Source organism: Pistacia vera, unplaced genomic scaffold (genome assembly GCF_008641045.1).
Source record: "Pistacia vera cultivar Batoury unplaced genomic scaffold, PisVer_v2 Contig221, whole genome shotgun sequence".
Classification (NCBI taxonomy): Eukaryota; Viridiplantae; Streptophyta; class Magnoliopsida; order Sapindales; family Anacardiaceae; genus Pistacia; species Pistacia vera.
The window spans coordinates 162,254-234,342 of NW_022196026.1; the positions used below are offsets into that span (position 1 = coordinate 162,254).

At 40.2% G+C, this 72,089-nt stretch overlaps 2 protein-coding genes and 1 pseudogene across 2 annotated transcripts; 2 read left to right on the forward strand and 1 right to left on the reverse strand.

The window, feature by feature from the left end:
- The first annotated feature begins 432 nt into the window (after nt 1-432).
- Nucleotides 433-1,637, forward strand: LOC116130452 (zinc finger protein 1-like). The gene has a single exon (XM_031416201.1). It carries the CDS (start codon nt 839-841, stop codon nt 1,577-1,579), a length of 741 nt encoding a protein of 246 aa, XP_031272061.1. The 5' UTR covers nt 433-838; the 3' UTR covers nt 1,580-1,637.
- A 21,264-nt stretch (nt 1,638-22,901) lies between these two features.
- LOC116130460 lies at nt 22,902-24,396 on the forward strand. The gene is made up of 3 exons (XM_031416204.1): nt 22,902-23,252; nt 23,695-24,003; nt 24,379-24,396. The coding sequence occupies exons 1-3, from the start codon at nt 22,902-22,904 to the stop codon at nt 24,394-24,396; spliced, it is 678 nt and encodes a 225-aa protein (XP_031272064.1).
- A 15,488-nt stretch (nt 24,397-39,884) lies between these two features.
- LOC116130480 lies at nt 39,885-42,117 on the reverse strand (annotated as a pseudogene).
- Nucleotides 42,118-72,089: the final 29,972 nt, after the last annotated feature.

Here is a 72,089-nt window from a genome sequence, read left to right on the forward strand (position 1 = left end):
AGTTAATAGATTTCTTGGTTGGTCATTTATGAACTAGTAGGACTTGTTGGCTTTGCTATGCTTGTAGAATTCTTGATTGGTTGTGTTTTGGTGGTCTAGTTATCAACTCTAGAACTTGTAGGCTTGTAGATTTCCTAGTTGCTATGCATGATTTAGTGAGAGTTCTTGATCATGTATGGGTTCAAAGAATTTTTGAGTTGCCATATATGGTCCGGTAGACTCGTTCATCATGCATGAATTTTGATTGAACTTGTTGATTGGACTTTCGTGGTAGTATATTTTTCCTAAATAATCTTGTATGAACAACCATTTTAAACCAAAAATTATTTGGAGTATATATATATATAGGAGTTTCTTGATATTTACAAGAGGTTATTTTTTAATAATCTTAAGGGGTATATAATACTTTTCAATAACATTAGATGGGTTCATAGTAAGCGATCTAATAGAGGGGAAATGAAATAAACCATCTGAATCTAAAAATCTATACATAGAAACTAATCTTCCCAAGTCATAATCGAGTCCAAATACGTTGAAACTTGAGTTGTTAGATGATGTATCTGAAGAACTGTCATTCAAATATCCTTTTCTGGACACTCGAAAACTCATCAAACTTGGTTTTTCTCAGTCCTTTACCATTTAAAGGCCATTCAAATTTCTTTTTTTGGTAAATAGCCATTCAATTTTCAGTAACTTGTAGTCAGATATCTTTCCATTTATTGAAGATACAAAATTTCACTTGCCTCTCTATAAATACTGTCATCTCTCTTTGTTCAATATCAGAAGTTCAATCACAACTTATACGTTCCAAAGTTGTTTAGAGTTGAGAGTTGCAATAATGTCGGAAAGAGTTTCATGTTACGACAAAATGAAAGGAAAAGTCGATCAAGAAGCTGTTTCAGAGTCTGCAGGATTAGATGATCACTCTCTCGACTTAAGGCTTATCAACAACGATCAGTTTGATCGTCCTGCATCGAAGTTGGAACTTAACTTACTTGATCGCTTAGATGCAGGCTTTTCGAAGGTGTTGGAGTCTTCTGAGCATAAGAATCATATGAATAAGAAAGAGAAGATGAGATTCTTCATCTGCAAAGTGTGCAACAAGAAGTTCTCAAAATCTCAGGCATTAGGGGGGCACCAAAATGCCCACAAAAAAGAACGGGCAGCCATGAAAAGAGGGAAAGTACTTGACAATTTGGTCCGTTTTGTTCAGCCAACAGCCTGTCATTTTTACCCATATTCACCCATGGCTGCTGCGCCAGGACCAGGTTTCTCTAATCAGTATGGCTCATTTGAGAGACCTCTTGGGGTTCAACTCCACTCTTTGATTCATAAACCATTTCATGCATTATCTCAATCTCGATGGTCTCGACCGGAATTTGCCATGCAAAGAGCAGGTGATTATCTGGTTCCTCCAGGTGGGAGAGGATTTCAAGTTCAGCATAAGAATCCGTTTGGGATGTTTGAAAGTTCCTTAAATGGGAATGGGATGTTTGGAAGCTCATTACTTGGAAATTCAGAAGCTGGAACTAGCAAGTTTGGTGGCTCTGGAGGGCTTAATTTATCACTCAATCTCTAATTCGATTTAATAATGACTTTTTCTTGGGCTTTAATGTTGATTAAATGATGATGGTTTTCAGTTGTTGAATTTGTGGTTTTCTTTAATAAAATGAATGATTTGCTATTCCATGTTTTATCATTTATGACAAGAAAAATAATATGAAAGCAATGAAGAATGTTAGACGATTGGGAGTTTTTTAGAAGTAATTTTAAGGCTTAAAATTCAATTTAAATGTTTCAAGCAGTAAAGATTAAAATTTGGTTCTGGTACATAGATAAAATGAAACTTATTTATTGAAACATGAATGGAAAATTATCTCTATATCTTATAAATTGGGGAAAAATAAATTTTAAGCATGCCCCCATTTGAGCTCCGACTCTAGCCGCTACTGTCAAATTCATAACTTGATTGTGAAAGCGTCTTCAACAAGAAACTTTTCACTTCCAGCATAAGTCACCCCCCATTTTCTTCTCCTTGAAGCCTCTGTTTCTTAAATAATCGGGTAACAATAATATTATCCTTACAAAGAAATCTTATAAAGATTTTCATACAAAATGAGGTGACAAAAAATGAATAAAAGAGTGAAATAAAAAGTGAAACACATTAAATTCACTCTTCTATTTATTTTTTGCCGCATCACTTTGTACGGAGATTTTTGTAAAATTTCTTTATAAGTGTAGTATTACTCTAAAGATAAATATTTTATACCTCGGATGCGTTTGACACATTATTTCTACCCATATTCTCAATCCTATTTCTAAAATATTGTTTGACACATTATTTGAGAAATATTAGTATATTTTTTTAATTACTTTTAGACCTCTTAAGTTTATTAATTTCATTAAATACCCTCAGAAAAAAAAATTTAAAAATTAACAAAAACACCACACCCACCCATATTTGCCAGATTCCGGCAACCACCGTTGGTGGTAGCTGGAATCTATAACAACGGCCTACACCACCAACGGAACTGGCCGGTAATTCACCGATTTGGCCGTTAGCGACGACCAAAGAAATGGTCGTCGTTGACGATCAACGACGTGATAGCCAAATCCGTGGTGGATCTGGTCGGAAAAGGCCATATCAACGCCCTACCCGTCAGATTCGATCGGTCTGTGTCGTAACGCAATTTTTCGGCCAGATTTCGACGGTGGTGGCCAGAATCTGGCACTGCGGGTGGTGGGGGTGTTTTTGTCATTTTAAAAAAAAATTATATATGGGGGTGTTTAGTTAAATTAGCAAACCTAGGAGGTTTTTTTTTTATAAATTTTTAAATTTTACCTCGTAATACTCCCCTATTCAACTATCTAATATTATTCCTAAAATCCTATCAAAAATAATAAAACAAACGGACCCTCAATTCCCGAATCTCATTTATTCTATCTTCTTTCCTTTTAGTTTGAATTGGGGTCCCGTTTTCTATTCTAAATATTGAAACGTTTTATATTCCTTTAAGTTCTTTAAGTTTTTCTTTTTCTTCTTGTAGAGTTTGGATGGACGAAAGTAGCGGCTCCGCTGTCAGGACTAAACCCAAGGAGGAGACTGGAGAGCAAAATTCAACCAACATGACATACATATAGATGTGAACGAATTGTAAATTTCTTTCAAATGCAAAATATCAATTCCGCAAATAATGAATTGCTTTCTTGATTGTCTGTTATTTTATTTATGAATGTATATCTATAATTGTGTGAAGACTTTGAATTATATATTCTTTCTCGTAGTGCGTATCTTTTTTTCTTGATTGAGAAGTTGAGAATTCTGTGCCAAGTAAGATGTGATTTTTGAAGATTCTCATAATTTTCGAAGCACAATTCCATTTTTATTTTTTTTAATCCTTCAAAGTTCCAGACTCTGAGTCAAGTGCGTATGGTTAAATTCCTGGACTTCAACTGAGAAACAATTTTTTTTTTTTAATTGTATTTTGTCAGTTTTTGAAGACTTTTGTGCGTCGTCAGAACGGGGCAGTTTATTAAAAAGGTTTGAAACTTTTGGTGTGATCAAACGGGGCAGTTTATTAAAAGGCCTCCGAATTTTATATTTAATTAAGAGGCTCAAGTTTTAAAGTATTAACTAAATAGTCATATTATTGATTAGGGTATTAGTGCTTAATTAGGATTAATGAAATATTATGCATTTTTTTCAAAATTATACTAATTCCCACAAACCTGAAATTGTTGCAAACAAACCCAAACCTTCTTCTTCCCCCGCCATTAACGCATCTCTACCTCTACATCTTCTTCTCTTCTTCTTAGCTTCGTCTACATCTTCTTCTTCCTCTACATCTTTTTTTTCCTCATTCCTCTATATCTTCTTGTTCCTCCGCCATTAACACTTTCTTCTTCCTCCACCATTAACATCTTCTCCGCCAAAGATCCCCCTCCCCTCCTCCTGACATTTCTTCTAAGTATGTGTATCTCTTTTTTACATTTTATATTTAGATTTACAAAGATTTAATAATGGATGGGGTTTGGGTTATGATTTTGATTTAGTTGTTAGTTGTTGGGTTTGTTTTGATGTAATGCAAGTTGAAAGGAGTGAATTTTGAAAATTTATTCTGGGTATGTGTTTCTGGGTATGATGGAATCGATTGTAGGTGGAGATGACTAAATGTGTTTTGGGTATGATGGATCGCTTAAGCGATCTGGTAGGTCTGGTAATGTAGCAGATAGATCGCTTAAGCGATCTGGTAAAAGTCTGGTGTATAGGAGCAGATCTTTAAGCGATCAGTAATGGCATAAATCGGTTAAGTGATCATGGTTATTTATACTGATCGCTTAAGCTACGGCAGACCATATAAGCGACTGTGCAAATTCTTTTTAAAATATTTGAACCCTTAGTACAGCATTTAAGATTTTTTTTTTTCTTGCATTTAGGTAGTTGGCTATTATTCACACATGGGACAAGTTGTTTTGGTGTGTTGAATATTTAGTGATGGGTGGAGGAAGAACTAGCTGGGAGTGGATTGGGAAGAGCAAAGAATTATACCAATTGCTGTGAGCACAGAGGTTAGTTTTGATGAGTTGATTGATGAAATAATTAGAGAGGTAATTGAGTTGCTTGCGTAGTGATATAGTTGTGAAGTATGTTTTAAGCAAGTTCCTGAACATTATAAGATACCTCCTGCTATATTAAGTCGGATAAAGTGTGAGTTATATATGATTGATGTGCCGATAATGGTTCAACCGATTTTAAGGGTTTCTTTGTAAAAAACCGTTCGAAGTTGGTTCAAAGGAAGGGGATAACAGGAGTAGGCGAGATTTGCCTGGTTTTAATTTGAACTATGAGGCCATGGATTTGTTGTTAAAAATCAAGAGTAGACAGTGAATTGGGTGGTGAGGAGGAGACTATAGAGAGGTTGATGATGGGGCCATGAATGAAATGTTGAGGAGGGGACCTCGTAGATGTTCCCACAAGATGTAGAGATTCCTTTAAATACAGATTATGCAGAAGCGTAGATTGTGACGAAGAGAACACCATGGTCGTTTATGTAGTTTCAGAGAGGCAATTGGAGGTAGTATGAATCAGCTCATGTTTTTACGGATGGATCGAGTTGCACATAGGGTATTTATTTGACAACAAGAGAAGTGTTGAGGAAGCTAAAACTTGTTGCCGTGAGAGGTAATTTTGAGTTCTTCACCACAAAGTAAAATTCATTGGCTGTGACAGTATGTCATGACCGAAAGTGCAAGTGCGGATTTTTGTAGAAGGTTGGCGAGTCGGAAAATTTATTCTTAGCACATATACCCATGAGCACACTTGTGGTTTGGGACATATTTCAGGTGAGCATCGACAAGCGTCCGCTGATGTTTTGATAATTTTGTCAAAAGTCGGTTCATTGAGGGAAAGGTCCATCTCCTAAAGACATTCAAAGACTTGTGCGCACAGAGTTGGATGTGTATTAGTTACTGGAACGGCTGAAAGGGGACACAACATGCACAAGATTTTGTAGGGGCACGCCAGACACGGGTACGCAGTATTAGAAGCGCACCGTTATATGCTTGAGTTGACAAACCAAGGTTGTAAGACGCTTTGAAGTGGGATAGAATATGATGTTTAAATATTTTTTTGCTGCTTACGGTTCTGCATAAGGGGCTTTGTAAACATGAGAAAGGTGTTGGCTGTTGATGGTTGCATTCTAACGAAAAGTATGAGGTACTTGTTGGTGGCCACTGCATGGATAGTGAATCACACATATCCTGTTGCATGGTGTGTGGTTGACTCTGAGAATGACTAGTCGTGGACTTGGTTTTTTCAGCATTACGTACGATAGTGCCTGACACTGACGAGTTTTGCATAATATCTGATAGACACAACTCTATAGGAAAGGGATTGTCATTATTTACCGTCAAGCACATTACGATTCTGTATGAGCACCTTGGTGAGAACATAAAACAAAAGTTTAAGTGTGCTGGCCTCCTTCGGACATACTCATGTAGCAAAAGCCTATCGGGTTGATGCGTTCGAGGAGCACTTCCAGCAAATCCGAATCAAGGATGATAGAGTTGCTGTCTTGAGCATGATGTTGGTTTCAAGCGATAGAGTAGAGCTACTTTCCTGGAAGAAGGTTTGATGTCATGACCACGCACGACATAGCCGAGTTCATAATTCGAAGTTGTTAATGAAAAAGAGTTTCCAATTGCACTTTTGATGCATCAAAGGACACTATCGCGGTGGTTCCATGAGCGTCGTACGGAGTCAATAATTTTACTACCCCCTTGTTCCGTCAGCTGAAAAATTATTGTGAGAATATGGACCGTCAAACGCACTGTTTGCCTATCCTCTTAATGCCAAGAGTTCACTGTGCGCGGCTATGGTCCGGATGCTCTAGTTACCTTGTTAAAAACTTGCAGCTGTAAAGTTTTGACATTCAATGTTTACCTTGTCCTCATGCACTAGTAGCCACTGAAACACCAACGGAAGCCAGATTTTGGTTCAAGAATTTACATAGCACTTTGCTCCCCTCTCTATATGACAGATCACTAAATGCTAGCTTATTCATAAACGATATATCCGTGCCTCCAGAAGAGCAGTGGGTAGTGCCGCCAGAGATGGCTAACATTATCATCCACCCGCCATTCAAGAAGACGCAAAGGGGAGAAAAATTAACGTATTCCATCAGCCTTTGAGGTTCCTCGGAAGATGAATAATGTGTCAATTTGCAAGCAACCTGGCCACAAGAGAACAGTTGCCAAAAGCAATCACTGCAGATCCAGAAAATAGTTCAAAGAAGGATGAAATCAGGGATTGTCCAGGCCAACCGTTGATGAGTTATTGTCTCAATTATTGATGTTTATAAATTTATTGTTACCTTTAATAAATCATTCTTTATATTCTTGTTACATGGCCTAAAAATTGTTGGTGATTTTAGCTTGGAATTAGGTTGTCAAATTGAGAGAAATTATGGAATTAAACGTGTTGGTAATTTTAGTTTGTCAAAATTAAGGAAAAAGCAGGAAAAGTATATATTGCCCATGATCGCTTAAGCGACTAAGTATATCGCTTAAGCGACAAAGGTTTTTTCAAACAGGTCGCTTAAGCGATATCACGGATCGCTTAATTGACCAAGACAAAAAGAGAAGAATCGCTTAAGCGATATCTCGGTCGCTTACGACCGTGCACTTGGGCAGATGATTCTATCCAGTGCACGATGCGCTTAAGCGCTCCACAATCGCTTAATCGACCAAGACAAAGAAGAATCGCTTAAGCGATATCTCGGATCGCTTAAGCGATCATGCACCTTGGCAGATTTTGATTCTGCCATCACACATCACTTAAGCGATCCATGATCGCTTATCGACCAAGTGAAAAAGAAAAGAATCACTTAACAATATCTACGATCTTTAAGCGACCCTATGTAAACGAAGTTCCTTTTATTACTTCACTTAATCGACCAACGAAAGATTTGAAAATTTGACAAATACACCCCCACCTACCCAACTTCCAGATTTCGGCCACCACCGTCGAAATCCTACCAGAAAGGGCGTTACGAAGCATCGCGCGATCAGGCTGATAGGGCATCGATATGGCATTTTCCGACTAATCGACCATGGATGGCCAAAAAAGGCCAGATCTGGCCACAGACGAAAAAGGCGACACTGGCCTGTCTGCGATGGCCAAATATGGCCATCATTTTCGGTCAACGATGCCCAAGATTTGGCCGTCGTTGACCGTCAACGTCAGCCATTTCTTTTGAAAGTCAATGACGGCCCGATGTGGCCTTTTCCGGCCAGGTCCCAGTGGATCTGGCAAAAAATGTCACATATGTGAATTACAGGCCATTGCCGGTCGTTTGTAGCCGTCTTGGTGCCAGAATCTGGGAAGTTTGGTGGTGGGGTGTTTTTGTTACTTGTAAACTTTTTCAGTGGTATTAATGAAATTAATTCAGTTAATGGGTCTAAAATTTATTAAAAAAAAATACTAATATTTCCTAATAATTAACAAAGAAAATTATGGGAATAGGATTTTAATATTTATAGAATATTCAATAACGCATCCTTTATGTTATGAACAAAAAAGAATCGTAAACCTATATTTAGCATAGACGTAAACATCTCACACTTTATATGTTTCATACTGCGTAAAAAAACTATATGTTTAATATAAATAAAAACGGTCATAGTCCACTAAACGAATCATAAACCCTATATGTTTAGCATAGACGTAAACATTCTACACTTTATATGTTTCATACTGACTTAAAAGAACTATATGTTTAATAAATATATAAACGGTCATAGTCCACTGAACTACGTAAACCCTATATGTTTAGCATAGACGTAAACATTCAACACTTTAATTTTTCATACTGACGTAAAGAACTATATTTTTTAATATATATAATAACAGTCACAGTCCACTGAATGATCGTAAACCCATATGTTTAGCATAGCGTAAACATTCTACATTTTTAATGTTTCATACTGCGTAAAAGAACTATATGTTTAATATAAATATAATAACAGTCATAGTCCCACAAAAAGAATCGTAAACCTTATATTTTTAGCATAGACTAAACATTCAACACTTTATATGTTTTATACTGACGTAAAACTATATGTTTAATATAATATAATAACGTTCATTATCCACTGAACGAATCGTAAACCCTATATGTTTAGCATAGACGTAACATTCTACACTTTATACGTTTCATACTGACGTAAAAGTTATATGTTTAATTAATATAATACGGTCATAGTCCCACGAGAATCGTAAACCCTATATGTTTAGCATGACGTAAACATTCAACACTTTATATGTTTCATACTGATGTAAAGAACTATGTTTAATATAAATATAATAAGGTCATAGTCCACAAAAAGAATCGTAAACCCTATATGTTTAGCATAGACGTAACATTCAACACTTTATATGTTTCATACTGACGTAAAAGAACTATATGTTTAATATAAATATATAACGGTCATAGTCCACTGAACAATTCGTAAACCCTATATGTTTAGCATAGACGTAAACTTCTACACTTTAATAGTTCATACTGCCGTAAAGAACTATATGTTAATGTAAATATATAAAGGTCATAGTCCACTGAACGAATCGTAATCCCTATTGTTTAGCATAGAGGCAAACATTTTACACTTTTATGTTTCATACTGACGTAAAAGAACTAATGTTAATATAAATATAACGATCATAGTCCACAAAGAAGAATCGTAAACCCTATATCTTTAGCATAGACGTAAAACATTCAACACTTTATATGTTTCATACTGACGTAAAAGAACTATATGTTAATATAATATAATAACGGTTATAGTCCACTGAACGATCATAACCCTTATGTTTAGCATAGACTTAATCGCTAAACCGATGCTATGAAATACAATAATATTCCGAATACATAGGAACACTTAAGCGATTCTTTGCTTTTACTCTTGCTCGCTTAAGCGATCGGTAATTGTTAAGAGATCTAGCTCGCGGCAGATGCCCAAATCGAAAATCACTTAGCTATCACTTGTATCGCTTAAGCGATTTTAGTAAAACACTCTTGATCGCTTAAGCGATCTTGGAAAAGGCAGAATGAATCTGCCCAGTCTATGATCGGTTAAGTGATCTCATGTATTGCTTAAGCGATTCATTGCTTTTACTCCTGGTCGCTTATTGCAGATGCCTCCTCTCTTCTTGCCAACCAGCCTTTGTTTGAGAAGTTTCCTCTCATTGTTTGCTAGGACCCTGCAGACACGTCTACTTTTGTAAATAAGAAAAACACCGTAAATAAGTTACAGTGTGTGTAGGTGAGAAGTTCACTCGTCCGTGTCTTTCGGTAAAGCCCATATAAGCATGACACCGGTAGCATCAGCACCACAACCCAAGTATCAACATCAACATCACATAAACTACAAATTCAAGTCCAACTTTCATACATTTTTATTGGGTTTTGCTCACTCAAAACGGATCCATCTGCCCATGGAAGCAGTCGATAGCCCAACCCTCCCAACATGTCTCTCATTGTTTCGTCATTCAACCCATCCATCAGGTGTTGGTCATGTCGAACTCAATAAATTTCAGGGCATATAACCCACATTCAGCACAACAATAGGAAGAAGACATTAGCATTGAATAACTTAGACAACTGTATTATATAAGTTAGTTTTATACAAAAATTACCTTGATCCATTTATTGGGCCGGTAAGCGCTTAATTGTCCACTTGTGTCGGTTAGTACTTGATCACCCAAGTGCCCAAATATCCTGCTGTCACGCAACAGCCGTGGGAACAACATGGACAGTGGCTCCAACTCGACCTCCAACTGCTTGTCTTGACAAATAGTGGGGTTGCAGTCAAGGATCTTCAGCGACCCCTCCTCGAGATACGCAACGACTGCTATCCAGTGCATCTCTTTGACGAGGATGATGTAGTAAACTCTTTTAACAAAGGCCCAACTGTGGCCATATTTGGGCTAATCCCCCCGTATATACTGCATAATTCTATCATCAAAATGATAATCATTAGGGATGCAGTCCAACTGTACTGGGGCCAATCTTTTTCGCTTCGGTCCTTTTACTGCACCACTAGCAACGGCATTTTTAATTAAAGTGCGATATGCTGAAACAAGCCTTTGGCCAAACGCCACATCAGTGATGGCACAATCGGGATATAACAGATCACCATCAGTAGTCTATCGTAGCCTTATCAGTGCCAATATCTCATCGATGTGCTACATGAAATAAAAACAACAAGTTAAGTATGGAAAACATAGGCAAAAATAAGGAAAATTAAGCGAAAATAACTCACCGAGTCCTCAAGCCACGCGCCCATCGTCAACAACTTCCTAAACCATTCCTGGGGATAATCCTCTGTCTTACACTTTATATGGTCGTTACTTCCTGATCCATTGTAATAGGCATAGAAGAGTTTTTTCTTTTCCTCTATTGGCCTGTACAAATCGACATTTGAGTGCAATTTCCCTTGCCCACTTCCTCCCGCTTCCTCCATTTTTACATCCTCGCTTCCTTCGCCTCCCACCTCGCCCTCCTCCATTATCACCGCCTTACTTCCTCCACCAACCTCCTCAACCTTCTCTATTTCTGGTTCTTCCTCCATTTGTTTCTTAATTTTCTTCTTCTTTACCTGTGTCACTACCATGTAAGGCGATTTCACAAACTTGCTCTTCCGGCTCTCTCTTTTCAAGCCAGTTTGCACTTCAACCGCCTTTAATTCTCCACCAACTTCCTCCTCCATTGTACCAACTTCCTCCTCCACTATACCAACTTCCTCCTCCACTGTACCAACTTTCTCTCCCAGCTTATCCACTTTCTCCTCCACCTTTTTCATGCACTCTTCCATCTTGTCAAACCTTGCATAAACGGCTATTGTAAAACTCTCAAACAAGCCGTTTATGAGGTCAACAACCTCATTCTCCCGACACCGATGTCTCGGTAAAGCGGTACTTGCTGTACCGGTTTACTGAGGCATACGAACCTCTTCCTCCTTTTTCTTCTCCTCCTCCTCGGACCTCCGATCGATTGGAGCTTCATCCTTCTCGGCATCAACCACGTTGTGAAGCAATGGCCCCGCAACTGCCATCACATGCGTGACCCCTTTAGGTCCCGCATCAGGCGGTCTATCCGTTCATCGCTTGCATCTTCCAGTGCTTTGAAAGATTTGGCATAGTCCTCTTCCGCTTCAGCCCTAGTAGCGATGAGAAAGGGACGGACGACTCCCTACAATAAGAAACAAAATCAATCAGATTGAAGCGACATTTTAAAGCAACTGCATATTCAAAAGCTTAGTCCTTTAATCTTACCACAACCGTTTGAATGTCAATGTCTATTTGATCGTAATCCGAATAGGTGTACCTCTGGACATGCCACCACAACATCCTAGGAAAACTGTTGCTCCTCCTCCCCCCCCTTTAGCGAAGACAGGGATGGCCTCGTACATCCAAACCTACATTGTAAAAAAAAAAAACAGTCCATATCATAATTCAAACACATATGCTACAAAAAATATAACAAAAAACTATTAATATTTACCTGCATTGCCCATGGGAAGCCAAACAAATTGTACGTGCTTGGTTTATCCTTCCTCTCCCATTGGGACAGCTTTAACGCCATGTCTACTTTTTTCAGGCTGTTGATGGTTCGCTCATATGATTTCAGTCCCCATGGATAAGAATTAAAGAACTTCAAGTTGCTTGCAAACAACAACCAATCTTTCTCAATAGCTTTTGTTGAGTCACCAGCCAATAAGATCGAATGTAAAAACAAAACCAAGCACACTTTTATCTTCTCTGTATCAATAAATTCAACTGTTTCTAGCCTATTCTCTAATACTTGTGCTGTAATAGACTTATCCCCCTGTAAAACCTTATCATAAAACTGTCTGACTCCCTGACTATTCTTTACTGCCTCTGCCTTCTTATCTGGCACTTCCCCACATCCTAAGCCCATGACCAGGGCATATTCCATCATGCCAAAACGTAGTGGCTTTCCGCCCACCACAAACAACATTTATTTATTTTTATTGCATCTTACTGAGTGCAGCAACATGTAGTGCACTCCCTGCCCCCAAAATGCCTTTTTCCAATGATTTTACCATGCGTAATTCCATCTAAAATGTCCTGTATTCTGTCAAAAACTTCCCAACTTGACCTAACTGTCACCCTTGCAGGGAAGTAGGGCACCTTATCGCTTATAAGGTCCAACTCGTAGTCTGTATAGTTTACGGTCCGCACAATCGATATAAACAAAATGTTAGCAACAAAAATAAACCAAAACAACTAATAAACAAAATATCAGCAACAAAAACCAGCACTGTGGTTGGTTAAGTGATTTCATATCGCTTAAGAGATCTTGACTCTGCCTCGTGCAAGATCGCTTAAACGATTTGAAATCGCTTAAGCGACCAAGAGTAAACTGAAAGAATCTCTTAAGCGACACAAACGATCGCTTAAGCGATCTTATATCTATGATTCTGACTCAAAAAGATCACTTAAGCGATCTGAAATCGCTTAATCGACCAAGAGTCAACTTAATCAATCGCTTAAGCGATATAAAGGATCTCTTAAGCGATCTTATATCTGGGCAGATGGAGTAAAAAAGGTTATCGCTTAAGCGATACAAATGATCGCTTAAGCGACAGTTCAGAATGCACCCTTGCTTCGGCGGCCTGCTCGTTCTCGCCGGCCTCCTCCTCGTCGCCTGAATCCTCGGAAGACTCCTCCTGGCCTGAATTCTCACCGGAATCCTCCTCCTGGCCTGAATTATCACCTGATTACTCGTCTTTAGAACCGTTTACCGATTCTTCCCTCTGTTCTTGTGCCGCCGGTGTCTCCTCTCCCTGTCAACCACCTTCACTGATCGGATGATCCACCGGAGCAGCCATTGAACTGCTTACGCCACCGGAATCTAGGATTCAAAGTGGCGTTGGGTTGTCCTCGTCATTGTGAGTGTTAGCCATGGTTTGGATTGAATTTGGAGTGAAAATTTGTAGTTTGGATCGGAAATGTGGGCTGTATCGCCAGAAATCGCGCAAATTCCGTTAAGGGTTCAAGAAATCGATTTTAGGGTTCAAGAAAACGATCGAAAATCATGACTTATTGCCAGAAATCGCGACTATATTCCGTTTAGGGTTCAAGAAATTGAGTTTACGATTGAATATGGTGTGGAAATTTGCGGATTCGATCAGAAATCGCACTGTCTCCCTTTAGTTCAAGAAATCGATTTTTGCCTTAATGAATTTCGATTAAGCGAAGTGAATAGTTAGTGGGGCTTGTTTTGAGATATTTCAAATTTTAAAAACTTTTATTATTTCGGTTCGGCCCAAATATGTTTTAATCNTTACATGTCATGACCGAAAGTGCAAGTGGCGGATTTATTGTAGAAGGTTGGCGGAGTCGGAAAAATTTATTCTTAGCACATATACCCATGAGCACACTTGTGGTTTGGGACATATTTCAGGTGAGCATCGACAAGCGTCCGCTGATGTTATTGGATAATTTGTCAAAAGTCGGTTCATTGAAGGGAAAGGTCCATCTCCTAAAGACATTCAAAGACTTGTGCGCACAGAGTTGGGATGTGCTATTAGTTACTGGAACTGCTGGAAAGGGAGACAACATGCACAAGATTTTGTGAGGGGCACGCCAGAGCACGGGTACGCAGTATTAGAAGCGCACCGTTATATGCTTGAGTTGACAAACCAAGGTTGTAAGACGGCTTTGAAGTGGGATAGGAATATGATGTTTAAATATTTTTTTGCTGCTTACGGTTCTGCTATAAGGGGCTTTGTAAACATGAGAAAGGTGTTGGCTGTTGATGGTTGCATTCTAACGAGAAAGTATAGAGGTACATTGTTGGTGGCCACTGCATAGGATAGTGAGAATCACACATATCCTGTTGCATGGTGTGTGGTTGACTCTGAGAATGACTAGTCGTGGACTTGGTTTTTTCAGCAGTTACGTACGATAGTGCCTGACACTGACGAGTTGTGCATAATATCTGATAGACACAACTCTATAAAGAAAGGGATTGTCATTATTTACCGTCAAGCACATTACGGATTCTGTATGAGGCACCTTGGTGAGAACATAAAACAAAAGTTTAAGTGTGNTCATTTATAACTCATTTTCCTCCCAAATTCGAAAAGAATAAGCAGCAAAATGAAGTCATTTATATCAATCTAATCCATCACAGATCAAAATATAAGAGACATCATTGTAATTGAAAGTTTAAACTTAAAATCATTCATAATAGTGCCAAAACAGAATAAATCCTAAGCCACTTTGACAAGTTTTGGAATTCGGTATAATCACTGTCTGAGATCATTCTTTGGTAACATGCCTTGCCAGTAGCCTTGATTGCAGATGCCGCCACTTTGAGAAGTTTTCAAATTCGGTATAATCACTGTCTGAGATCATTTCATGGTACCATGGCTTGCCAGCAGCCTTGATTGCAGATGCCTTGCCGGCAGCCTACTCTGATAGCCCAAGCCAGTTTGAGGAGTTCCCTCTCATTGTTTACCAGTAACCTGTAAAATTATCCAGCACACCTGCAGCCATGTCAGCTTTTCTAAATAAAACACAAAAAAACAAAAAGTTTTTCAGGGCCAATTTGTTAAATGGAAAGTTGGGATGTCCGGGGAGTAAAATTTTCTCTCTTCACGAACCCAATATGGACTGCAAGATTGAAAAGTTCACTGAGTCTGTCTATTTTGGTAAAGCTGTGTATAAGCATGACACATGCAACATCAGCACCACAACCCAAGTATCAACATCAACATCACATAAAATACAAAATTAAAAGTACAAGTTCCAAACCTTTTGATTGGGTTGTGGTCACTCAAAACGGATCCATTTCCCTATGGAAGCACTCAACAGCCCAGTGCTCCCGAAAGATGGTCATTGTTTCGTCATTCAATCCGTCCATCGGGCTGTTGGTCATGTCGAACTGAATAAATTTTAGGGCATATGCCCCACAATCAGCACTGCAATAGGAAGATGACATTAGCATTAGAATCGGCTAATAGAACAATTGTATTATGTAAGTTAGTTTTATATAAAATTTACCTTGACTCATTTGTTAGGACGGGAACGCGCTTGAGTGGCCACTTTCCCGTCAATGCTTCATCACCAAGGTGCTCAAACATCCCGCTCTCGTGTAACAGCCATGGGAACAACACGGACAGTGGCTCCAACTCGGCCTCCAACTGCCTGTCTCGACAAATTGTTTGGTTGCAATCAAGGATCTTCAGCAACCTCTCCTCTAAGAGCGCGACGACTGCTATCCAGTGCATTTTCTTAACCAGGATGATGCAGTAGACACTTTTAACCTTTGCCCAATTGTGGCTATATTTGGGCCTGTCCCCCATTACATACTGCATCATCCTGTCATCAAACTTAAAATCATTAGCAACGTAGTCTAAGTCTTCTGTGCCCGATCGTTTTCGCTTGGCTCTTTTTGCTATAGATGTACCAATGGCCTTTTTCAATAAATTGCGATATATCGATACCAGTGTTTGGCCAAAGGCCACATCGGTGATGGCACAATCGGGATACAGTAGATCACCATTGCTGGTTTGTCGCAGCCTCATCAGTGCCAATACCTCATCGATGTGCTGCATCAAATAAAAACAACATGATAAGTATACAATACCTCATGGAAAACATAAGCAAAAATAAGGAAAATTAAGCGAAAATAACTCACCGAGTCGTGAAGCCAGCTGCCCATCGTCAAAATCTTTTCAAACCAATCCCGAGAATAATCCCCGGTCTTACACTTTACAAGGGCATCACTTCCGGATTCATTGTAATAGGCATAGAAGGGTTTTTTCTTTTCCTCCTCTATTGGCCTATACAAATCGACAGTGGACTCCATTTTTGCTTGCCCGCTTCCTCCCCCTTCCTCCATTTGTACATCCCCGCTTCCTTCGCCTCCCGCCTCAACCTCCTCCATTATAACTGCCCCACTTCCTCCAGAAACCTCTTTAACCCCCTCAATTTTGGCTTCTTCCTCAATTTGTTTCTTTGTTTTCCTCTTAATTCCACGTGTTAGTACGGTGTAAGGTGATTTCACAAACCTGCTCTTTCGGCTCTCTCTTTTCAGCCCAGGTTGCACTTTAACCGCCTTCAATACTCCACCAACTTCCTCCTGCACCCTACCAACTTCCTCCTCCACCCTAACAACTTTCTCTGCCACCTTATCCACTTTCTCCTCCACCCTTTTCAACTGCTCTTCCATCTTATCAAACAAACTCTTTATGAGGTCAACCACCTCACTCTCCCGACCCCGACGCCTCGGCAAAGCGGTACTTGTTGTACCGGTTTACTGAGGCATACGAACCTCTTCCTCCCTCCCCTCCTCCTCCCTCCCACCGATTGCGCCTTCATCCTCCTCGGCGTCAACCACATTCTCAAGCAGTGGCCCTGCAACTACCCTCACATGTGTGACCCCTTGTAGGTCCCGCGTCAGGCGGTCTATCCCTTCATCCCTTTGATCCTCCAGTGCTCGGAAAGATGTGACATAGTGCTGTTGCGCTTCACCCCCAATAGCGGTGAGGAAGGGACGGACAACCCCCTGCAATAAGAAACAAAATCAATCAGATTTAATCGACATTTTAAAGCAAGTGCATGTTCAAGCTTAATCCTTTAATCTTACCCGAGCTGATTGAATTTCAATCTCTATTTGCTCATAATCCGAATGGGTACACTTCTGGTCGTGCCACCGCAACATCCTAGGAAATGTCTGTTGCACAACTGAAGCCCTAATCCTCCCCCCTGCCTTAGCCAGGACAGGGATGGCCTTATACATCCAAGCCTACATTGTAAAAAAACAGTCCATATCATAATTCAAACACATATATTAAAAAAAATATAACAAAAAGCTATTAATATTTACCTGCATTGCCCATGGGAAGCCAAACAAATTGTACGTCGCCGGTCTATTCTTCTCGGCCCATTGGGAGTGCTTTAACGCCAGGTCTTTTGCTTGCAGGGACTCCATGGTTCACTTAAATGATACCCGTCCCCACGGATAAGCATTAAAGAAGTTCAAGTTGCTTACAAACTTCACCCAATCAATATCAACGGCTTTTGTTGAGTCACTAGCCATTAGGATCGAATGTAAGAACAATACCAAGCACAGTTTGAACGTCTCTGAATCATTAAACTCACCATCTTTTAACCTGTCCTCTAATTCCTGTGCCTTAATAGACTTGTTCCCCGCCAAAACCTTGTTAGCCAACCTTTTGGCTCCCGTACTGTCCGTTATTCTTTTTTCCTCAACCTCACCTGGCAATTCCCCACATCTTAAGCCAGTCACCAACGCATATTCCATCATCCCGAAACGTACTGGCTTTCCATCCACCATGAACCACATTTCGTGCTTTTTGTTGCTTTTTATTGAGTGCAGCAACATATAATGCACTCCCGACCCCCAGAATGTCTTTTTCCATTTTGTGTCCATATCCCAAAAATGACTGAAACAAGTCTCTTTGAATCTCCTTTCACCATTCCTCACTGTCCCTAAAATCCTCTTTATTCTCGTTAAAACATCCCAATTTGACCTCACTGTCACTTTCACAGGGAAGTACGGTACCGTATCGCTTACAACCTCCAATCCGTACTCTCTATAGTTTACGCTCTGAAAAATTTGCACAATCGATATAAACAAAATATCAGTAAAAAGATTAAACCAAATCAAATATAAACAAAATATGCTCCGGAAGAATCGCTTAAGCGATAGGCAGATGATTCTGCCTCATACAAGATCTCTTAAGCGATCTGAAATCGCTTAAGAGATTTCAGATTGCTTAAGAGTAAAAGCGACGAATCGCTTAAGCGATTCGTCAATTTTACTCTTGGTCGCTTAAGCGATAAGCGATCTCTTCCGAGGCAGAATCAACATCTGCCCAGATCTAAGATCGCTTAAGCGATCTTCTATATCGCTTAAGCGATTCGACACTTTTACTCTTAAGCGATCTGAAATCGCTAAAGGATCGCTTAAGCGATTATAGATCTGGGCAGATTTGGTTCTGCCTCGGAAGAGATCGCTTAAGCGATCTTAAATCACTTAAGCGATCTTAAATCACTTAAGCGACCAAGAGTAAAAGCGATTCATCACTTTTACTCTTGGTCGCTTAAGCGATTACAGATCGCTTAAGAGATCTTGTACGAGGCAGAATCAACATCTGCCAGATCTAAGATCGCTTAAGCGATCGTTTATATCCCTTAAGCGATTCATCGCTTTTACTCTTAAGCAATCCTAAATAGCTTAAGCGACCAAGAGTAAAAGCCGTCAATCGCTTAAGCGATACAAAGGATCGCTTAAGCAATCTTAGGTCTCGGCAGGTACAAATACCTTTTCTTCGACGGCCTCCTCCTTCTCGTCTGAACTCTCGCCGAACTCCTCTTCCTGGCCTGAATTCTGCCCGGCCTCCTCTTCCTCTTCATAACCATTTTGCTCCTGTTCTCTCTCTTGTTGTGCCGCCGTTGTCTCCACTGTTGGAACACCTTCACTGATCGGAGGATCCACCGAAGCAGCCATTGAACTGCTTGCCGGCCGGACTCTACGATTCGAAGAGACGTTGGGTTTTCCTCCTCATTGTGAATGTCAACCATGGTTTTAAGAAAGGAAGAAACTTTAGGATTGAATTTGGGTGTGAAAATTTGCCAGAATGTGGACTGTTATCGTCGGAAATTGCACAGAATGCGTTTAGGGATTGAAGATATCGATTTTTGCCTTAATTGGTTTCGATTAAGCGATTTGAATGGGTGGGGCTCTTTTTCAAATTTCAAATTTTAAAAACTTTCATTAATTAGATTTCGTCCTTATATGTTTTAATCTTTTCATTTTAACCCATTTTACATGTTTAATGGATCCTAACTGTGCCACGTCAGCTTCTCTAAATTAAAAAAAAAAAATGAAAAAAAAGTTTCAAGGCCATTTTCTTAAATCGAAACTTGGGATGGCCGGTCAGCTAAATTTTCTCTCATCAGAACCGTGAATACTACGGCTTTATTTAAAAAAAACTGCCAAATTGATATGTATAAATTAGCAGATTGAGTGAACTTTGCGCATTTTGAAGTGAACTGAACCAATCTTTTTTCTCCTGATGCTAATTACTATATATCTGAAATATGATTCTCTTTTTTTTTTTTTTTTTTGTTTGTGTTGTTGTGGGAATTATATCAAGAGTTTTGTTAATAAATACTACCTAGTATAGTCAACTCTGATGTTGATCAAGATGGAGTAATCCTAACAAAAATAAATATGCTTCTTTTTTTTTATTTTTTTGCAAGAAACATATTGCAGAAAGTAGCTCTGCCTGAAAACTTTATACAAAATCTAAGAGAGATCTCTGTGTGCTTTTCTCTAGGAACAAAATGAATTGTTGATAATTCATGATTATGCGTCATCTCTTAAGACATTTTTTTTTTTTTTTTTATTACATGACAGAGTAGATGTTTTGAAGAATGATACATTGATAGATACTTTCCAATACTCATCAAACCACAACAACAACAACACTCAAGACTCAACCCAAAAAATATCAATAAACAGTAGCAAAACCCAGAAAATATAGTCAAGTCTATTTATATTCTAGCAACGAAGTAACAGAAGTTAAACTAGCAATCACTACCAATAGCACAATCAAAAGGAATACAACTTAAACAAAAGAACAGAAATAATGTTGGTCTTTGAGGGCTAACTCCTCCCAGATAGTGCGGGACTTCGAGGGCGGCCAGCAACCTCCCACTCTACTTTTCTCTTTTGAATATCCTCTCAATCTCTGCCTCTCCTTTTATTCTACTAACATCTCAATCACCCATTCCCCTAATGTCATATGTCCTCCTAAACAAACCTCATGCACAAAGAACCTTCTTGTCAGCTACCCAAAATCCTCTACTTCGTACCCTTACGTCTCCTACCTAACCAGCATATTAGGGGTCTCATCAAAGAACGTATCCTCTCTGAATTGATGCTCTATGTCAACTGAATGAGTTTGTTTGAAAATTTAGCTAAATGCATTTTGTAACGCTACCACAAAGGCATACCTCTGTCTCAGTTTTTAAATTGTTTCCACAGTTGCAGTTTTATTGTACTTTGCAGGTTAATGATGACTATTAGCATTTGGTCCCTTTTAAACTAGCAGATGGTATCTTTATTTTTCCACCATTTATTATGCTTTGGTAGATTCTTTGTACAATTGACGGTACATTACTTGATTTGGGTGAGAACCAAAATTAACATGATTTAGAAGAATCACATTGTGTCATGTATGATATACTGCAGCAAAAGTACACATAATGAGTACAAACTCGGAACATCCCAGCTTGAAAATAGGGATAAAATAATGATAAATAAGGAACTGATTCTTGGGTGAACTCCTTTGAAGAATTAGCTCATCGTACCACAATGTAACCTGAACAAAGTCTATCTAGTTTAATACTGATCAAGAATACTTGCATCCTGTATAGGAACAGGTAAAATTGCTTTCACAAATTGATTCGAGTAAACTCCTTCGATGGAACCCTGTAACATAGGCCACAAGATAACAATTCAAATCACAGCAAGGATTGGTACATGGGCAATATAAAACTAATTTTGATTCGAGGTTTTGGTCCTGTGTCTTCTGGACCTAATATTATTATTGTTTCTGTTTGTTCTTGTTGGTAGGTCCCTCTCTTCTGATCTAAGATGGAACTTTGACAAAAGTTTCTTACACTGACACTGTGCATGAAGTTTGCTGTATGATTATTTTAATGTCATGAGTTTTTCATGGAGTTTAGTATAGACTGTTAATTGGATTGTTTTTTCTATTATCTGTTCCACAGGATAGTTATATAATTCAGTATCTATAAAATGATTCCAATATAACTCCATTATCTTAATACGAGCTAAGTTTAATTGCTCATGATGCTGTCTAGTGCTCAGGCTTCTTATTTATGCGCATAACTGAGATAAAGAAGCCAATAAGAGTCATGTCCAGAATGTTGCTGCATCCTCCTCTACTAAGGTATAAGGGTTGAAGGTGTGGACACTTTTGGTCTATTATATTTTATTTCGTAATTGTAGGTCTATTCTACTGGTTGGTTTCAAAAAACAATATTATACAATAAAAAAGAGAGAAATATAAAGTTGAAAATGGTTTTCAAGACCAAAACAATTAAACATGTCTAATATTAGTAATTTGGAGAAACAAAGGGCGTATTTTTTGTGATTTTATAGATCTATTGTCAGAATCTATTTCTTTCATGTTATGTCATGTCATAAACTTAACATGTGACATCAAGCATTAATGGATTGTTTTATTATCTAATCACGATGAAAAATACAATGCCGTGCTGTATAGTAAAAGGGTAGATGTGACTATGTGACTGCTTTCTGTCACGGTTGATAAGTTTTCAAAACCAATATTCACGTGTGCAAATGCATTTCTGGTGCTGTAATAGTAAAAGGTAGATTTGACTGGTCTGACGGCTGGTGTGATAGTTTCATGTGTGCTTTGCATATTATGGATTATATTGATCTGGTTTTCTCTTATAGTTGTGCTAGTTTCCCTTTTTTATTCTTCTCTTTTTTTTCCCTCGTAAGATTTATTCAGTAGTTACCTCCTCTGAGTTGTGAGAACGATGGAAGTGGAGTTGCAATACCATCACTGCAGTAGTTGCACCACCAATCACTGCAGTAGTTGCACCGCCTAATCATGTAATTTCCTTGCGCAAAATATATTAGTTTAACACAGTTTTCACTCAGTTACAGGTCTGACTCAGAACCTCTATGTAGCCAATGCTGGGAAAGCTCCAGTTTGCAGAATGTTTCTTGGGTATCACGTGATCGTGCTGGTGCTTTAATTGAACAAGGAATCCAAGCAAATACCTCTGCTACACCCTTGGATTCACCATTACAGAATGTTTTTTATCAGCAAACCAAATCTTGCAGTCACAACACACATTTTCTAGCGAAATGTCCATCAACCGAACATTGCACTCCACACATCCACTTGATATCCACAACAATCATCAGCATATCAACAACAGCCTGGTGCATCACAACCAAGTTTATTTTACCGTTCTGAGCACCAAGTTTACCGACAGATCCGTGGCAGCCCCTCTTTATGGAGCAATCAAACAAACTGCTTTCCACATAACCCTTTTACACAGGAAGTTCATGTAGAGTCGCAACCATTGTGCTCCTGTTGGAAGTGTATTCCAAAATCATAAGAGAAAATAAAAATTGAAGATTTCAAAAGAAGTGTGATAAGGGGTTTTAAATGAGTGACTCGGGGAAAGTGAATTACTTCCTAGGTCTTGAAGTAAGTCAAGAAAAGGATGGCATCTTTATATGCCAAAGAATATGCTCAAGAATTTGAAAACTTACATGGAGGATAACAAAACTACAACAACTCCCCTACCTTTGCATTTGAAGCTTGTGAAGAATGATGGAAAAAGGAAGGCAGATGGAAGAAGTTATAGAAGTCTAGTTGGAAGCTTAATGTACCTAACGGCAACAATGCCGGATGTAATTTTTTCCATTAACCTTTTGTCTAGATTTATGCAGGAACCAAGTGAAGAACCTTTCGCAGCAGCAAAAAGTGTTTTGAGATACCTGAAGATGAAGAATGCTGTGGCAAACGTGGAGATGAAGTTCTCTGAAACAGATCAGAGAACTGATCGCTGCGGCAAAAGGAAGTCTGTCGTGGCAACAGCAGCTCGCTGTGGTGAGAGAAAAGTCTGTTGCGGCGTGCGTCCTGCGACTTGCGATCTGTGTTGTGCGACCTGCAACTTGCATTAGGCGATCAGATTTTTCAGACAACAGTTTGATTTTCGGTTAAGTTACAACTGTTAAACTAAAAGAAACTTACCTTTAGTTATGTGATTTTATCATGTTCAGTTATTTAGTGTTATCTAAACTTTAAGATAAACTATATATGTATGTAATGTTGAAATTAATTATGTGACTTTGATGTAGTTCATGTTGAATAAAAACTCTCCTTTTAATCAACAAGCCTATCTGTCATTTGTGCGTACTTAGTTTTGCTTCCAATTCCAACAGAAAACACCAATCCCATCCTTCGAAGTTAACTTCAGTAAGCAGAGCAGTTGGTTCATCTCATTCATCATCAACACAACTTGGTGAGTTGGAACAATGGAATGGTCCAAAAATGCAACAGATGCTTATGACAAACATCGAGCCAGTTGTCACTTCAGGTATGCTTCAGCCAGCAGTGCCTTGCCAACATCTTGCTACTTCTCAAATGTCTCAGCAATCTGCTCAGATTGACCGGAAAAATTCACTGTCACCTCTTTCCAACGCTGAGATGCCACAGCATTCTGCCAGTTCATCATCAATAACAGGTTCTCCTTCTACTCCCTTAATTCCATTCTCAAAAGCCCCAGAGCATGGGAAGCACACATCTGTTGTCTCACCACTATCAAATCCAAAAAAGGGACACCCTAAAACAAGTTTTTTGTCAACCCAGGTTTATGCCCCAAATGAAGTTCTAAATCGATTCCTTCTTATAACTTTGCTTGGTAAAATCAGCATCCCTTTTTCGTGCAGAATCAAACAGTGTAGATGGTAATCAGCAGTCAACTGCTACAGAGAAGCCATTTANTTCTTGCCAGCTACCCAAAATCCTCTACTTCGTACCCTTACGTCTCCTACCATAAACCAGCATATTAGGGGTCTCATCAAAGAACAAGTATCCCTCTTCTGATATTGATGCTCTATGTCAACTGAATGAAGTTTGTTTGAAAATTTAGCTAAATGCATTTTGTAACGCTAACACAAAGGTATACCTCTGTCTCAGTTTTCAAATTGTTTCCACAGTCTGCAGTTTTATTGTACTTTGCAGGTTATTGATGACTATTAGCATTTGGTCCCTTTCAAACTAGCAGATGGTAATCTTTATTTTTCCACCATTTTATTATGCTTTGTGGATATTCTTTGTACAATTGACGGTACATTACTTGATTTGGGTGAGATACCAAAATTAACATGATTTAGAAGAATCACATTGTGTCATGTATGATATACTGCAGCAAAAGCACACATAATGAGTACAAACTGGGAACATCCCAGCTTGAAAATAAGGGATGATTAAATAAGGAACTGATTCTTTGGTGAACTCCTTTGAAGAATTAGCTGCATCGTACCACAACGCAACCTGAACAAAGTCTATGTAGTTTATACTGATCAAGAAAAACTTGCATCCTGTCTAGGAACAGGTAAAATTGCTTTCACAAATTGACTCGTGGGTAAACTCATTTGATGGAACCCTGTAACATAGGCCACAAGAGATAACAATTCAAATCACAGCAAGGATTGGTACATGGGCAATATAAAATTAATTTTTGATTCGAGGTTTTAGGTCCTGTGTCTTCTGGACCTCAATATTATTATTGTTTTCTGTTTGTTCTTGTTGGTAGGTCCCTCTCTTCTGACCTTAAGATGGAACTTTGACAAAAAGTTTCTTTACAGTGTACATTGTGCATGAAGTTTGCTCTGTACTGATTATTTTAATGTCATGAGTTTTTCATGGAGTTTTAGTAGACTGTTAATTGGATTGTTTTTTCTATTATCTGTTTCACAGGATAGTTATATAATTACAGTATCTAATAAAATGATTCCAATATAAAACTCCATTATCTTAATACGAGCTAAGTTTAATTGCTCATGATGCTCTCTAGTGCTCAGGCTTCTTATTTATGCGCAATAACTGAGATAAAGAAGCCAATAGAAGAGTCATGTCATCAGAATGTTGCTGCATCCTCCTCTAATACAGGTATGAAGGTTGCAGGTGTAGACACTTTGGTTTATTATATTTTATTTCGTAATTGTAGGTCTATTCTACAATGGCGGTTTCAAAAAACAATATTATACAATAAAAAAGAGAGAAATATAAAGTTGAAAATGGTTTTCTAACACCAAAAACAATTAAACATGTCTAATATTAGTAATTTTGGAGAAACAGAGGGCGTATTTTTTGTGATTTTATAGATCTATTGTCAGATCTATTTCTTTCATGTTAATGTCATGTCATAAACTTAACATGTGACATCAAGCATTAATGATTGTTTATTATCTAATCACGATGAAAATTGTTGATGCGGGATTCTGACACCAATTAAACGTACGTGTGAGATGTTAAGCTGACCCAGAAGATACATGTGAATAGGGATAAGAAATTGAATAAAAGATGGAGAATAATGTTTAAAGTGGTTCAGATACTTTAACAAGCGATTCCTACGTCCACTGATATTGTATTAATATATCGAGACCAGGTCGCGAACAACGAGTTGACTTACAAGAGGTTACAAGAGAGAGAGAGAGAATGTGTATGCTATTCCAGAGAGAAATTAGCCAATCCTCCAAACGAGAGAGGAGCTCTCTATTTATAGTGGGATGAGTTAAGGTAATGATTACTAAATTTGTGAGTTGGTCAGACTTCCGTGCAAATCCTTCTTTATATCCCATTGCCCACCTACTAGAGCGATTTACGCAATTTGTGCAGGGATTGGACATGTGGACCTTCTCCAGCCTTTAGCTAGTCTGGCGCACACCCACTGCACTGATAGAAGCATGCTGCTCATGTCATCACGTGACGTGGTTGAGCCTGGATGGCTGCGAGTTTACCTAAGCTCTGACCACTTATGCTGACTAGGCTCCGTGTCAGCCCTACTTTTCCAAACATAACAGAAGTCCCCTAGTTTTAAGGTTTGAGAATAGAACCTTGGGAACTACATATTATGCCGTGACTTGACGTTTTCGGAGAGATTCTGGTTGGCCCGACCTGATTGCAAAGAGGTCGAGGAGACACTTTTATGCATGCGACCTGATATGGTCGTTATTTTAAGGATGAGCGACCTATTCTTAGACTATCAGTGCCATGATTTTGATCCTCTTTTGAGGTCCATGACCTGATTGCACTTGGAGTAATTTTTGCCCAAGGGGTCACGTCGCTTCGCAATTGACACAAGGCAAGATCGAAGAGTTGCGTCGTTTTGCGACATAAGACGAAAAGTGTTCTATGTAACGACCTCTTCAGATGTTATCCGTTGTACTTTTGCAGCGTATACATTTAATGAAATACCTTTTGCTCTGACAGACGTGTCTTATGTGCAATGAGTGCCAACCATGCGCATTGCAAGCCATGCTGAAACGACATTCTCTATCAGAGCATTAAATGCGGATGGGGGTGTATTTAATGTGGAGGAGGGAAAACGTGTCGTCGCTTGAGTTTTTCAACGGAAGAGAACGATGATTTGCTCTCTTGAAGCGTGACGGTCACTCTTCTTTGCTGATCTACGACATGTGGTCGTGATCAACAGTGAGATGCATTTTTCCGACCAAACGTCGTTTGACTTTAGAAAACTAAAGTGTCATTTCTTTTACTATAAAAACCCAGGCTCACTTCAGGCAATGTCACAATATTCATCTTCTCAGAGAGAGCAAGAGATTTTTGTGAACTTTGATTCTTTGCCTTTCAAACCGGTGCGCACTTGATATTCGAAGCAGGAGGATTAATTTTCTCATTCCAAGAGGTAAGAATTCATTTCTTTCTTTCAATAGTTTCCATGCAATGACAGTCTGCCAGTAGTTGACCGAAGATGAAACATTCTCCTTGGGTTTGAGCCACGAATGGTGGCTCTAAAAATATTCTGTTAGGGTTTTTCTAGGGTTTAAAGGGGGAAGTATTTACTTTTTCCTCCACGTTATCATACAAAATAGTGCACGAGGATTGAACAATTCCCTGCTTGTCGCTTTTGTAGACCACAGTAGAATGGACCCCCCAATGACCAGAGCCAAGGAAAGGACCAGTTCGCCTATGCAGGATGCTCATGCGGGTCCCCCTCAAGAGATCTTGTCGGTGATGACTTTCGAGGATCTTGAAAAGGTAGTAGACCAACACGCTCTTCGTGTGGAGGTCTTCCGAGATAGGACACGCACAGCTCAGAATCTGCCACGGGGGCTTGCTGTGATCTCTAAGAATATATTCAAGAGTGGAAGGTTGATCCCCTTCCACCTTTTTGTCAGGTCGGTCCTTGATCATTTCAGGATCGTACCACTTCAGCTCACGCCAAACGCGTACATGATAGCTGTGGCTATGTACATTGCATGCCGTGAGAGTGGATTGGGTGAGCTAACTATAGTGGAGCTCGGTTGCTCGTACATTCTGAAGAAAAGTAAGGACAAGGATTCTTACTATCTTTCTAAGCGAACTACCATCGAAGCGGGAATACACAGTTACTTGAGCAATGTAGGAGCATACAAGACGAAGTTCTTTTTCTTTCGTTATGATGGCATTTGCTATTTCCAGGATCCGAGTAGGCTTTCATTTTTTGTGAATTTGCGGACTATTTTTGTCTTCGCTAACGAGCTCTTTTTTATTTGCAGATAACAAAAAGACCAGGTTAGAGCTTCTCGAGGATCTGGATCTTTGGCTTTTTGCCAGAAGAGAGTCGCGACGCCAGATTGCTCGTGACAACCGTAAATTTACGAAAATACGATTTTTTTAACTCGAAAATGACCCTAGGGCCCCGACCGAGTAAGCTTTGCAACCTTGGCTTATTTAGATTGTGCATGCAGCGAACTGTTTTACTAACGACGTTCTCGTGTAGCAACCATACCTCCAAAGGTTCCTAGATCGCCATCACCGAGGCAGTTTACCTTCCCCCAAGTGGGCGCTATCGGACCAACTGGAGCTGCTCCCAGTGGTCCCCCTGCTGGAGGGGCAATGGCGGGAGCTCTGGTACGACTTACTGGGGCTCCTCAGCCTTCGGCTGGTGCTTTAGTTCTACCTACGGGTGCTCCCCAGCCCCCGATTGTTTGCCCAAGGTAGAAGACGACGGCCTAACGGCCTAAGAAGAGGAGGCAAATTCTGGCCGAAGAGTTAGAGTCTAAACTGGAGGACTTGGGCACTTAGCCCGGGAGGTCGTAGCCTGACATTTCCATTGCTTTGGGAGCACCGCGAGCAAGGCAAAACGAGGTCGCACATCCTAGGAGGAGACCAGGCAAAGAACCGACGGGTGACAAGACTCCTGTTGGAGGCGCGGACACTGACACTCCAGTGTTGGACTCGATGGGACAGCTTCTGGATCATCTATAGCTGGTGGTTTTTACCCTGTTGGAGTGCGGGCTCGCAGAGCCATTCGAGCAGTTCGTGGCCTCCAATCATGTAGACCTGATGTCCATATCCATCCAACATTTGAGCAAGGTAGACCGAGCTGTCCTCGGTGAGGACTTTACACCTATCCTTTCCAATAGCAAGGATACTAACTTGTTACTCTTTTTGTTCGTAGGCTCTGTTCTCCATGCAATTGTCCCTACAAAAGGTCCGACTGGGAGCTGCCAAGGGGGAGGTCGCGCTGAGGGAGGAGAGCGCGGCTCAAGCGGGACTTAGAAGCCACTCAGGCAGAGAAGGAATTATCCATCGCTTCGGTGAACTAGTACCTGAATGAAAGGGATGCTACTCTTCGCAAGGTGGATTTTTAGAAGGCCGAGCTAGAGAAGCACGGAGAGGAGATAAAGGAGCTCCAGAGGAAAGTGGCCAAACTCACCAGAGAGGCTGGCGAGAAAGACCAAGAGCTTAAAATGACCTTCGAGCGGGCCTCACGAGTAGAGCGGGAAAGGGGCGAGCTGTGGGAGGCATCCGAGAAGCAAAGGTGGGCGCTTGAGGCTGAACTCCAAGCTAGTCAGGGAAGAGTCACTTCGCTGACTGAAGAGATACAGTGTCAAGGGGCGGAGATCAAGTCAAAGGCTGCTGAATGGGCAATTCAGTCCATCTATGCCCTACAGCCAAATAATCCTAAAATGGATATATCCGAGCTCCCGGAGGAATACCAAGAAATTCTTGGATCCATGGCGTGGCTTGATGATGAGGATGCGGCAGAGGCCGCCCGAGGTCCTGACTAGGGAGAGCCTTTAGAGTATGCCTTCGGGGAGCCGTAGCTGGCCAGGTGATTAGCGATCAGCCCGGGGACGATGAGGTCACGCCTCCAAGAATTGGGGATGAAGGCCAATGATTGCTTTTGTTTTTGGGATCTTTTCCTGCTCGCTCATGTACTTCTCCTTTTATTAATGAATAAATACATATCTTTTTTAATCTTTCATGAGTACTTACAATTTCTGTACCCTATGTTATACATGAGATTGCATTCTAACTATTTATAATAACATTAGAACAAGTTTATGTGAACAGAATTATAACAAGTCTATGCGAACATAATTATAAACTTGGAAAGGTAATTCTTTTATTTACAAGGACTAAAAACAGTTTACAAGGAAAAGATGAGTTCGGAATTACTGATAATATGGTCGGAGATGTTCCGCATTTCAAGCTTGCGGTACTTCAGAACCATTCAGCATTTTGAGATGATAAGTCCCCGGCCTTATCACTTTGGCGACGCGGTATGGGCCTTCCTAGTTCGATCCCAAAACTCCCACACTTGGTTCTGTAGTATCGAGGAGGACTTCCTTTAAAACAAGGTCACCGACCTAGAAGTCTCTTCTTCTGACCTTAGAGTCAAAGAACCTTTTCGCGCGTTGCTGATAAGCTGCTATTCTTAGCTGAGCCTTGCTGCGATGTTCTTCAACTAGATCTAGACTTGCGTGTGTAAGCGTTTCATTGTCAGTTTCATTGAATAGGTCCATCCGAAGTGAACCAGTCCCTACCTCCATAGGGATCATCGCTTCGTAGCCATATGCTAGCGAAAAAGGGGTTTCTGAGGTAGAGGTTCTCGAAGTTGTCTTGTATGCCAACAGAACTTCAGGAAGGTCGTCGGCCCAATTTCCCTTGGCTGCGCCAAGTTTGGCATTCAGAGTGTGCTTGATGGTTTTGTTGACAACTTCAACTTGACCATTTGCTTGTGGTCTTGCAACCGAGGCGAACTTCTTATGGATGCCTAGCTCGCCGCAAAACTGCTTGAACTTCTCGTTATCAAACTGCTTCCCGTTATCAGAGAAGGGTATGAGGAATCCCATAGCGACACACAATATTTTTGAAGACGAAGTCCTTTAGCTTTTTGGTGGTAATTGCGGCCAAGGGCTCTGCTTCAACCCACTTGGTGAAGTAGTCTACTGCGATCACTGCATACTTAACTCCCCCTTTACCAACTGGCATGGGACCAATGAGATCGATTCCCCACATAGAGAATGGCCAGGGGCTGGTCATGGTTATCAGCTGGTGGGAAGGAGCTCGTGGTATGTTCGCAAACCACTGACACTTATCACACCTTTTGACAAAGTTGTAAGCGTCTTTTTGAATCAAGGGCCAATAATACCCTTGACGAACAACCTTGTTGGCGAGGGATCGTACGGCCGTGTGATTACCACAGATTCCTTCATGTATCTCCCTTATGATGTAATTTGCTTCTTCATCGATTACATATCGGAGAAGAGGGGCGCTAAAATCTCGCTTGTACAGCTGATCTCCTATGAGTGTGTAATGAGCAGCTCTTGTTCGCAAGGCTCTTGTTCGCAAGGTTCTTGCTTTGACTTTGTCGTTGGGCAAGATCCCATCTCAGAGATACTGAATGATCTGAGTCATCCAGGAAACTGATTTTACTGCATTCACGGCCTGTTTGGTTAAGCTGACATTGGTGGCCTCTATGAACCGAACAGGAATACTTTCTGGTGCATCTGAGTCTACCGATGAGACTATCTTTGCCAATGCATCTGCCACATAATTTATATCTCTAGGAATCTGTGTAATCTTGAAGTGCTTGAACGGCTCGAGCACGACCTTAGCCTTCTTCAGATAGCAGATCATGTTTTCTTCCTTGGCCTGATATTCCCCAAAAACCTGGTTGACAACTAGCATGGAGTTGCTGTTGATGCTGATCGCGGTTGATCCTATTTCTCTAGCCAATCGCAACCCAACGAGTAGAGCTTCATACTTAGCCTCATTATTGGTCGCTTTGAACCCCGAACTAGAGGATGCCATGGATACGAGTCCCCTTGGGACTTAGGAGAAAAAGACTTGCCCTGACCTTTTTCTGTTCGATGATCCATCGACATATAGGCTCCAGGTCGATAGATTCTATATAGTTCTTGGGTGACTTCACTGGCTTGTTTCTTGGATTCCTTTATCGGCTGATATGAGAATTCAGAAATGAAATCGGCAACAGCCTGCCCTTTGATAGTTGCTTTTGGTCTATATTGTAGATCGAACTGACTTAGCTCCATGGCCCACTTGAGCAATTTACCTGATGCCTCTGGCTTCTGGAGGACTTGCTTGAGTGGGTAACTAGTCATTACATGGATTGTGTGGGTGTAGAAGTAAGGTCCCAACTTTCTAGAAGCGATCAGCAGGGCATAAGCCAATCACTCCATTTTCGGGTACCACATCTCGACATCTAGTAGACGCTTGCTCGCATAATAAACTGACCATTGAACCCTGCTCTCTTCTCGAACTAAAGCTGCACTGACCACGTACTGAGAGACGAAAAAATATAGGAGCAAAACTTCTTGTGGGAGAGGCTTGGATGGAAGAAGTGGTTTTTCAAGGTACTCTTTAATGCTCTGGAATGCCTGTTTGCACTCGGGAGTCCACTCAAACTTGTTGGTTCTTAGGATATTGAAGAATGGCAAGCAGCGATCTGTTACCCTCGATATAAAGCGACTAAGTACTGCTATTTGCCCATTGAGACTCTAAACCTGCTTTCGGTTGGTCAGGCTTTTCATGTCGAGGAGAGTTTATACTTTCTCGGGGTTGATCTCTATTCCCTGCTAGTTGACCATGTACCCTAGAAATTTTCCTGAGGACACCCCGAATAAGCATTTGAAAGGATTGAGCTTCATTCGGTATCTCCGGAGGATATCGAACATCTCAGCGAGATGCGCTATGTGATCTGAAGCGACATGCGACTTGAATAGCATGTCATCAACGTAGACTTCCATCGACTTTTCGATCTGCTTGGAGAACATTCGGTTAACCAAACACTAGTAAGTCGTCCCATCGTTTTTCAGGCCGAAAGGCATAACCTTGTAGTAATACAGTCGTTGATCTGTGACAAAGGAGGTATGCTCTTCGTCCGCCGCATACATCGAAATTTGATTGTATCCCGAGTATGCGTCTGTGAAACTCAGCAGCTCATGCCCAAAGGTGGCATTAACGAGCTGGTCGATCTTAGGTAGGGGGAAACTGTCCTTTGGGCAGGCTTTTTCGAGGTCGATGAAGTCCACACAGGTTCGCCACTTGCATTGAGCTTTTTCACTAGAATTGGGTTAGCAACCCAGCTTGGGTAGAGAGCTTCTCGGATGGACCCATTTTGAAGGAGATTATCTACCTCGATTTTCAAGGCGACATATCGCTCTGGATCCATCGCTCTCCTTTTCTGGTGGACCAGCCTAGCTTTGTTATCGATGTTCAAGGCATGGCAAATGATGTCCGGGCTGATCCCGACCATATCAGCATGCGTCCATGCGAACACATCTATATTTTTTCTGAGGAAGCTGGTCAGGTCGTCAGGGAGCTGGGGGTTAAGGTTACTTCTAATCCTCCATACCTAGCTTGGCTCGTTCAGGTCGATTGACACCTCCGGTAGATCCTTAACTGGCCTATTGGAAAGGCATTCTTGGATATGAGGATCCATATTATCCTCAGTTGGGCCAGGCTGTGGTTCGATCCGGCTGATTGCCATTGCTTGTTTAGGAATGCCATGGGGGATGCCTTTCCCTTTACATGCCATTTGCACTGCCCTCACATAGCAATCGCGAGATGTTGGTTGAGATTTGCTTACTTCCCCTATCCCCGTTGAGGTGGGGAACTTCATTTTAAGATGATAGATCGAAGTGACTGCCTTGAAACTTCTTAGTAGAAGTCGCCTCAGGATACCATTGAAGGTAGAGGGGCAGTCTACTACCAAGAATTCCGTGACCTTGGTCACTTCGTGGAAGTCACCCAGTGTGACTGGAAGCGAGATCATTCCCATGGGGATCAGTGATCCCTTGTAAAACCATATAGGGGGATTGAGGCAGGCTTCAGGTCGGCCTCATCCAAGTTCATTCTTTCGAAAGCTCGCTGGAATAGGATGTTCACAATGCTTTCATTATCCACCAACATTTTGTGGACATCGCAGCGCCCTATTTGGGGCATAATGATGAGAGCATCATTGTGGGGATGATGTAATCGGACTGCGTCTTTTTCAGAGAAGATGATTTCCTCATCTTTGCGAACCTTTGATGGTCACTGCGTTGTGTTCATCATACAGACAGGGTCGTGATGGACTGCGCAAGCATATCTTTCCTAGGCACCTCGTGAGTTTCCCTTGAGGTGTGGTCCCCCAAAGATTATCCCCACTCTCTTTGTGATCACGACGCTTCTTGCCCGGTTCCTCTCGATTTTTCTACCTTACAGGAGCAGAGTCATCAACATACTCTTTGAAATGCCCCTGCTTGATAAGATCTTCGATTGCCTGCTTGAGAGCTCGGCACTCATCAGTGTGATGCCCATTGTCCCGATGATAACCACGGTACTTTTTACTGTTTCTAGCTGAAGGGGGATTTTTCATGGGCTCAGGATCTCCAAGCAGACTGGCCTCTTCTGACTTGTCAAGAATTGCTGAGATAAATGCATTCAAAGGGGTATATCGATTCTTGTCGCGATCGCTATAAGGAGCGAGAGCATAAGACTTCTTGGGCTCAAACCGCCATTTCTTTCCCTTTCGCTGATCATCGTTAGCCCATCAACGATCAGCCCTCCTATTTTCCCCCGACCTGGCGCACTGCCTGAAGTGCCGGGGTCGTGGTGGTGGAGCACCGCCACGGAGTTCTCGATACGAAGGTATTTCTTTATAAGGCTGTAAAAGCGGGTGAGAGAAACATCGTCCTCTGATTGCAACTCCTTCCATAGATCTGTCTGTGGACAAACTCCCGCTATGATGAGAGTCCGAACGGACTCTTTGGGAGTGTAAGCTACTTTATGGAGCTCTCTATGGAATCTGTTGATGTAAGATTGGAGAGATTCATCCATCTCTTGCCTTATGTTGCTGAGGTAGCTCAAAGGCATTGAGAACTTCCTGTCTGCCTGGAAGTGTCTCAAGATTGTCGAGCTCATTTAATTCCACAAGCTAATCGATCCTGCCGGGAGTGACCTGAACCATCGCTTGGCGTGAGATGTAAGGGTCACCGCTAAGCATCGATGTTTTGCCAAATCAGAAACTTGATGAAGTTCCATCATGTCGTTGAATTCATACAAATGATCCTGCAGATCGGAATTCCCATCGAATGCCCGCATATCGAGCATTCTGAACTTGGATGGGAAAGGGACGGCTGACATAGCCGCAGAAAAGGGAGACACCTCTGCGACCTGCCCTCGCTAATTTTGCTGAGCCTTCAACTGATCGATAGCTTGTTATAGGTCCTCAATCCGAGGCAACAGAGCTATCTCGGGATCACTTTCCCCCATGCAGGTTTGACCTTTTCGATTGCGGTTGAGGAAAGTCCGGAGATCGGATTCCTCCTCGCCTCAGCTGGTAGTTCCGACCGCTCTCGACGCACGCTGGTTAGAGTCGTGCGATGGCAACAAATGGCCCAAGGAACCTTCAGGACCTCCGTGGTGGTGCGAACCGACCTGCGGACAGTAGGAACTTCCCGCACGATAACGATCGGGGTCGTTATTCTGGCGATGGTGGGAATCTCCCTGTTTTGCACTTTTGTGGGAGTGCTCGCGCGATGTGGCATGGGACATCTCGATCTGCGACTTGTCACCGAGTCTTTGCACCATGGGTATTCTACCCGGGGTGCGATCGGTGTTTGCTGGTCCCTCGGAGCCTCTAAGCACACTGTTCGCTACCTGCTTTCCTTTCCTTTGACGCATTACAGTGCGTGCGGCACGGGCTATCACCCTTTTCTATGCTTTTATGTGACGTATAGGCGTTTTTGGCAGTGGCATCGCCTCATTTGATTCGGGTGGTGTAACCTGATCCAAGCGATCCAACCTTTGGTTGATCGTTTGGAGAGTATTGTTGAACCTCTCCAGGTAGCTCATGATGGTCGGATCAAGTCGTGAGCTTGAGGGAATATCCCCCATGATATTGTGCAAAGCTGAAGTGCCCTCTTGCACTTGGAGGACTTCTTCCTCACCATTATGGGGTTGCTCAGATTCAAATCTGTGAGCCATTTGCTATTGTAGGACCAGTTAGTTAGAGATTCTCCTGATGAAGGACGAATACTAAATCAAGCCCCTCCTTCTAGCGCCAAACTGTTGATGTGGGATTTTGACACCAACTAAACACACGCGTGAGATGCTGAGCTGGCCTAGAAGACACACAGGAATGGGGGTAAGAAATTGAATAAAAGATGGAGAACAATGTTTAAAGTGGTTCGGATGCTTTAACAAGCGATTCCTACGTCCACTGATATTGTATTAATATATCGAGACCAGGTCGCGATTAGCGAGCTGACTTACAAGAGGTTACAAGAGAGAGAGAGAGAGAATGTGTTGCTATTCCACAGAGAAATTAGCCAATCCCCCAAACGAGAGAGAAGCTCTCTATTTATAGTGGGATGAGTTAAGGTAATGATTACTAAATTTGTGAGCTGGTCAGACTTCCGTGCAAATCCTTCTTTATGTCCCGTTGCCCACCTACTATAGTGATTTACGCGATTTGTACATGGATTGGACACGTGGACCTTCTCCAGCCTTTAGCTAGTCTGGCGCACACCCACTGCACTGACAGAAGCATGCTGCTCATGTTATCACGCGACGTGGCTGCGCCTGGATAGCTATGGGTTTACCTAAGCTTTGACCACTTATGCTGACCGGGCTCCGCGTCTGCCCTACTTTTCCAGGCATAACAAAAATATACAATGCCGTGCTGTAATATTAAAAGGGTAGATGTGATTATGTGAGTGCTTTCTGTCACGGTTGATAAGTTTTCAAAACCAATATTCACGTTTGCAAATGCATTTTCTGGGTAACATGTATTTGACTGGTCTGACGGCTGTGTGCTTTGCATAGTATGGATGTCTATTGATCTGGTTATTCTCTTATAGTTGTGTTAGTTTCCCTTTTTTATTCTTCTTTTTTTTTTGTTTTCCTCTAAGATTTATTCAGTATGCTACCTCCTTTGAGAATTGTGAGAACGATGGAAGTGGAGTTGCAATACCAATCACTGCAGTAGTTGCACCTGCCTAATCATAGTAGTTTCCTTGAGCAAAATATATTAGTTTAACATAGTTTTTCACTCAATTACAGGTCTGACTCAGACCTCTATGATAGCCAATGCTGGGAAAAGCTCCAGTTTGCAGAATGTCTCTTATGTATCACGTGATCGTGCTGGTGCTTTAATTGAACAAGGAATCCAACCAAAATACCTCTGCTACAAGCCAGAGGGATATCCTTGGAAATCAGCCATTAAAGAATGTTGTTTATCAGGAAAACCAAATCTTGCAGTCACAACACCATTTTCTATAGCGAAATGTCCATCAACCGAACATTTGCACTGCACACATCCAACTTGATATCCATAACAATCATCAGCATTATCAACAACAGCCTGGTGCATCACAACAAAGTTTACCGACAGATCCGTGGCAGCCCCTCTTTATGGAGCAATCATACAATACTGCTTTCCCACATAACCAGCTTTTTACACAGGAAGTTAATGCAGAGTCGCAACCATTGTGCTCCTGTTGGAAGTGTATTCCAAAGTCATAAGAGAAAATGTTAATAAGAAAATTGAAGATTTCAAAAGAAGTGTGATGAAGGGGTTTTAAATGAGTGACTTGGGGAAAATGAATTACTTCCTAGGTCTTGAAGTAAGTCAAGAGAAGGATAGCATCTTTATATGCCAAAAGAAATATGCTCAAAGAATTTTGAAGGACTTTAAAATGGAGGATAACAAACCTACAACAACTCCCCTACCTTTGCATTTGAAGCTTGTGAAGAATGAAAGAAAAAGGAAGGCAGATGGAAGAAGTTATAGAAGTCTAGTTGGAAGCTTAATGTACCTAACGGCAACAATGCCGGATATAATTTTTTCCATTAACCTTTTGTCTAGATTTACGCAGGAACCAAGTGAAGAACATTGCGCAGCAGCAAAAAGTGTTTTGAGATACTGAAGATGAAGAATGCCGTGGCAAGCGTGAAAATGAAGTTCTCTAAAACAGATCAGAGAACTGATCGCTGCGGCAAAAGGAAGTCTGTCGCGGCAACAGCAGCTCGCTGTGGTGAGAGAAAAGTTTGTTGCGGCGTGCGTCCTGCGACTTGCGATCTGTGTTGTGCGACCTACAACTTGCATTAGGCGATCAGATTTGTTCAGACAACAGTTTGATTTTCGGTTAAGTTACAACTGTTAAACTAAAAGAAACTTACGTTTAGTTATGTGATTTTATCATGTTCAGTTATGTAGTGTTATCTAAACTCTAAGATAAACTATATATGTATGTAATGTTGAAATTAATTATGTGACTTTGATGTAGTTCATGTTGAATAAAAACTCTTCTCTTAATCAGCAAGCCTATCTGTCATTTGTGCGTACTTAGTTTTTGCTTCCAATTCCAACAGAAAACAACAAGCCCATCCTTCGAAGTTAACTTCAGTAAGCAAAGCAGTTGGTTCATCTCATTCAACATCAACACAACTTGGTGGGTTGGAACAATGGAATGGTCCAAAAATGCAACAGATGCTTATGACAAACATCGAGCCGGTTCTCACTTCAAGTATGCTTCAGCCAGCAGTGCCTTGCCAACATCTTGCTACTTCTCAAATGTCTCAGCATTCTGCTCAGATTGACCGGAAAAATTCACTGTCACCACTTGCCAACGCTGAGATGCCACAGCATTCTGCCAGTTCATCTTCGAGAGAGAAGTGAGATGGGAAGGGGCAAGGTGGTTACAGTGAAATAAGGATCAAGTGTCACGATAGGTCACTTAAGCTAAAAACCAAAACGACGTCGCATAGGCTAGTAGAAACAATTCTTCAAAAATGCTTTGACTCCAGCGTGGCAATTAAACTCAATGCTTATGGTACCATCTCCAAGGTTATTTTATAAATGGAACCTGGTCTCCTACTCACTCAAAGTTTCAACAATTTCAACTTGATCTAACCTAGAATTTGGCCATATCAAATAACATAAATAACTTGCCCACCAAACAAACTATCTTAGAGATATTCTCAAAATAAGGAAGTAAAATCATAACTAAATAGAGAATCTAAGTGTAAGGACAATCCAAAAGAGGATTGAGATCCCACATTCTCCTAGAACACTCCTCCTTCTACTTGGAAAGCCTCACACTGAATTTTCCAAGGGCAAAAACGTGATGTCCTTATTTGATATAACTTGCTCATCAAACAAATTATCTGAGGGATATAAATATTTTGAATTTTCTATAGTATATCAATCTTCTAATTTAATATCTGTGACTGGTGGGTCAATGAAATGTTCAAATTTGATTTGGTTCAGATATTATCAATGCATTTTCAAAGTTAAAGGGATCTTTCCTCAAATTATCCTTTATATTTGTATTTTTATAATTATTATTTTTTTTGTGTACTTTAAAAAAGTTTACCCTAGATAATAATTTTCATAATTAAGGTCATCAACTTTGTTTTACTGTAATAATGGTATTTGATGGGAGATAAATTATCTATTCATGTGCAAATCACTTGTGTTTGAGAGGAGATAAATTATGGATACATGTGCAAACCGTTTCTATTTGATGGGACATCAATTGTGGATACATGCATAAATCACTCGAGCTATATATACATATATATCGATCTATATAATTGAAGAATATTTATTAATTATTATCTTTGTTTAATTCTAACAGTATGTTAGGTTGTGATGGATGGAAGATAAAATTCTTTAAATCTCTTGCTTGCTCATTAAAGAGCACAGTAACTTGGTTTCAACTGTTGAAAACCCAGTTCCTCTTTCAATTTTAGTTTCTGCTTAACAAAAAATGATAAAAATTTGGTGTAGCTATTTATGGTAGGCATTCTAACTATATTTTGATGAATAAAATAGCTAACTCCTGAGTTATTGAATCAAAAGCAACTAGATTATCAAATTAACATCACATCACTGGGTGAATTGCATTATTAAATATTATTAATCATAAGATCAAGCCAAAAGTGGTAAGTTATTGAATCAAAAGCAACCCATGATGCTCTACCGTTGAATCAGCCGCATGCCTTGGTGTTGCCCCATGCTTTATTGTATAACAATATACCGGACGGATAAGATTAATATAAGTTTCAACTGCAATTCAAGCTAGCACTCTGAAAATTTACATGACAGGTATAGAATAAAAGATAAGATTTTTATATGAATATATTATATTTGCAGTATGAACATATTGACATCAGGGTAAAAAAAGCAGCGAAAAGATAAAACAATCTTAGGTGTTCTTTATTACGGAGCCTCTCAATCTCCTTATTCGCTTTCTTAAGATCCTCTGTAAGCTTACGAATTTCGTTGTTTGATTTCGTTTCAGCGTCTTTTGCGTTCAATTCTGAATTTAATCGGGCAACTCGCTCCTCCGACAATTCCTTTTCAAGCTTCCTAGTTGTCGCTGTGAGCTTCAACTCAAGCTATTAAAAACATCAACGTGGACCATTAAGCCCTAGAATAACAATATAATACAAATACTGTTCGATATTATTGATGAATGAAAAGGATAAAACATTAGCTAAAACATTGCCAAATTTATCAACTGGAGACCATTCCCAAGTAAAATGGAATCCCTAAATTTGATACAGTTGGAGGACCCCTGAAATCCTACAACCATTGTTAATCATATAAGAATATATGTTTACATAGGATCTCATTGATTACCAAGATCATTCCAAGGCGTGCTATAATTTTAGCCTATCGGAAAGGGGAAATAATAGTAATAAAACAGGAAATACAGTATAAAAATGCTTGACAGGTGCAATTCGATGTGAACAAACTACCGCAGGTACTCTTATTACTTCTTAATTCATTGAAAGTCAAAATGCAAAAGAGTATCTACAAAACCTTTATGAAAAATTATAGTCATTAAATCAGAATATGTGAAAATATGGCTTTATAAAAGAGTTTTCTTCAATGAAATGGTAAGTTAAAGCCTGAGGTGCATAAGAAATTTAATCTTTCTAAGGGCGGTGTTCTCCATAAGTACAGGGAAAAGCCACAATTGCACCTTTACCATCTTGCAATTATACAGCTTAGATAAATCAAGAAATGAACATAGATCAACAAGATTACTATCTCACTAATTCGTTTGAGTTGATTTTCATATGATCTTTCTATTTCCGCCTTCAGCTCTGTAATTTTTCGTTTTGAATACCCCTTTAGGGAATCAACCTTCACTTGTTGTTCATGATGTTTCATAGCCCCCTTCTGTATATCAAATAAAGATATTTCATGACATATTTAATGTGAACTGCATGAGTCAAAAAAAAAAAAAAAAAAAAAAATTGTGAACAAACTCACCTTCACTTCAGCAAATATTTCATCTGTGTATGGTTGTCCACCATTCTACGCTATGACCCTGTTAACAAGGGACAGAAGCTCTCCAACTTGTTTAGCTCTTTTGGTTTCATCCTTAGTCTTGTTATCAAAAAGCACTCGCCGATTTTCACACAAAGCAAGAATTTCCTGAGACAATGTTAATATAAATTTGAAAAGTAGCTTATATTAACCTTTTTACAGGATTAATGAACATTTTAAGAATCGTAAAGCTTGAAGATGTTCAGCCTAGCATATATATGCTAACCAAATAAAATAGTTTCAAAACAATATTTTTCTTAAGTTAACAACACGGCTAATGAATCAAACTTAAGTTAAAAAAGAAACCTTTAAAGGATCTGGACATTCGTGACCCAAATACTCTTCCAATGTTTCCTCATTTTCTTCAAGTTTGTCCCCACCGGCGAAGACTACAATCATGTAGTTTACTATTTTTCTTCCAAACAGAGACTGCAAGGTAAGTACTGCATCGTGTTCTTCTTGCGTAAAACGGTTTCCCACTGACAAAACTAAAAGGATTGCATGGATACCATCCTTGGCCAATTTAATACATTTGACGATTTCTTTCGCAACAAATTCAGAGTCAGCAGACAAATCAAAGACTCCTGCAATGACTCACCACATTAGTTTATTTGATGAACAAAATTCAAATACAAGATAAAAGTTGTAAACTGTACAATCAAATCCAAGTTACCATACCAGGAGTATCAATAACATTAATGATTGGGCCATCTTTGAGTTCAGTTTTCTGCAATTCAGTAGTTTTAGTAACACCAGATGAACTAGCCTTGGACTTAAAAGCCTTTTTTCCAAGAATGCTATTCCCGGTGGAACTTTTTCCATTGCCAGCACGCCCAACTAAAACCACAGTCCGTTCTCCACTGGCCACAAACCGTTCTCCACTGGATAGGGAAGGGAGCTCCATACCATTATTTATCACAGCATCCATCACACTTCCATCCATTATGTAAAGATTAAATTACTTCACCTGCAATCCAAAAAACATTAAAAACACTTTCGATCAATCATTGCAACCCATGTTTGTTTTAATAATAAATAAAAAAAAAAATTGGTCTGTCTGTGAGATTACTTACTTGAGTGTCTGAGGCGAGGGAGAGAGACAGGGAGAAGATATAAAGTTTGCGTGAGAGACTGAGAATTTATAAGGTCATAAATAGGAAAGAGAAGGTGGAATTTTTTTACATTAAGTTACTTGGAGTGATTGCAGAACATGAAGTTGCTTGGATACCCAAACCAAAACTAAACTTAAAAAAGCAACAATAGCAAAAACAAAGTTAAGAACTAAATATAAAGCATATGATATGCCTAAATATAAACTCAAGCGTACTTCCATATGAGATTCGATTCTTTAATATTTTACAAGTTCTTAACTTAAATGTCATTCTATATTTTTGAGTTGAGGTTGAAAATGTATTTAATAATAACATTTAAAAGTTATATTCATAATGAATAGATAGGAAAAACAAAAAGAACCGTATTTTACACTCAAATTTTAATTGATAATTTTAACAATATATCCCTTATTTAAATAAAAAAATGATTGCATAAGATGAATGGTGTTATGCCTTAAGAAAGCAGGGCTGACATAAGGCCAAGTCAACATGCAAAAGTCAGAACCTGGGAAACTCGCAGCCGAGTCACGTGATGAAAGGAGCAGCTTGCTTCTGTCAATGTAGTGGGCGCGCACTAGGCCAGCCAAGAGCTGGAGAGCTTCCACGTGTCCAATGCCTGCACCAAATCGCGCAAATCGCTCTGGAAAGTGTGCAATGGGACATAAAGGAAGATTTGTACGGATAATCCCACCAACTCACAGATTCAGTAATCATAACCTTAATCTATCCCACTATAAATTGAGAGTTCCTCTCTCAATTTCGGGATTAGCTAATCTCTCAAAGAAATAGCATATATTGTATCTCTCTCTCTCTCTTGTAAAATCACTTATAAAGTCAGCTCGCTGACTGCGACCTGATCGCTATAATTAATATAACATCAGTGGCTGTAGGACTTGCTTTCTTAAGCATCCGAACCACTTTAAACACCGTCTTGTCACTTTGTTTTACTCTCATTCTCTCAATTCACGTGTGTCTTCAAGGCCAACTCAGCATTTCACACGTGCGTTTAGTTGGTCTCAAAATCATGCATCAACAGGTTGGTACTAGAAGGAGGGCCTGATTTAATATTCATCATTCATTAGGAGAATCTCTAACTTACCGGTCCTACAACAGCAAATGGCTCGCCGATTTGAACCTAAGCGAACCAACCAGGGTGTTGAGGGATCCCCCAAATGCAGGAGGACACCTTTCCCGGGGTACCTTCGATCCCGCAGACCACCGCGGGGGATATCCCGTCAAGTTCACAACTTGACCCTGCCGTCCTGCGCTACTTGGAGAGGTTCAACAATACTCTCCAAACGGTCACACAAAGGTTGGACCGTTTGGACCAGGGTGTGTCACCCAAATCAAATGAGGCGGTGCAATCGCCAAAAACGCCTGCAGGTCGCGCGAAAGCGCAGCAAAAGGTGATAGCCTGTGCTGCGAGCACTACAGCGTGACGAAGGAAGGGTAAGCAAGTGGCGAAAAATGGGCCTAAGAGCTCGAAAGGGCCAGCGAACACTGACCATGTCCCGAGTAAGATACCCATGGCGTTGAGACTCGGTGAAAGGGTACAACCCGAGCCATCCCATGCCACGTCACGTGAAAACCCCCATAAAAGTATTGGGCGGGGCGATTCTCATCACCGCCAGAACAATCCTGATCGTAGTTGTGCAGGACGTTCCCACACTCCACGGGGCGGTTCGTACCACCGTGGAGTTCGTGAAAATTTCCTGCACCATTCATCGCCATCACACGGCTCTAGCCAGCGTGTGTCGAGAGTAGCCAAAACTGCCGACTGAGGCAAAGTGGAATCCGACCTCCGGACTTTCCTCAATCGCCACCGCGAGGGTCAAACCCGCGTGGGCGAAAACAATCCCCAGATAGCTCCGATGCCCCAGATCGAGGAGCTACAATGAGCTCTAGACCAGCTGAAAGCTCAGCAGTATGAGCAAGGGCAGGTTGCATCGGCGGTGTTAGCCACCCCACTCCCATCGAGATTTAGAATGCCCGACATGCAGGCGTTCGATGGAAATTCTGATCCGCAGGATCATTTATATGAATTCAACGACCTGATGGAGCTTCACCAGGTTTCAAATTTGACAAAGTGCCGTTGTTTGGCAGTGACCTTGACCTCTCATGCCAAACGATGGTTTAGGTCGCTCCCAGCGGGATCGATCAATTCATGGCCTCAAATGAGCACGACATTCCTAAGGCACTTCCAAGCAAACTGAAAGTTCTTAATGCCTTTGAGCTACCTCAGCAATATAAGGCAAGAGAGGGATGAATCCCTCCAATCGCACATAGACCGATTCCACAGAGAACTTAACAAGGTAGCTCACACTCCCGAAGAGTCTGTTCGGACTCTTATCATAGCAGGAGTTCATCCACAGACCGACCTGTGGAAAGAGCTACAGGCTGAGGATGATGTTTCCCTCACCCGCTTTTATAACCTTGCGGAGAAGTACCTCCATATCGAAAATTCGTTAGCAGCACTCCACTGTCGCGACCGCAGCGCCTCAGGTAGTGCACCTGGTCGGGAGGAAAGTAGGAGAGTTGATCGCAGATGGGCTCCTGACGATCAACGAAAAGGAAAGAAGCCGCGCTATGAGCCCAAAAAGTCTTGCGTCCCAGTTCCTTGTCGCGATCGCGATAGGAATCAATATACGCCTTTGAACGTGTTCGTGTCGGCTATTCTTGACAAATTAGAAGAAGCCAGCCTGCTCGGAGAACCTAAGCCCATGAAAAATCCCCCATCGGCCAGGAACAGTAAAAAATACTGTCGCTATTATCGGGATAATGGGCACCACACCGATGAGTGTTGAGCTCTCAAGTAGGCAATCGAAGATCTCATTAAGCAGGGACATTTTAAGGAATATATTGATGACTCCTCTCCCTCACAAGAGAAAAATCAAGGGGAACCGAGTAAGAAGCGTCGTGATCGCAAAGGGGTATGCTCCCTCAATTTGATCTTCGGGGGACCACACTTCGCGGGGAACTCGCGAGGCGCCCAGGAAAGGTATACTTGTGCAGCCCATCACGGCCCTGTCAAAGTGATGAGCGTGATACATCGACCACAACAGGTCCGCAGGGAGGAGGAAATTACCTTCTCCGAAAAGGATGTAGCTCGATTGCATCATCCCCACGATGACGCTCTTGTGATCACACCCCTAATAGGGCGTCATAACATCCACATAATGTTGGTGGATAACGGAAGTGCTGTGAACATCCTGTTCGCTTCAACTTTCGAAAGAATGAACTTGGACGAGGCCGACCTGAAGCCTGCCTCGTTCCCTTTATATGGTTTTATAGAGGACCACCTGATCCCCAAAGGAACGATCTCACTCCCAGTCACACTGGGTGACTTCGACAAAGTGACCAAGGTAATTGAGTTCTTGGTAGTGGATTGCCCATCCGCTTTTAATGGAATCCTGGGGCGGCCTCTACTGAGAAACTTCAAGGCCGTCACTTCAATATACCATCTGAAGATAAAGTTCCCCACCCCGACGGGGATAGTGGAAGTTAGCAGATCTCAGCGCGCATCTCGCGACTGTTATGTGAAGGTAGTACAGATGGCATGCAAAGGGAAAGGTATCTCGCACGACATTCCCCGACAGGCAATGGCGATCAGTCGGATCGATCCACAGCGCCGAGGATAATATGGATCTTTGTATTCAGGAATGCCCTTTCAGTGGGCCAGTTGAGGACCTGTCTGAAGTACTGGTCGACCAGAGCGAGCCAAGCCGAGCAGAGTGTTAAGGATTGGGAACAATCTAAACCCCCAACTCGCCAACGAACTGACCAGCTTCCTCAAGGAAAATATTGATGTGTTCGCATGGTCACACGCGGATATGGTCGGGATCAGCTTGTATATTATTTGCCATGCGTTGAACATCGACAGTGAAGTCAAGTTGGTTCATCAAAAGAGGAGAGCGATGGATCCAGAGCGATATGCTGCCTTGAAACTTGAGGTAGATAACCTCTTTCGGAGTGGATCCATCCGAGAAGTGCTTTATCCGACCTAGGTTGCTAACTCGGTCCTAGTGAAGAAGCCCAACGGCAAATGGCGAACCTGCGTCGACTTTACCGACCTCAACAAGACATGTTCAAAGGATAGCTTTTCTCTGCCAAGGATCAACCAGCTCGTGGATGCCACCTCAGGGCACGAGCTGCTGAGTTTTATGGATGCGTACTCGAGATACAATCAAATTCTGATGTACGCGTTGGACGAAGAGCATACATCTTTTGTTACATACCGGGGACTGTATTGCTACAGAGTTATGCCTTTCGGCCTCAAGAATGCTGGCACAACTTACCAGTGGCTGGTTAACCGAATGTTCTCTGAACAGATCAGAAGATCGATAGAGGTCTATGTAAATGACATGCTGGTCAAGTCGCATGTCACTTCAGATCATATAGCGCATCTCGCTGAGATGTTCAACATCCTCTGACAGTACAAAATGAAGCTTAACCCCCTCAAGTGTTCATTTAGAGTATCCTCGGGAAAATTCCTAGGGTACATGGTTAACCAATGGGGAATTGAGATCAACCCCAAAAAAATCCAAGCCCTCCTCGACATGAAAAGCCTGACTAACAAAAAGCAGGTCATGAGCCTCAATAGGCGAATAGCGGCTCTAAGTCGCTTCATATCGAGGGCAACAGATTGCTGCTTGCCATTCTTCAATGTTCTAAGGGCTAATAAAAAATTCGAGTGTACTCCCGAGTGCGAATAGGCATTCCAGAGTATTAAAGAGCACCTCGGGAAGCCACCCCTTCTGTCCAAGCCTCTCCTGCAAGAGATCCTCCTCTTGTACCTGTTCGTCTCTCAGTTCGCAGTCAGTGCAGCCTTAATTCGGGAAGAGGATAGGGTCCAATGGCCAGTGTATTACGCGAGCAAGCGTCTGTTAGATGCCGAGATGCGATATCCAGAAATGGAACGATTAGTTTATGCCCTACTGATCGCTTCCAAGAAGTTGCGACCTTATTTCCACGCCCATACAATCCATGTAATGACCAATTACCCACTCAGGCAGGTCCTCTAGAAATCAGAGGCATCGGGTAAATTACTTAAATGGGCCATGGAATTAAGCCAGTTCGATCTGAAGTACATACCTAGAGCAACTATCAAAGGGCAGGCTGTTGCTGACTTCATATCAGAGTTCTCACATCATCCGAATGAGTCAAAGTAACAGCCCAGCGAAGTCATCCAAGAAACTGCTTAAAATCTATCGACCTGGAGCCTCTACGTCGATGGATCATCGAACAGAAAGAAGGCTAGGGCGGGTCTTCTCCTATTGAGTCCCGAAGGGGCTCGCATTCATGGCATTCTCCGGTTCGGTTTTAAGGCAACCAATAATGAGGCCGAGTACGAAGCTTTGCTCGCTGGACTGTGATTGGCCAGGGAAATGGGTGCAACCACGGTCAATATCCACAGCAACTCCATGCTGGTCATTAACTAGATTTTGGGGGAGTACCAAGCCAAGGAGGAAAATATGATTAGCTATCTGGAGAAAGCTAAGGCCGCACTCGAGCCGTTCAAGCACTTCACGATCACACAGATTCCTAGAGATAGCAACTCTGTGGCAGATGCCTTGGCAATGATAGCCTCATCATTAGACTCGGATTCACCAGAGAGCATTCCTATTCGATTCATCGAGATCCTCAGTATCAGCCCGATCGAACAGGCTGTGAATGTAACAGAGTCAAATTCATGGATGACCCCTATCATTTGGTATCTCAAAGATAGGACCTTGCTTAACGACAAGGTCGAGGCAAGGACCATCCGAATAAGGTCTGCTTGTTTTACCCTCATCGAAGACTAGCTGTACAGGCGAGGGTTTAACGCCCCTCTCCTCTGATGAGTAAATAGCGAAGAGGTAGATTACATCATGAGGGAGATACACGAAGGGATTTGTGGTAATCACACTGCCGCATGATATCTCGCCAACAAAGTTGTTCGTCAAGGGTACTACTGGCCCCTAATCCAAGAAGACGCCTACAACTTTGTCAAGAAGTGTGACAAATGCTAGCGGTTCTCGAACATACCGCGGGTCCCCTCTCACCAACTGACAACTATGACTAGCCCCTGGCCGTTCTCCATGTGGGGGATCGATCTCATCGGCGCCATGCCGATTGGTAAAGGGGAGTAAAATATGTCATGGTTGCGGTAGATTACTTCACCAAATGGGTCGAAGTCGAACCGTTAGCAGCGATCACGGCTAGAAAGCTCAAGGACTTCGTCTTTAAAAACATTGTGTGCCGCTACGGAATTCCTCATACCTTTATATCCGACAACGGAAAACAATTTGATAACAAGGAGTTCAAGCAGTTCTGCGACAAGCTGGGTATTCACAAAAATTTTGCCTCCGTCGCAAGGCCGTAAGCAAATGGTCAAGTCGAAGCCGTCAACAAAACCATTAAGCACACTTTAAAGGCCAAACTTGGTGGAGCTAAGGGAAACTGGGCCGACGACCACCCTGAAGTTCTATGGGCATACAGGACAACTCCGAGAACCTCTACCTCAGAAACTCCATTTTCGCTAGCATATGGCTGCGAAGCGATGATCTCTGTAGAGGTAGGAACCGGTTCACTTTGGAGGGACCTCTACAATGAAGCAGACAATGAAGCGCTTATGTGTGCAAGTCTGGACCTAGTTGAAGAACATTGTAGCAAGGCCCAGCTAAGAATAGCGGCCTATTAGCAACGCATGAAGAGGTTCTTCGACTCTAAGGTCAGGAGAAGAGACTTCCAGGTCGGCGACCTTGTTTTGAAGGAAGTTCTTCTTGGTACTAGAGAACCAAGTGCGGGAGTTCTAGGACCGAACTGGGAAGGTCCATACCGCATCGCCGAAGTGATAAGACCAGGGACTTATCATCTCAAACGGCTGAATGGTTCCAAAGTGCCCCGAGCTTGGAATGTTGAGCATCTCCGACCATATTATCAGTAATTCCGAACTCAAATTTTCCTTGTAAATATTTTTTGTAATCTTTGTATATGTAAATAACAAGTGTATCATTTTATCTTTTGTAATAATCCTCGCATGTAATTCTGTTTGCATAGGCGTGTTATGATTATGTTCGCAGACTTGTTCTAATGATAAACAGTTAGGAAAGTTATAATAATGCGAACTCATAACAAAGGATACAAAAATTGTAAAGGCAAAAATGTATTTCATTAATAAATAGAGTACAGCGAGCAATATCCAAAAAAAATTACAAGTATCGATCAACAACTCTAGGAAGCCCGACCTCACATCAGGGCTGGTCGGCTGTAGGCTTTGAGGGGTGTCCCGAACACTCTCTTGGGTCAACTCCTTGGGCGGCCTTCTCCGCATCCTTGTCATCGAGCTGCGCCATGGATATGAGCATCTCCCGCCATTCCTCTGGTAGGTTGGACATGTTAAGATGTGGATTCTTCGGCCGCAAGGCATAGATGGACTGAATCGCCTATTCAGCAGCCTTTGCCTCGACCTCCGCTCCCTGGGTCTGCATCTCTTCGGTCAGGGAAGTAACTTTTCCCTGACTTACTTGGAGTTCGGCCTCGAGAGCTTGCCTTTGCTTCTCGGAGGCCTCCCTCTCCTGTTTTGCTCGCAAGTCCCGCTGAGAGGTCGCATTAAGCTCCTGATCTTTCTCTCCGACCTCTCTAGAGAGTCTGGCTATGGTCCTCTGAAGCTCCTTTACCTCCTCCCCATGCTTCTTGAGCTCAGATTTTTGGAAATCCATGGTGCGAAGAGCCATGTTCCTTTCTCCTAGGTATCGGTTCACCGCCTCCGTGGATAGTTCTCTTTCTGCTGCAGCGGCTTCAAGGTCTTGCTTGAGCTTTGCGTTCTCTTCTTTCAGCGCGACCTCCCCTGCAGTAACTCCCAGCCGAACCTTCTCTAAGGACAGTTGCATGGAGAGTAGGGCCTGCGAACAAAAAAGAATAGCAAGTAAGTATTTAAATTGATAAGAATAACAAGCCAGCTCACTGAGTACAGCTCGTTTACCTTGCTTAAATGTTGGATCGATGTGGACATTAGGTCCACATCCACATCGCTGGAGCCCACGAACTCCTCAAATACTTCGGCAAGTCCGCATTCCAGCAAGGTAAAGACAATCGGCTGTAGGTGCTCCGACAGGTTTCCTATCGAGTCCAACACCAGAGTATCCTTGCCAGTGCCTCCGACAGAGGTCGCGTCACCTGCTAGTTCCTTACCCAATCTCTGCCCAATGCCCAGTTGCGACCTGCTAGGCTGATCGCTCTCAGGTTCAGATTCTGACTCTTTGACCTGAATTTGCTTTCTCTTCTTCTTAGGTCGCTAAGCCGTTGTCTTTAGCCTCGAGCGAGCAGCCGAAGGCTGAGAAGTGCCCGAAGGTCAGACCAGGGTGCTCGCCGAAGGCTGGGAAGCCTCAGTAGGTTCCACTAGAACACCTGATGTTCCTCCTTTAGCCGGGGGACCACGAGGAGTAGCTTCGGTCATCGTGGTCATCCTCACTCAAAGGAAAACGAACTGCCTCGGTCGTGATGACCCTAGCACCTTCGGAGGCATGGTCACTGCACATGAACATTGTTAGTAAATAGTTCATTTGCACATAATAGATCAAGTTAGCACGACTCACGTGATGGGGACTCTAAGGTCGCATCGACGTTGAAAAAATTGTATCTCCAAAGATTCGCTGTTGTCACAAGCTTCTTCGCATCCCGACTCGCTTCGGGCTGGAAACTAAAGGATACGATTCTGTCTGGGTCAAAAAGCAGCCCCAAATCGGTCGTCTTATTAACTGCCAGAGATAAACAGGTCGTTAGTAACAAAAACAAAATATAAGTGAGCGAAGTCCACGAATTCGTCAAGGGAAAAGAACCTACTCGGGTCCTGAAAGTGGCAGTGGCCGTCATAACGAAAGAAAAAAAACTTTGTTTCGTAGGCCCCTGCGTTCCTGGGGTAACTGTGTATCCCCGCTGCTATAATGGGTCGCCTGGACAAGTAATAGGAATCCTTGTCCTCGCTTTTCTTTAGGATATACGAGCAGGCGAGCTCCAATGCAGTTAGCTCGCCCAACCTGTTCTACGACATGCGATGTACATGGCAACAACGATCATGTACGCGTTCGGCATGAGTTGCATCGGCGCGATCCCGAAATGATCCAGGACCGACCAGACAAAAGGGTGGAAAGGGATCAACCCCCCACTCTTGAATATTTCCTCAGAGATCACGGCCAACCCACTAGGCGAATGCTGAGTTGTGCGTGTCCCATCGCGGAAAACCTCTACGTCGATACCATATTGTTTTACCACCCTTTTGAGCTCATCCTCGGTAAGTACCAAGAAGATCTCACGAGTGGGGCTCGCAAGAACATCCTGTGTAGACGAACCGGTCCCTTCCTCGGATCTGGTCGTTGGGTCCATTCTACTGCAGTCTGCAAAAGCGACAAGCAGGGGGTCATTTAGCCATTGTAAGCTATTTTGCGTGATGATGTGGAAGAACCTCCCTAAATCCCAGAAAAACCCTAACAAAGTGTTTTGAGCTGCCATTCACAGCTCGAACCCAGCAAGAATGTTTCGTCTCCGATAACTACCAGAAGACTAACACTATTCAACTACTGAACAAGAAATAAAACAAAACGATTCTCACCTCTTGGAGTGCGAAAATGACTTCTGCTTCAAATATCAGGAACGTGCTGGTTTGGAAGGCAAAGAATCCAAGCTTGCGAAAGTCTTTGCTCTCTCTGAAAATAGACGTGCGATGACACTGCCTGAGACAAATTTGAGTTTTTATAGCAAGGGAAATGACGCTTGGTTTTCCCTAAATCAAAACGAAGTTTGGGCGGAAAGATGCCTCACCGTTGATCACGACCACGTGTCGCAAATCAGGTGAGGGAGGCTGACCGTCACGATTCAAGAAAACCAAATCGTCACCTTTTTCCATTGAAAGACTCAAGTGATGGCACTCTCTCCCTCTGCATTTAATGCGCCTCAATCTGCATTCAATGTTCTGATAGGGGATGTCGTTTTAGCCTGTCACGCATTTAATGTGCCTGACTAGCACTTACTGCACACAGAACACCTCTGTCAAAGCAGAAGTTGTTTCATTAAATGCATTTGTATCGAAAGTACAACAGGTAACGTCTGAAAAGGTCAGGTCGCTCACCCTTAAAAAGTGATGACCATGCGAGGTCACGATCACAAAAGCGCAACCTCGACCTCTTTTGACTATGCGAGGTTGCGTTCACCAAAGCACAACCTCTACCTCTTTTCAATCAGCTTGGAATCACCAGAATTTCTTCTAAGGCTTCTAGCCATGGTATGAATTGTAGTTTTCAAGGTTCGATCCTCAAACCTTAAAAACTAGGGGACTTCTGTTATGCCTTAAGAAAGCAGGGCTGACGTAAGGCCAAGTCATCATGCAAAAGTCAGAACCTGGGAAACCCGCAGCTGAGTCACGTGATGAAAGGAGCAGCCTGCTTCTGTCAGAGTAGTGGGCGCGTGCCAGGCTAGCCAAGAGCTGGAGAGCTTCCACGTGTCCAATGCTTGCACCAAATCGCGTAAATCACTTTGGAAGGTGGGCAATGGGACATAAAGGAAGATTTGTACTGATAATCTCACCAACTCACAGATTTAGTAATCATAACCTTAATCTATCCCACTATAAATCGAGAGTTCCTCTCTCAATTTCGGGATCAGCTAATCTCTCAAAGAAATAGCATATATTGTATCTCTCTCCCTCTTGTAAAATCAATTGTAAAGTCAGCACGTTGACCGCGACCTGACCGCTATAATTAATATAACATCAGTGGACGTAGGACTTGCTTCCTTAAGCATTTGAACCACTTTAAACACTGTCTTGTCACTTTCTTTTACTCTCATTCTCTCAATTCATGTGTGTCTTCAGGGCCAGCTTAGCATTTCACACGTGCGTTTAGTTGGTGTCAAAATCACTCATCATCAAATGGTATTGGTATTATAATTCTAAAAGTGTGTTTACTTTTGTTTTATTATTTCATTTCATTAAATTACTATTGAACTTCAAACTTTCTCTGATGTTAATGCTTTTTAATCGATATAAAAGCTTATTAATTAACTATCATTCCGTACTTTTATTCTTTTCTTTTCATCTTTACCCTATTGCGATGCGAATAATTGATTTCTTGTAGAACCCAATCATGTGAAAAAAAAAAAAAGCATAAAGATAAATTTTATTATTTCTCTTTGGCCTCCCTTAGTTCTTAACTTAACAGTTTGGACCCCATACATGTAATTCCTAATGCTTTTGCCCTTTCATTCATATAGCATTACATTTTCGTCTCCTAGAATACATTTTCTGGCTCTGTCTTGTATTAATTAGAAGCCACCCAAAGTATTTTCAGTTTTAGTACATGGGTTTACCTTGAATCTATCCTATTATTTTGTTCTTTCTCAACCATATATTATCCTAATTTAGAGTTCCCACGCTCACCTCAAAATTCTTTTTGCTTTGATCTCAAAACACTCTTAATTCACACCAAAGCAAAAAGATGGCTAAAGTTAAGGTTGCCACCCTTTTCATGATACTTCTCTTTGTAGTCTTCTCAACCCTAACATATGCTACCCCTCTAGAACTGACCTTTATCGACGATGCTCCAACAAAAACACAATTGGTTGGTCGTTTTTTTTAATGTTTATTGAATACTAAGTATTTATCATGTTGATTTATTTATAGCTTTGGGATTTTGGTAGGATACCAATGCGGAGCATATCGATTGCGAAGGAGTTTTAGAGGAAATGTGCTTGATGAGAAGAACCCGCATTGCTCATACTGACTATATCTATACCTAGGATGAGAATCTACATACTGACTATATCTATACCCAGGATGAGAATCCAAGAGATTATATTGTTTTATTCATTGTAGTGACTATGTATTAATCAAGTCTGTTGATTAGGTTAATTTAATCCAAGTTAATTAAGTAAAAATCAAGTTAATTTGAACTTATGACATGTTTCATTATATTCTCATTTTTTTCAATTAAATTGCCTACGCAATTTGGTGTAACAAATGAAATGGTTACACCATTGGAAAACATGTTAACATGCTGACACAACTGCGTAGGATGAAACCAGATTACATGGTTCTACTTGAACTTTGACACAACACAGATCGTTGAAACGGAATTGGATTAATGAAATGCATGAGAAACGCATACAAGAATGTTGGAGTCCCACACTGACTAGGCACGCTCAAGCCTACTAGGTTATAAGAGGGGGTAATCCTCCAATTCAACAAGGCCTTATTGGGTGAGGAGTTAGGCCCACCTCAAATTCTATCGCGGTATCAGAGTTAGACCCAGTTGAGCTGAGTGCTTGACCAGCGGGTGAGGAGTTAGAGCCAGCAACTACCTTCATCAACAAGCATGACCTAACACATGGGCTTGACTGTGAGGGGGAGTGTTAGAGTCCCACACCAACTAGGTACGCTCAAGCCTACTGGGTTATAAGAAGGGATAATCCTCCCATTCAACAGTGCCTTATTGGGTAAGGAGTCAAACCCACCTCAAATTCTATCAAAGAAGACATATCACAAAATTACAATATTATCACACATAGAGCCAGTTTGGAAGCATAATGAATCTACCATGTATTACATTAATAATAACAAGTTTAGCATGTTTTAGAACAATCTGAATTAATTAATTCAATTTCAAGCTCAATACGATTAACGAATAAACAAAAATAAGATGATCACTTTTTTTTTTTTTTTTCATAGTAGAGGATTTTATAGACTTCTATTAATTATTACAACCATAAAATGGGAAATACAAATAGTAAATACCAAATGCATGCAAACATGATCAATAAGTTTAATTACATTCTTGTAGTACTCTATGTTTTAACATTAACATCCCTTTCTTAAAGTAGTATTTATAGTTTCCAGAATTATTTTTTTCAGGAAATATGCAGAAAAAGTGCAGTCCCCTATGTTTTATGGCCAACAGTTTATGGATGGTGATTCCGAGGTTGACTCGAGTGAGTAAAATTTTGGGGTTCTTTTGTCTTAATCTTTTCTTGAATTTACAATATCTATGTGTTATCATCTTTGAGAATATACATGGGAATTGAAGATGTTTTTTGCATTAATGGTTTTTTAGGTTGTGAAATTTTAAGAGTACTTTTTTAGTAAAGTACAATTGGGAATGAGAGATGGTATGCATGATGGTTTTTTTGTTGTTAGAATTTTTTGAATGATTGGAAAGTATTAACTATTGTTCATAGTTAATTTTCCAATCATCTAGGTATTATAATGTAAAAATGATTGCTGCATACTTGTTAGGCGTATATGAAGGTTTTTGCATATGAAGGTTTTATATGTTACAAAATAGGATATGATATATGAAGCATATTAGATTTTATGTATGTAAAGGATGTTGGATGCCTATTTATTAGGCATATATGCAAACTTTTTGTATATGGAGGTTTACCATCAATGAAATGTTCTTTGAAAAATTAGTGTATCATTGTTTATAATTAATTTGTATTATTAAACTAATAACTGTAACAGTTTTTATATATGCTATAACATATACATTGACAGTACTTTCAAAATATTATGGAAAATAATTTTGTAACATTTACAAAATGTAATGAGTGATACTTTGGTATCACTTTTAACATGTTATTAAAAACTCTTTTGTAGCATTTTGAGAATGTTATAAAAAACTAGATTGTAACAGGTTAGCAATGTTATAGAAAACTTATTTATAGCATTTTGAGAATGTTACAGAAAATTAAACTATAACAAGTTAAGAGTGTTACAGAAAACTTGTTTATAGCATTTATGCAGTGTTATAAAAAATCATTTGTAACTACAAATAAGTGCTACAATATACTTAACAATAACATTTTATTGCAATTACTTAAATTATTAGTAGCATGCAAAAAGTGTTACCAATGTCTACTGTTTAGTAACATGAGCTATCACAACATCCTTATAAATGCTATGATAACACTTTTTGCATGTTACTGTAGATCATTTCTCTTGTAGTGGATCAAAAGACCCAACCCCTTGGAGGGTACGCCCAGGCCTACACTCACATTTAAAAAAAACAATTATTTATATAGTCCTATAAAAAAATTCTATTAATAAATATATATCTAGACTTATCTTTAAATTTAAAGAAAATGAGAAATATTATACATATATCCAAACTCATAAAAAACTTGCTATTAATATATATATTCCACACCTACATCATATTAAAAGTTTTAAAACTCTCTCCACTCTTTTCTACGTCCATCTATTTTTTTATGATTTCATCCCTAAAATTCTTTATTCTTTCATTCTCTCTTTCACTTTCTTTATGTTATTCGTTTTTAAAACTTTTGAAGATTGAAATTGTTGAAACTTTCACTCATTAAGGTGTCACAATTAACTTCGTTTTCCATTTTCTCAATTTTAGGTATGCGTATTGCTCATTTCATTTTAGTTTATTTTATGATTGAATCATGCTTATTTTTTGGAATTTTTTTTATTCTAATTTGATGGAAAAAGGCATGGATATTGTGAGTTTGTTTTGTGTTCAAAGAATGTTCCTGCTTTCTCAAATTAAACCTTAACTATATTTTACTGAACGTTATTCTTCGCCCTTCACCCACCGCTTTCTTAAATTTCAAACGTCACCCTTTAGCTACTCAAAATTATTAAAGAAGTTTGAGTTATTATCTATGTTTATACTAAGAAAATTTCTCTTTTTTTATTAATTCATATTAAAAGTCAAGGCAACGTTGACTTAATTTAAGTTTTGATTGACTTTAGCTTAGGCTAGGTCTGGTCAAAATCATGAAAATTTATATTATAATCTTTGAAAGCAAAATAAAATAAAATAAAATAAAAAAAAAGAAAAAAAAGAGGAGAAATAAGAAGTTTATGTAGAACATTTTTTGGTGGATTGTGATTGTTGTAAACTCTTTTAATTATATTGGATTTAAGTGGATCGTTAGATTCTCGTGGTCTTTTGCTCTCTTTAATTGAAGAGGTTTTCCCATGTAAACATTTTCTTGTGTTTCCTCGTGAATTAAATGTTATTTTCAACATAATTTTCTCAAAGTTTTACTTCTCATAGATTTATTCAAGTGGTAAAGTATTGTATTGTTGCATTATTTTCTTTCATATTATTGATATTATATTATTTCTTTTGTTTAAGGTTTGTTGATTTTTTTTATTTTTTTCACTCGTTTGACAAGCAATGGCGGAGCCACGGAGGCCCCTCCTCGGCAAAAATCCTAAGTCCACCACTGAATGTAATGCAACATATTAATAGGGCAGTATGTGGCATTGTTTTACACTGGAAGCGGTGCCTAGGAGTTATATTACAGCGAAAATTTGACATTGGGAAAGCCAAAATTTCCTGTTGTGAATGTAAAAAATAAAAAAATGTTTAGGAGCTAAAGTTTAGGATTGATAGTTTGAAGATTTGAAGATACAACTAGAGAGGAGATGTTGGGCAAATTGTGAAACATCTTCTCTAAATTACTTGAGGATCGAGAAACTTTAAGAACTTCCGCCGTTGACATTAGTCAGCAACTCTGATACCATGTAAATCTTAGAAATTGAGAGAGAATTTGTGCTGAAAAGTTTAATTAAGCTCAATGAATTGAAGAAGTACAGTAATTGTTTTTTTATAAGAAACTTTAAAAACTCTAAAACGGCAGCAGTTTGGTTCAATAAAAACAACAACACTTTGGTTAAAACTGTAAGAGAAGGTGCCCTAGAGCTAATTAATTATTGTATAATTGACTTTTTGTAATAATGCTTATATATCAATAAAAAACATATTCTTCTATATCATGTAAATCATAATTGTGTGTATTGATATATGTCTTTAGGATGGTAGAACCATGATGAGGGTATCAAGTGTTTCAAATCTTGATAGTGAGAACCCTATGATTACATATAGTGGTCATTCTAGAAATGTCCGTAGCCCTAGTATTATTCTGACCAAGGACACAGATAATACGGTAAGATTATCATAGTGTTGAATAACCCTGTTAAAAGATAATGATTGATCTCACTTGTCAAGGTTGTTTGCCGAATGCAACACGTGGGTGCTTGCTGTAGGAAATTTCAATGGACAGACCTACTAGAGGATTCGATATGGATGGTAACCCCAGTGTCTATGGAATAAATCCTCTAACGAATGGTGGTGCATATGATCCTTAGACTTGAGATCACCGGAGTGCCTTGTGCATCGATTGGTGTAGTTTGACACTAGCCCAACGTAGTTCAACTTAGAGCCATCAATACGGTAGTGATTGGCTGCATCGATGAGTGTATCAAGACTATGGTGGATCGACAAAGGATTTATCACTCCCGGGTACGAGATAAGTTATCTCACAGCGCAATTCAATAAATGACAATGACACTAAATCTGTGTCACAGTGGGATTGAGTTGTTGCTCAATCCAATTTATTATCTCGATCATTGGTCTAGTAACTGGATACAAAGATATTGAAGATAACTGAGGTTGGCATTATTTCCGTACCTTAGCCTTGATGAGATAACATATGATGAAATGATTTGATTGCTTGGTAACCATATCATTGATAGGTAGCTATTTCGCTGAATCCAAATCTATCAGGTGGCCATGATGCCTTGCTAGGGGCCAATCTTGGTTTGTGTGTAGTGAGACGAATAATTGGTGTTAATTGCGATACTACTCATTGTCGATATGATAAGGAGCCTACGGGTCACGCATTTAGAAGATAATTTAAGAATCAGTTTGTGAAAAAGGTATTTTCGTCTTTTAGGATGAAAGGGTATTTTGGTAATCTCACAATGCAATTAAATTTGCTGAGGTTGTTGCCTGTATTTAATTTTAATATTAAAATTAAAATTAGTGAGGTAATATTTAAATATATGTTTGCATATATTTAAATGAATTATTATTAATTAAATGTTAATATATTTTAATATATATTAATTGATTTTAGAGTAATGATACACTTACAAAGATTCTCATACAAAGTGATGCGACAAAAAATAAATGGAAATGTGATTATAATGACTTTGACTTTTTGTTTTATCTTCCATTCATTTTTTGCCACCTCACTTTGTATGAAAATATTTATAAGATTTCTTTGTAAATATAGTATTATTGTTGATTTTAATAATTATAATAGTTATATTAAATTAAAATACCATTATGACTTGTTTGGTTGCAAGGGTGGATTAGGGTTGGAGCCCATGGCTATTCCTAAATGGAATAGGGTTTTAATTAGTTGCACTATACAAGTGCAACTTAAATTAAAACACAATCACATTCAAGCAATTAAAAATAAACCCTAGGCACCCAAAATTCCCCCTTTCACGTTTTCTTCATATTCCTGGAGAAAAATATTTCTTTTGATTCTTGAAGCCATCTTGTTGTTCTAGCAAAACAACGGTTGGTTCTTCGGATTGTCTTCGTGTGAATCAACGTTCGTTCGATTCCATTCTCGAATCGATAGCAAAATCAAAGCCTTGAAGGAGCCTCCAAATGTTGGTAATGCATTCTAAATCCCTGTATGGATTATTTATTATACTGATTTTTAATTTTAATATGTAAACAATATAATCGATACCCGGATCTTGGCAAAAGGCAATTGATCTATCCTCTTAATTTTTGTTTTTTTGCTGTGTTGGGTAGATTGATTACTATATCAAATCTAGCTTACTAGATTATATTGTTTAATCTATGTTTGATCACATGTATTTTGATTGATAACATGTTATAGTGTAAACTAATTTTTTAAATCTGTAAAATTTAGTGTTTAATGCATGATTTGTATGATTAATTGGTTAATTGATGTGTTGACAAATGATTTTTGGTTGGTTGATGTCCTGGTTGAATACTGTGCGTTCGATTTGATTTTGATTCGCGTCGTTACGCGTGTTGATATTTTTGTCAAACTTATGTTATGGTGAACATTTTGCTAACTGACATTTTCTCTTTGTTGTCTTGCCTATCAAGTTTATTTTGATTCATGATATTCTTGTGTAACCTAACTTTACATGTGTCACAATTTCCTTATGTGGTCCTAAAAAGTTGTAAGACTTTGTCTATGGTCTTGCAAAAAAAAAAAAAAAAAAAAAAAAAAAGAGTAAAAGATATGTTTGTGGTCTAACAAAAATTTGGAATTCTTTTGTCCTCCATGTGTTCAACTATCAGGCTTATGCCTTTTGCTTTTTCATTTCATGTGTGTGCACAATGGATGTGTGCTTGCACACTTATGTCAGACATATGCATGTTGTATTTCATTTCGCGTTTTACGTCATGTGTGTGCACACTTTTCTGTTGTGCTAACATCGTATATCTTACTCACTTTTACACATGTTGCATTTTTTACTTAACAACTAAGATATTTTCTTTGCATCTTTTGTGCTGTAGTTTGGACCACTTACAAGTGTCCCAGTATCTGTTAGTGGTCCAGGGAAAATCAGACTTTTTCCTTTTTGGTTGTGGTCCCAAAAGATTGGTTGTGGTACCAAAAGATAGATGGAATCTTTTCCATTTTTGGACCAACATATGTCAGCCCTTGTTTGCTGACTTGGCAAGAATTGGGGAGCACGAAATTGGTCTATATCATCTTCATTCTTGCTCATTTGTGAACTAACCTTTGATATTTTTCTTTACTTGTGCTCTGAAATTTTCAGAGAGTTTTTCCTCAAAGGTTCAACTCATGTTTATGTGCTAAACTGTCACCATCTCTTATACTTGATTGAATGGTTGCTGGAACTTGGTTCCTTTGTTGACGCTGGAGAGTGACTTTGGTATGTGAAGCTTGGATGGATCTCAAGTGTTCTTCGAGTGTCTTCCCGGTGTGAATAGATCCATGATGCAACAAGACATTAGAGATTCAAAGGGTGGTGTTTAGTGTAACTAGAACATGGAGTTCTCTTTGCTGTAGCTAAAATAAGCTTTGAACTATATCTTGTAATGTTTGTTGATTAGTGGATTTGCTTTGATCTGGATGAGGTCCCATGGATGTAGGCCAAAAGTGGATTTAGCCGAACTATGTGCTTTACATTTACAACTTGTTATTATTTGTGATTTGTTTTGACTTGACTTGCTTAAACAACTTGGTAAATCATTCTGCTACGTCTTTAAAAATGAGTACCTAAATGTTGAATAGAGTTCAACAATTCTAACAAGTGGTATTCGAGCAAGTTCTGATAAGTTGCTTCAGTAGATGCTTACCCATTTTACTTGTTTTTGTGTGCATCTGAGTGATCTAGTTGTTGGTCGAAATCTGATCTGTTGTTGCATTTTATTTTAGATCTGCTGCTTGGTTGTGTGTGCACTATCGTTTGTTGTGTTAGCATCTGTCTGATTGTTTATCATCGTGAGTTTCTTCACCGAAGGCGGATCAACTCATAGACCACCTTTGTTAGAAGGACCTAACTATTATATATGGAGACCTAGGATGCGTGCTTTTCTTAAGTCTATAGATGAAAGAGTTTGGTTGACAGTTGTGAATGGTTGGACATCCCTGATTATTGTTGAAAATGAAGTGTCTAGCCAAAAACTTGTTGCTAGTTGGACTGTTGATGAGATAACTCTTGCAAATTATAACTCTAAAGTCCTTCATGCTCTTTTTAATGCTATGAATGTGAACCAAATGAAAGTCATAGCGAGCTTGCTAAAGATGCTTAGGATAGGCTTCAAGTCAAGAATGAGGGAACTAGCACCGTTAAGAGAAATAAGCTTAGAAGACTTGTCAATGATTTTGAAAATTTGAACATGGAAGAGGATGAGACTATAACTAATTTTTATGGTAGAGTTTGTGATATTTCTAATGAATGTTTTGCCTTGGGAATAACCTATTCTAATGCTGAACTTGTTAGGAAAGTACTTTGCTCTTTGCCTTGGAGGTTTATGTCAAAGGTCACCACCATTGAAGAATGCCGAGATGTGGATGCTATGGACATCGATGAACTCATTGGCTTTCTTTAAACCTATGAGCTGAATCTGCAATGCTGGGAAAAACAAAAACTGAGCAAAGGTTTGGCTCTCAAACATGAGGTTGATTCTAATCCTTTTGATGATTGTGATTTAAGTTCATTCGATGATAAACTTCATCTTAAGATGGTAGATCGAAGTGACAGCCTTGAAGCTTCTTAGTAGAGGTCGCCCCAAGATACCATTGAAGGCGGAGGCGCAGTTTACTACCAAGAAGTCGGTGACCCTGGTCACTTCATCGAAGTCACCCAGCGTGATTGGAAGCGAGATCATTCCCTTGGGGATCAGGTGATCCCCTGTAAAATCATATAGGGGGATTGAGGCGGGCTTCAAGTCAGCCTTATCCAAGTTCATTCTTTCGAAAGCTCACTGGAACAGGATGTTCACAGCGCTCTCGTTATCCATTAACATTCTGTGGACATCGTAGCGCCCTATTTGGGGTATAATGATGAGAGCATCATCGTGGGGATGATGCAATCAGATTGTGTCTTTGTCAGAGAAGATGATTTCCTCCTCTTTGTGAACCTTTGATGGTCGCTGCATCGTGTTCATCACACGGATAGGGTCGTGATGGGCTACGCGAGCATATCTTTCCTGGGCACCTCGCGAGTTTCCCTTGAGGTGTGGTCCCCTAAAGATTATCCCCACACTACAGATACCTTTGCGATCACAATGCTTCTTGCCTAGTTCCTCTCGATTTTTCTCCCTCACAGGAGTAGAGTCATCAACATACTCTTTGAATTGCCCCTGCTGGATAAGATCTTCGATTGCCTGCTTGAGAGCTCGACACTCATTGGTGTGATGCCCATTGTCCCGATGATAATGACAATACTTTTTACTGTTTCTAGTTGAAGGGGGATTTTTCATGGGCTCAGGATCTCCGAGCAGACTTGCCTCTTCTGACTTCTCAAGAATTGCTGAGACAGATGCATTCAAAGGGGTATATCAATTCCTGTCGCAATCGCAACAAGGAACGAGAGCATAAGACTTCTTGGGCTCAAACCGCCGTTTCTTTCATTTTCGTTGATCATCGTTAGCCTATCGATGATCAACCCTCCTATTTTCCCCCTGACCTGGCGCACTGCCTAAAGTGCCGGGGTCGTGACGGTGGAGCGCCACCACGGAGTTCTTGATACGGAGGTATTTCTCCGTAAGGCTGTAAAAGTGGGTGAGAGAAACATCGTCCTCTGATTGCAGCTCCTTCTACGGATCTGTCTATGGACAAACTCCTGCTATGATGAGAGTCCAAACGGACTATTCGGGAGTGTGAGCTACTTTATGGAGCTCTCTATGGAATCTGTCGATGTAAGATTGGAGGGATTCATCTCTCTCTTGTCTTATATTGCTGAGGTAGATCAAAGGCATTGAGAACTTCCTGTTCGCCTAAAAAAGTCTCAAGAATGTCGAGCTCATTTGATTCCACGAGCTGATCGATCCCACCAGGAGCGACCTGAACCATCTCTTGGCGTGAGATGTATGGGTCACTACCAAGCATCGGCATTTCGCCAAATCAGAAACTTGATGAAGTTCCATCAGGTCGTTGAATTCATACAAATGATCATGCGGATCGGAATTCCCATCGAACGCCCGCATATCGGGCATTCTGAATCTGGACGAGAGAGGGGCGGCTAACACAGCCGCAGAAAAGGGAGACACCTCTACAACCTGTCCTCGCTCATTTTGCTGAGCCTTCAACTGATCGATAGCTTGCTATAGCTCTTTAATCTGAGGCAGCGAAGCTATCTAGGGATCGCTTTCCGCCATGTAGGTTTGACCCTCTCGATTGGGATTGAGGAAAGTCTAGAGATCGGATTCCTCCTCGCCTCGACCAGTAGTTCTGCCTGCTCTGGACGCACGTTGGTTAGAGTCGTGCGATGGCAACGAATGGCCCGGGGAACCTTCGCGACCTCTGCGGTGGTGCAACCCAACCCGCAGACAATAGGAACTTCCCGCACGACGACGATCGGGGTCGTTATTCTGGCAATAGTGGGAATCTCCCTGCCTTGAACTTTTGTGGGAGTGTTCGCGCAATGTGGCATGGAACATCTTGATTTGTGACTTGTCACCGAGTCTTTGCGCCACGGGCATTCTACCCGGGGTGCGGTCGGTGTTTGCTGGTCCCTCAGAGCCTGTAGGCCAACTGTTCACCACCTGTTTTCCCTTCCTTTGGCGCGCTACAGTGCGCGCGGCAAGGGCTATCACCTTTTTCTGCGCTTTCATGCGACCTGTAGGTGTTTTTGGCAGTGGCACTGCCTCATTTGATTCGGGTGGTGCAACCCGATCCAAGCAGTCCAACCTTTGGTTGACCGTTTAGAGAGAATTGTTGAACCTCTCCAAGTAGCTCATAACGGCCGGATCAAGCCGTGAGCTTGAGGGAATATCCCCCATGAGATTGTGCGGAGCTGAAGTGCCCTCTTGCACTTGGGGGACTTCTTCCTCACCATTATGGGGTTGCTCAGATTCGAATCTGCGAGCCATTTGCTGTTGTAGGACCAGTTAGTTAGAGATTCTCTTGATGAAGGACGAATACTAAATCAAGCCCTTCCTTTTAGCGCCAAACTGTTGATGCGGGATTCTGACACCAACTAAATGCTCGTGTGAGATATTGAGCTGGCCCAGAAGACACACGTGAATGAGGGTAAGAAATTGAATAAAAGATGGAGAACATGTTTAAAGTGGTTCGGATGTTTTAACAAGCGATTCCTACGTCCATTGATATTGTATTAATATATCGAGACTAGGTCGCGATTAGCGAGCTAACTTACAAGAGGTTACAAGAGAGAGAGAGAGAGAGAATGTGTATGCTATTCCAGAGAGAAATTAGCCAATCCCCCAAACCAGAGAGGAGCTCTCTATTTATAGTGGGATAAGTTAAGGTAATGATACTAAATCTGTGAGGTGGTCAGACTTCCGTGCAAATCCTTCTTTATGTCCCGTTGCCCACCTACTAGAGCAATTTACGCGATTTGTGTAGGGATTGGACACGTGGACCTTCTCCAGCCATTAGCTAGTCTGGCTCGCAGCCATTGCATTGACAGAAGCATGCTGCTCATGTTATCACGCGACGTGGCTACGCCTAGATGGCTGTGGGTGTACCTAAGCTCTGACCACTTATGCTGACTGGGCTTCGCGTCAGCCCTACTTTTCGAGGCATAACAAAAATATACAATGCCGTGCTGTAATATTAAAAGGGTAGATGTGATTATGTGAGTGCTTTCTGTCACGGTTGATATGTTTTCAAAACCAATATTCACGTGTGCAAATGCATTTTCTGGGTAATATGTATTTGACTGGTCTGACGGCCGTGTGCTTTGCATAGCATGGATGTATATTGATCTGGTTATTCTCTTATAGTTGTATTAGTTTCCCTTTTTTATTCTTCTTTTTTTTTTTTTTTTTCCCTCTAAGATTTATTCAGTATGTTACCTCCTCTGAGAATTGTGAGAACGATGGAAGTGGAGTTGCAATACCAATCACTGCAGTAGTTGCACCTGCCTAATCATAGTAATTTCCTTGAGCAAAATATATTAGTTTAACATAGTTTTTCACTCAATTACAGGTCTGACTCAGACCTCTATGATAGCCAATGCTGGGAAAAGCTCCAGTTTGCAGAATGTCTCTTGGGTATCACGTGATCGTGCTGGTGCTTTAATTGAACAAGGAATCCAACCAAAATACCTCTGCTACAACCCAGAGGGATATCCTTGGAAATCAGCCATTACAGAATGTTGTTTATCAGCAAGACCAATTCTTGCAGTCATAACACCATTTTCTAGAGCGAAATGTCCATCAACCGAACATTTGCACTGCACACATCCAACTTGATATCCATAACAATCATCAGCATTATCAATAACAGCCTGGTGCATCACAACCAAGTTTACCGACAGATCCGTGGCAGCCCCTCTTTATGGAGCAATCATACAATACTGCTTTTCCACATAACCAGCTTTTTACACAGGAAGTTCATGTAGAGTCGCAACCATTGTGCTCCTGTTGGAAGTGTATTCCAAAGTCATAAGAGAAAATGTTAATAAGAAAATTGAAGATTTCAAAAGAAGTGTGATGAAGGGGTTTTAAATGAGTGACTTGGGGAAAATGAATTACTTCCTAGGTCTTGAAGTAAGTCAAGAGTAGGATAGCATCTTTATATGCCAAAAGAAATATGCTCAAGGAATTTTGAAGAACTTTAAAATGGAGGATAACAAACCTACAACAACTCCCCTACCTTTGCATTTGAAGCTTGTGAAGAATGATGGAAAAAGGAAGGCAGATGGAAGAAGTTATAGAAGTCTAGTTGGAAGCTTAATGTACCTAACGGCAACAATGCCGGATATAATTTTTTCCATTAACCTTTTGTCTAGATTTATGCAGGAACCAAGTGAAGAACATTTCACAGCAGCAAAAAGTGTTTTGAGATACCTGAAGATGAAGAATGCCGTGGCAAGCGTGAAAATGAAGTTCTCTAAAACAGATCAGAGAACTGATCGCTGCGGCAAAAGGAAGTCTGTCGCGGCAACAGCAGCTCGCTGTGGTGAGAGAAAAGTTTGTTGCGGCGTGCGTCCTGCGACTTGCGATCTGTGTTGTGCGACCTACAACTTGCATTAGGCGATCAGATTTGTTCAGACAACAGTTTGATTTTCGGTTAAGTTACAACTGTTAAACTAGAAGAAACTTACGTTTAGTTATGTGATTTTATCATGTTCAGTTATGTAGTGTTATCTAAACTCTAAGATAAACTATATATGTATGTAATGTTAAAATTAATTATGTGACTTTGATGTAGTTCATGTTGAATAAACACTCTTCTTTTAATCAACAAGCCTATCTGTCATTTGTGCGTACTTAGTTTTTGCTTCCAATTCCAACAGAAAACAACAAGCCCATCCTTCGAAGTTAACTTCAGTAAGCAAAGCAGTTGGTTCATCTCATTCAACATCAACACAACTTGGTGGGTTGGAACAATGGAATGGTCCAAAAATGCAACAGATGCTTATGACAAACATCGAGCCGGTTCTCACTTCAAGTATGCTTCAGCCAGCAGTGCCTTGCCAACATCTTGCTACTTCTCAAATGTCTCAGCATTCTGCTCAGATTGACCGGAAAAATTCACTGTCACCACTTGCCAACGCTGAGATGCCACAGCATTCTGCCAGTTCATCTTCGAGAGAGAAGTGAGATGGGAAGGGGCAAGGTGGTTACAGTGAAATAAGGATCAAGTGTCACGATAGGTCACTTAAGCTAAAAACCAAAACGACATCGCATAGGCCAGTAGAAACAATTCTTCAAAAATGCTTTGACTCTAGCGTGGCAATTAAACTCAATGCTTATGGTACCATCTCCAAGGTTATTTTGTAAATGGAACCTGGTCTCCTACTCACTCAAAGTTTCAACAATTTCAACTTGATCTAACCTAGAATTTGGCCATATCAAATAACATAAATAACTTGCCCACCAAACAAACTATCTTAGAGATATTCTCAAAATAAGGAAGTAAAATCATAACTAAATAGAGAATCTAAGTGTAAGGACAATCCAAAAGAGGATTGAGATCCCACATTCTCCTAAAACACTCCTTCTACTTGGAAAGCCTCACACTGAATTTTCCAAGGGCAAAAACGTGATGTCCTTATTTGATATAACTTGCTCATCAAACAAATTATCTGAGGGATATAAATATTTTGAATTTTCTATAATATATCAATCTTCTAATGCAATATCTATGACTGGTGGGTCAATAAAATGTTCAAATTTGATTTGGTTTAGATTTTATCTGTGCATTTTCAAAATTAAAGGGACCTTTCCACAAATTATCCTTTATATTTGTATTTTTATAATTATTATTTTTTTGTGTACTTTAAAAAAGTTTACCCTAGATAATAATTTTCATAATTAAGGTCATCAACTTTGGTTTACTGTAATAATGGTATTTGATGGGAGATAAATTGTCTATTCATGTGCAAATCACTTGTGTTTGAGAAGAGATAAATTATGGATACATGTGCAAACCGTTTCTATTTGATGGGGCATCAATTGTGGATACATGCATAAATCACTCGAGCTAATGTTATATATATATATATATATATATATAATTATATATATTATATAGAATATTATATATATAATTGAAGAATATTTATGAATTATTATCTTTGTTTAATTTTAACAATATCTTATGTTGTGATGGATGGAAGATAAAATTCTTTAAATCTCTCATTAAAGAGTACAGTAACTTGGTTTCAACTGTTGAAAACCCAGTTCCTCTTTTAATTTTAGCTTCTGCTTAACAAAAAATGATAAAAATTTGGTGTACTATTTATGGTAGGCATTCTAACTATAGTTTGATGAATAAAATAGCTAACTCATGAGTTATTGAATCAAAAGCAACTAGATTATCAAATTAACATCACATCACTGGGAAATTGCATTATTAAAACCCCATATTTTCCCTTTTATTCATCTTACCTCCATGAGTCATTGGTGATCAAAACAGCCTAAGGTTAACACAATGATCTGATACCGAGGGCTTGGCGAACTGTACTGAGGGGAAGTTAAATTCTGCAGGCTGTAACCACTAGCAAGCTTCACATTATCAATACACTCAACAAAATAAAAAAAATTCACCAAGTATAAAACAATCCCAAGAGAAAGGTAAGAGTTTATATAAATTAACAACCAAGCAGGATGGTTACTATCATGTTCAAGTGGGAGAATATATCACACAGAAATCCGAATCCTGGAATTGTTTCTTCCTCCGAAACACAAGCAATTAATAAGAAAATAGCAACATATTCAAAGCACTCAGCAATAAGAAAACAGTAATGGAGAAGATGATTCACTGCTACAATTCTCACAGACTCAAGATTCTGCATCTATTCATGGGCAATAGAAGAAAAACAATCGTCAGTTAAATCTAAGTAACGAAAAGAGCAATTTTACAATTACTACCAGACTAGAATTACTGATAATATTAGAAGTAGATAACTTGTCATTTTGTTTTCAATGTCCATCTTTAAGCATATTAATAAAAACAAGTGCCTTAAGGGCAAAGCAGGTCAATGTTCTCAATGGCAACTGGAGAAAGAAAGGAATTTAATGTCTTCAAGTCAGATTAAAAAAAAAAAAAAAAAAATTAGACCCATTAAAAATTAACTCAATAACTGTAAATCAAAGAGGAAAATGAGATTAAATATACCTTTTGAGATCTATTTTGAATACCACCACAAATAGTAAAAATAGTAGCATAATCTTCAACCAAAAAAAAAAAAAAAAATCGTCGATAAAAATATCAGTTTGGGCGACGCAGCTGGTGGTGGTCCGCTGGAATTTTGATAGAGAGAGATTTGATTAGGGGAATTAGAAATTTTGGTGGTTTGGGTTGGGACAGAATAAGATTTATCCAATTTTGGGGAAATTTTGGTTTTGAAATTTTTTATTTCTATTTTTGGGGATTAGTACTGTGGCCCACATGGTACATGTCAGAGACTTTGTACGTCTGACTTTATTGTATAACAATATCAACCAAACTATGGACACCGGCTTTTTTTTACCGAAAATATGTATCAGTCTACGTGTCTTTCTGACTCACACTAATAATCCAGACACGTGATTAAATAATAAATATTTTTCTAGTAAACGACCGTTCATCAAATATGGATGACTGTTCACTGACATAGATTCTCGTCCATATTATATGGACGGGGTCCATTTACTATAGACGGGCGTCCCCATTTAAAGGACGCCCGTCCATAAGTAAAATGTAATACAATATTTTTATAAAAATTAGGGACGGCCGTTAATCCGTTATGGACGGCCGTCCATTCATTTTGGATGGGCGCCCACAAATAAGGGACGCCCGTCCTTAACCCAAATATGAAAATAAAAAAAAACTTTGGTGACGCCCGTCCACAAATTGTGGATGACCATCCCTTACGTTTGGACGGGCGTTCATAATAAATGGACGCCCGTCCATTATTTTTCACTTTAAAGAAAAAAATGTTGGGGACGCCTGATAATAATGCAAAATATCATATTTACCCCCCTTAATGTCTAGTCTTTTATACTTATTTGTTGCCTAAAATGTACTGATTATTATTCTATTTTGATTTAGGAAGCAAATGGGAGCGTTAAATGCAAAACGGAACTAATTAGGTGAATTCAGATAGTTTTGACATTGCTTCGTAATCTAGGCATAACTCTCTCATCCAAGCTCCGATTGAGGGGATTCAGAATGCTGTGGAACACTAAGAAAGAGATCTACAACTTTCATGTTTTGAGTTTGGAGAGATACTCGCTGAATCAAGGTTTTAATCGGGCTTGAAGTTGACGCACCTGCACTACTGATGTTCTGGAACATTCTACATTGTCATGCAAGTCAAAGAGGCAGTTTATTATTGGAAGATTTAAAGACATGTTGCATGCAAGTTACAGCTGGACACAACACTTTCCTATTTTATTTTAGGACTTTATTTTATTTTCAATTAATCAGAATTAGATTAGGATAAATGTTATTTTAGGATATAGAATATTTTTTTAGGAGATTTAGGAGAATTCAAATACTTGAATTGGATTTTGGAAAGGGGGAGAGAGATTAGACTAGGATTACACACGCCTCTCTTTTCTCTCTTCTGGAATTTTCTCTTTTGAGTTTTGATTATGGCTATAAGCGGCTAAAAACTTTTATAACTTGGTCGAAGGAAACGGAGGCCTCGGAATCAATAAATTCTGAGATCTAATCTGTTTTATTTTAGTGTTCAATTTATGTTTTGAGTATTGAATGTTCTTCTATGCCTATTTTCATGATTATTTCATTTAATTACTAGGAGGCCTCTAGCGTATTATTTGTTGCAATCTACTGCTAAGTTTGATATCAAATCCGTAATTGTTTGATCCCTCTAACTTGTGAAGTAATTAGGGTTTAATAATTTGCTGCGTCAGGAATCATTAAATCTTAAGAAGAACATTCAACTAAATTAAATACAACCGCTTGTGTTTGTGTTGTTCAGCTTCATCGATTTCTCTTGCCTTTAAGGCTGCCACTAGATTAAACCTTTAGCGTTTATCTAGGGTTGTTTAGTAGTAAGATTAATTAGATCGCTTGTTTCCTAATTGATTCCAACTAAGGAGAAATAGGAAAATAGTTCCAACGGTGAATACTCAAGGTATGAATTGATTTATATTTGCATCAATGATCAGTTGTAAGATTCCGATGGTGGATGTTGACTTAGACCGAGTTTCGTTATTTTGATTGATTCTGGTAATTTAACGTGAAATGTTTTTCCTGAAAGTGTTTCTGTTTTACTCAAAACAAAACAGCGCCCCCCCCCCCCCCCCCCCCCCTCCCCCGCGCAGCCTTGTTCACGTAACATAAAACTCGGCTAGACACTCTTCGTGGGAACGATCCTTACTCACACTACTACATATGTTTTTAGGTTTTAATCTTGGTTGCCCACGACAGCACATCAACGCCCGTCCACGAATTGTGGACGGCCGTCCCTTACTTTAGGATGGGCGTCCGTAAGGAATGGACGCCCATCCATTATTTTGGTTTTTAAAAACTAAAGAAAAAATTTGTTTGGACGGGCATCCGTAATGAATGGACGCCCGTCCATTAACAATGCACATCACGATAAAATATTACATTTCCTTCTTCCGCCACGTTCCTCTCACTCACCTCCTTATATCACCATTAATGCAGAAAAATGAAAGCAAGAAAACCTAACACAACTTGTTTAAGCCACAACCACAACCACAGCAAAAGAGTTCTGTAACACCAAAACCGCCAAATAAGGAAGGAGGGACTTAGGTTTGAGGATGATTATATTTCTTGAAGCTTGCTTTCCAAACTTTAGCTCTGTCCAAGCAACCACTGAATTTTGAAATACTAAAATCAACAAATAACTGGTTTCTATAAATGAAAAAATATTCATGAAAAAGTAGTTTTTAAAATTAATAGACTGGCGTACCTTTATTGAAGGATTTGAATGGGCTTTCTTGCTGTCTTCTTGACGAGATGAAGAGCTATGAATTATGAGAGAAACTGAT

Coding starts and splice junctions, on each gene's coding strand:
- LOC116130460 (XM_031416204.1), top strand. CDS start 22,902: ATGGAGGATAACAAAACTACAACAACTCCCCTACCTTTGCATTTGAAG. Junction 23,253..23,694: donor CTCGCTGTGGTGAGAGAAAA/GTCTGTTGCGGC, acceptor AAAATGCAACAG/ATGCTTATGACAAACATCGA.
- LOC116130452 (XM_031416201.1), top strand. CDS start 839: ATGTCGGAAAGAGTTTCATGTTACGACAAAATGAAAGGAAAAGTCGAT.